Genomic DNA, 72,089 nt, shown 5'->3' on the forward strand with positions numbered 1-72,089 from the left:
CGGTGCTCTCACACTTTGAATGACAATTACTCAGTCATGCAACACTGTACCCAAATGATTTTTTTTGTCCTTTTTTTCCACAAATAGAGCTTTCTTTTGGTGGTATTTGATCACCATCTGGGGTTTTTTTATTTTTTGCGCTATAAATGAAAAAATACCGAAAAGGAAAAAAAATAATTTTTTTTCTTTGTTTCTGTGATAAAATTTTTGCAAATTATTAATTTTTCTTCATAAATTTTGGCCACAATTTATACTGCTACATATCTTTGTAAAAATAACCCAAATTAGTGGATATTATTTGGTCTTTGTGAAAGTTAGAGAGTCTACAAGCTGTGGTGCGAATCGCACAAAATTGATCACATCTGATGTATTGGTGGCCGATCTCATTTCTTGTGACCCGAACAAGTCAGGAAAGTACAAATACCCCCCAAATGACCCCTTTTTGGAAAGTAGACATTCCAAGGTATTTAGTAAGAGGCATGGTGAGCTTTTTGGTGTTGTCATTTTTTTCCCACAATTCTTTGCAAAATGAAGATTTTTTTTATTTTTTGTTTTTTTTTCCCCACAAAATTGTCATTGTAATAGGTTATTTCTCTCACATGGCATGTGTATACCACAAATGACACCCCAAAATACATTCTGCTACTCCTCCTGAGTATTACGATACCACATGTGTGGGACTTTTTCACAGCCTGGCCACATAGAGAGGCCCAACATGCAGGGAGCACCTTCACATGTTCTAGGAGCATAAATTACACATCTAACTTGTTGACTATTTATTACACTTTTGAAGGCTCTGGAGCACCAGGACAGTGACATATGACACTCACGTGGCACTGATGGCACATGGCACTGATACGTGGCACTGATGGCATGTGACACTGATGTGATACCGATGACAGATGGCACTAATACATGGCACTGATGACAGATAGCACTAATACGTGGCACTGGTGACACCTGACACTGATGACAGATGGCACTGATATGTGGCACTGTTGACACGTGACACTGACAGGTGCCACTGATACGTGGCACTGATGACACGTGACACTGACAGGTGGCACTGGGGACACGTGACACTGGGGACAGGTGACACTGGGGACAGGTGGCACTGGGGACAGGTGGCACTGGGGACAGGTGGTACAGGGGACAGATGACACTGATAGGTGGCACTGGGGACACGTGGTACTGATAGGTGGCACTGGGGACATGTGGCACTGGGGACAGGGGACAGATGGCACTGATAGGTGGCACTGGGGACAGTGGGCGTGTGTGTGTGTTTCACTGTGTGTGTGTTTTACTGTGTGTGTGTGTTCTTACTCACTGACGCTGCAGCTGTTCATCTCTCCCTCCTCACATGCTGTCTGTGTGAGGAGGGAGAGCCGGAGATGAGAGATGATCTCATGAGATCACCTCTCATTGGACACTGCAATCGAGTGCTAAATGGCCGCTGTGATTGGCCATTTAGCACGATCTGTGATTGGCTGTGTCCGAGGGACACGGCCAACACAGAACTTCCACAATGTGCGCCCGCGGCGGCGCGTAGAGGGGAAGTAAACAGGAGGACGTCCGGGGATGCCCTCCCGGCAGTTAGTGTCCGCGCTGTAGCCGTCTTTTGGCTATAGCGCGGGTGCGAAGTGGTTAAAAATAAAAAAAGGAAAATAATCCCGTGTACATTAGTATTCATAGCCTTTGCCATGACACTCCAAATTGAGCTCAGGTGCCTCCTGTTTCCACTGATCATCCTTGAGATGTTTCTACAACTTGATTGGAGGTAACCTGTGGCACATTCAGTTGATTGGATGTGATTTGGAAAGGCACAGACACCTGTCTATATAAGGTCCCACAGCTAACAGTGCATGTCAGAGCACAAACCAAGCCATGAAGTCCAAGGAATTGTCTATAGACCTCCGAGACAGGAGTGTATGGAGGCACAGATCTGGGGAAGGGTACAGAAACATTTATGCAACATTGAAGGTCCCAATGAGCACAGTGGCCTCCATCATCTGTAAATGGAAGAAATTTGGAACCACCAGGACTCTTCCTAGATCGGGCCATCCGGCCAAACTGAGCGATTGAGGGAGAAGGACCTTAGTCAGGGAGGTGACCAAGAACCCGATGGTCACTCTGACAGAGCTCCAGCATTTCTCTGTGGAGAGAGGAGAACCTTCCAGAAGAACAACCATCTCTGCTCTCTACCAATCAGGCCTGTATGGTAGAGTGGCCAGATGGAAGCCACTCCTCAGTAAAAGGCACGTGACAGCCCGCCTGGAGTTTGCCAAAAGGCACCTGAAGGACTCTCAGACCATAAGAAACAAAATTCTCTGGTCTGATGAAACAAAGATTGAACTCTTTGGCCTTAATGGCAAGTGTCATGTCTGGAGGAAACCAGGCACCGCTCATCACCTGCCCAACACCATCCCTACAGTGAAGCATGGTGGTGGGGGGATGTTTTTCAGCAGCTGCAACTGGGAAACTAGTCAGGATCGAGTGAAAGATGAATGGAGCAATGTACAGAGACCTCCATGATGAAAACCTGCTCCAGAGCGCTCTGGACCTCTGACTGGGGTGAAGGTTCATCTTCCAACAGGACAACAACCCTAAGCACACAGCCAAGATAAAAGGAGTGGCTATGGGACAACTCTGTGAATGTCCTTGAGTGGCCCAGCCAGAGCCCAGACTTGAACCCGACTGAACATCTCTGGAGAGATCTGAAAATGGCTGTGCACCGATGTACCCCATCCAACCTGATGGAGCTTGAGAGGTCCTGCAAAGAACAATGGGAGAAACTGCTCAAAAATAGGTGTGCCAAGCTCGTGGCATCATACCCAATAAGACTTGAGGCTGTGATTGGTGCCAAAGGGGCTTCACTAAAGTATTGTGCAAAGGCTGTGATACTTATGTACATGAGATTTATTTTATTTTTTAACACATTTCCAAAGATTTCAAACAAACCTCTTTGATGTTGTCATTATGAAGTATTGTTTGTAGAATTTTGAGGAAAATAATGAATTGAATCCATTTTGGAATAACGCTGTAACATAACAAAATGTGGAAAAAGTGAATCTTTGTGAATACATTCCGTATGTGTATGTTCACAAACCACAGACAATGGTTTCCATTATCATTAGGAGTGCCTGGAAAGCTAAAAAGTGTTCAGAGACTGCAGACATACAACAAGAGATGGTCAGAGACTGCAGACATACTACAGGAGATGATCAGAGACTGCAGACATACTACAGGAGATGATCAGAGACTGCAGACATACTACAGGAGATGGTCAGAGACTGCAGACGTACTACAGGAGATGGTTAGAGACTGCAGACATACTACAGAAGATGATCAGAGACTGCAGACATAATACAGGAGATGGTCAGAGACTGCAGACATACTACAGGAGATGGTCAGAGACTGCAGACGTACTACAGGAGATGGTTAGAGACTGCAGACATACTACAGAAGATGATCAGAGACTGCAGACATACTACAAGAGATGATCAGAGACTGCAGACATACGACAGGAGATGGTTAGAGACTGCAGACGTACGACATGAGATAGTTAGAGACTGCAGGCATACTACAGGAGATGGTCAGAGACTGCAGACGTACTACAGGAGATGGTTAGAGACTGCAGACATAATACATGAGATGGTCAGAGACTGCAGACATAATACAGGAGATGGTCAGAGACTGCAGGCATACTACAAGAGATGATCAGAGACTGCAGACATACTACAGGAGATGATCAGAGACTGCAGACATAATACAGGAGATGGTCAGAGACTGCAGACATAATACAGGAGATGGTCAGAGACTGCAGACATACTACAGGAGATGGTCAGAGACTGCAGACATACTACAGGAGATGATCAGAGACTGCAGACATAATACAGGAGATGGTCAGAGACTGCAGACGTACTACAGGAGATGGTTAGAGACTGCAGACATACTACAGAAGATGATCAGAGACTGCAGACATACTACAAGAGATGATCAGAGACTGCAGACATACGACAGGAGATGGTTAGAGACTGCAGACGTACGACATGAGATAGTTAGAGACTGCAGGCATACTACAGGAGATGGTCAGAGACTGCAGACGTACTACAGGAGATGGTTAGAGACTGCAGACATAATACATGAGATGGTCAGAGACTGCAGACATAATACAGGAGATGGTCAGAGACTGCAGGCATACTACAAGAGATGATCAGAGACTGCAGACATACTACAGGAGATGATCAGAGACTGCAGACATAATACAGGAGATGGTTAGAGACTGCAGACATACTACAGAAGATGATCAGAGACTGCAGACATAATACAGGAGATGGTCAGAGACTGCAGACATACTACAAGAGATGATCAGAGACTGCAGACATACGACAGGAGATGGTTAGAGACTGCAGACGTACGACATGAGATAGTTAGAGACTGCAGGCATACTACAGGAGATGGTCAGAGACTGCAGACGTACTACAGGAGATGGTTAGAGACTGCAGACATAATACATGAGATGGTCAGAGACTGCAGACATAATACAGGAGATGGTCAGAGACTGCAGGCATACTACAAGAGATGATCAGAGACTGCAGACATACTACAGGAGATGATCAGAGACTGCAGACATAATACAGGAGATGGTCAGAGACTGCAGACATAATACAGGAGATGGTCAGAGACTGCAGACATACTACAGGAGATGGTCAGAGACTGCAGACATACTACAGGAGATGATCAGAGACTGCAGACATAATACAGGAGATGGTCAGAGACTGCAGACATACTACAGGAGATGGTCAGAGACTGCAGACATACTACAGGAGATGGTCAGAGACTGCAGACGTACTACAGGAGATGGTTAGAGACTGCAGACATACTACAGAAGATGATCAGAGACTGCAGACATAATACAGGAGATGGTCAGAGACTGCAGACATACTACAAGAGATGATCAGAGACTGCAGACATACGACAGGAGATGGTTAGAGACTGCAGACGTACTACAGGAGATGGTCAGAGACTGCAGACATACTACAGGAGATGGTCAGAGACTGCAGACATACTACAAGAGATGATCAGAGACTGCAGACATACGACATGAGATAGTTAGAGACTACAGGCATACTACAGGAGATGGTCAGAGACTGCAGACCTACTACAGGAGATGGTTAGAGACTGCAGACATAATACATGAGATGGTCAGAGACTGCAGACATAATACAGGAGATGGTCAGAGACTGCAGGCATACTACAAGAGATGATCAGAGACTGCAGACATACTACAGGAGATGATCAGAGACTGCAGACATACTACAGGAGATGGTCAGAGACTGCAGACATACTACAGGAGATGATCAGAGACTGCAGACATACTACAGGAGATGATCAGAGACTGCAGACATACTACAGGAGATGGTCAGAGACTGCAGACATACTACAGGAGATGATCAGAGACTGCAGACATACTACAGGAGATGATCAGAGACTGCAGACATACTACAGGAGATGGTCAGAGACTACAGGCATACTACAGGAGATGGTCAGAGACTGCAGACATAATACAGGAGATGGTCAGAGACTGCAGACATACTACAAGAGATGATCAGAGACTGCAGACATACTACAAGAGATGATCAGAGACTGCAGACATACGACATGAGATTGTTAGAGACTGCAGTCATACAACAGGAGAAGTTCAGAGACTGCAGACATATTACAGGAGATTGTAATCGACTGCAAGCTGTTGCATGGAGGAGGCAGAAAAATGAAAGGCGATTGGTCCATTTGTGATGAGTCAGCCCCCTCTGTGTAGGTAACAGGTGCACTTTAATCCTCCAGAGACAAAACTTCCCCGTGGTGGATTCATGGAGAATATTGCAGCGTCCGCCTGATTGGAATAAAAACCCGCAATCAACAATAATAGCGCATAGCAAGGCCACTCCAAAGGAAATTGCCTCTCCACTAAGTATCCGTCTTTCATTTCTGGGCCCACATTAGTATCGGGGACGGTTTGCACTTGTTTTACAAATCATTATGTTCTGCAGCTCGGAAAATCACACTCATTTTCTAACTAGGCCAATTAGCCCGGACCGCCATCCCTCGTCCGGGAGAACAAAATGGCCAAGAGGCTTTCCGCATGATAGCCTGGGACTTGAGAGGAACGGGGACCGCGGCTGGCATCCAAATAATTAGTTGTATACATTGTTCAGATATGGGGAGGGGGAGATTGTTTTATGGATTCAATTTCTATTGCTCCCTCCTTATGATCCCCCTCCCCGCTGTTGACCTCAGGTCTTTTTTTCCCATTCACTGACCAGTAATGCAAGTGGCCCTATGATACCCCTTACCACTGCACTTTATACACTATGCTGTACATTGCATTGTCTTGACTGCTACTTAGTATGTGTTAAGTAGTGTGTTATATACAGTACACCTGACCCCTACACTCTATATGCTATGTTGTATATTACATAAAACTTACACCTGCACTCTATACACTGTGTTATATAATACATAAACCTAACCCCTATGCTCTATACACTATGCTGTATCTTACAGAGACCTGACCCCCCGCACTCTATATACTATGGTGTGTATTACATAGATCTGACCCCCGCACTCTATACACTATGCTGTATATTACAAAGATCCATCTGACCCCCGCACTCTATACACTGTGTTGTATATTACAAGGATCTGACCCCCGCTCTCTATACACTATGTTGTATAGTACAAGGATCTGACCCCCGCACTCTATACACTATGTTGTATATTACAAAGATCCATCTGACCCCCGCACTCTATACACTGTGTTGTATATTACAAGGATCTGACCCCCGCTCTCTATACACTATGTTGTATAGTACAAGGATCTGACCCCCGCTCTCTATACACTATGTTGTATATTACAAAGATCCATCTGACCCCTGCACTCTATACACTATGTTGTATATTACAAGGATCCATCTGACCTCCGCACTCAATACACGATGTTGTATATTACAAGGATCCATCTGACCCCCGCACTCCACACACTATGTTGTATATTACAAAGATCCATCTGACCTCCGCACTCTATGCACTATGTGCTATATTACAAGGATCTGACCTCCGCACTCTATACACTATGTTCTATATTACAAGGATCTGACCCCCGCACTCTATACACTGTGTTATATATTACAAGGCTCTGACCCCCGCACTCTATACACTATGTTGTATACTACAAGGATCCATCTGACCCCCCCCCCCCGCGCTCTCTATACGCTATGTTGCATATTACAAGGATCTGACCCCTGCACTCTATACACTATGTTGTATATTATAGAGACCTGACCCCCGCACTCTATATGCTATGGTGTGTATTACATAGGCCTGACCCCTGCACGCTATATGCTATGTTGTATATTACAAGGATCTGACCCCTGCACTCTATACACTGTGTTCTATATTACAAGGATCTATCTGACCCCCATTCTCTATACCAGGGGTGCCTAACCAGTGGCCCGGGGTCCACATGTGGCCCGCGGAGCCCTCTAAAGTGGCCGGCGACCTCCTGCTCTGGGATAGAATAGAAAGAATACTGGTATTAAAAGGTCAGTTTATTACTAAAATCACAGTGTATATATGGGCATATCTTTTCTGCAGTGGTTACTGGGCTGCTTTCAAACTGATCCGCAGGTGCAGAGCAGATTACCTGCAGGTTACCTGAACTGAGCCATAGACTTCTATTATTACCTGCGAGTTTGGTGAGCTTTCTTATAGTGCAAAAAAACCTGCAAAATATAATAGAAGTCTATTACAAACTGCAAGAAGGCCAAAGGTACACTGCGTTGCACACTTGGAGCAGGTAAACCGCAGCGCATCAGTGTGAAAGCAGCCTTGGACCCCTTTCACACAGTGAGTCTGACCAATTGGACCCTCCATTCACCTCAAAGTAGTGGCAGACATAAACCGACTTGTGTTCTACCTCCAATATGATCCGCCAAAAAGTATCCTGGGCTGCGTCTGTGTCTGCTCTACAAATGCAGAGTGGACACGGACATGCCATCCACCCGCTCCGCTCATTGTGGCCCGCGACCAGTTACCAAGTCACTCAAGTGGCCCTCGCTCTTCAAAAGGTTGGGCACCCTTGCTCTGTACACTATGTTGTATATTACAAGGATCTATCTGACACCCGCACTCTATACACTATGTTCTATATTACAAGGATCTGACCCCCACACTCTATACACTATGTTGTATATTACAAGGATCCCACCCCCGTTCTCTATACACTATGTTGTATATTACAAAGATCCATCTGACCCCCGCACTCTATACAATATGTTGTATATTACAAGGATCCCACCCCCGTTCTCTATACACTATGTTGTATATTACAAAGATCCATCTGACCCCCGCACTCTATACACAATGTTGTATATTGCAAGGATCCATCTGACCCCCACACTCTATACACTATGTTCTATATTACAAGGATCTGACCCCCACACTCTATACACTATGTTCTATATTACAAGGATCTGACCCCCGCACTCTATACACTATGTTCTATATTACAAGGATCTGACCCCCACACTCTATACACTATGTTGTATAGTACAAGGATCTAACCCCTGCACTCTATACACTATGTTCTATATTACAAGGATCTGACCCCCACACTCTATACACTATGTTCTATATTACAAGGATCTGACCCCCACACTCTATACACTATGTTCTATATTACAAGGATCTGAACCCCACACTCTATACACTATGTTCTATATTACAAGGATCTGACCCCCGCACTCTATACACTATGTTCTATATTACAAGGATCTGACCCCCACACTCTATACACTATGTTGTATAGTACAAGGATCTAACCCCTGCACTCTATACACTATGTTCTATATTACAAGGATCTGACCCCCACACTCTATACACTATGTTCTATATTACAAGGATCTGAACCCCACACTCTATACACTATGTTCTATATTACAAGGATCTGACCCCCACACTCTATACACTATGTTCTATATTACAAGGATCTGAACCCCACACTCTATACACTATGTTCTATATTACAAGGATCTGACCCCCACACTCTATACACTATGTTGTATAGTACAAGGATCTAACCCCTGCACTCTATACACTATGTTGTAGTATATTACAAGGATCTATCTGACCCCCGCACTCTATACACTATGTTATATATTACAAGGATCCGACCCCCGCTCTCTATACACTATGTTGTATATTACAAAGATCCATCTGACCCCTGCACTCTATACACTATGTTGTATATTATAAGGATCCATCTGACCCCCGCACTCTATACACTATGTTGTATATTACAAGGATCTGACCCCCCCCCCCCCCGGTTGTATCGATGAATCATTGGGTGAAGCAGGCCCTTTATTAAGATTCTATATTCATACAACCGGTGCTATATAAAATTGACTTGAAATCACGTAAATATTTGTAGTCTTTATTTTATTTTTTACCATAAAAAGCATATATATATATATGTATATATACAGATAACATATTTACAATGTCTTTTAGCCCCTGCCACTGGTTCTGCGGAGGTGGGTGTCAGCAGAGATGAGTCATGTGACAGGGGATGGAGCTGTGACATATTCCTGACATGTGACATGTACAGCCAATCATTTCTCTTTACCATAATCCATCCATTTGTCTTGGGGTACACTGACATACAGTAAGCCTGCACAGATTTAAAGTAATTGCGGATGTGCAAAGTCCCACAGCATGAATAGATAAGCCTGTGCCCTGCCAGCATGCTTCAGAGAAGGACCTTTGTTCTCTGTATGGAAGCAGTGGTCTCTCTGCCGAAGACAAACACGCTAAAGTCAGGGTTAGAGTTCTCCAGTCAACAGGAAGCATGAGCTTTGCTGACGGCAAAGCTTTAGGTCTGCCTCATCAGGGGAGGGCATATGGAACCTTGGCGGAGAGACCACTGCTTCCCCTCAGCATAGAGTGTAGGGCCAAGTAGCTAAGTGGCAGTCAAGATGACCCCTGACTCTTAAGCAGATTCTTTGATACATAACATTATTTACCTCTGAATATTCAGTTTCTGGCATGGGATTCTATAACTGAACTGTGATTGGATGAGCTGTTACTATGTCCCCCTATCAGAATCATGCCTGCAATGTCACTCCACAATAAATAAAAATCGACGAGGTGTCCCAGGTGGGGGGTCACCAGATTAGCAAGATTGGTTGCCCCCCCCCCCCCCCCCCGAGGCCGTTCTCTATTCATCCATATAAAACTGCAGCCGATGCTTATGGTGGGATTTTGGCGCTATTGTCCATTGTGTCGCATGGTGTCCACAACATCACATAATGTGACACATCCGGGATTGAAATCTTGATTTCCTGGAGGCTTCCTGACCATCCACTCTTGGTATGTGAAGGCAACCGGAGGGCTCACTCACCCGCCTGAAAAGATAATATTTTAGTGTTTTAGTTTGTTTGTTAGATATCAGTAGACTATGCAAGCCAACATGTTTCGGGGTTAAGACCCTCTTCATCAAGGCTTAAGGATTATGTAACCTCAAATATGTTTGGACTGAAGTGTTGGTGGCAGCACTGGCTGGATCTTACTATAAAAACACAACCTTTGTTTTTTATTGTTCAATTATGTAAGGACACCACACAAACGGACAAAGAATCCAACATAGTATTTGTTAGATATCAGTAGACTATGCAAGCCAACGTGTTTCAGGGTTAAGACCCCCTTCATCAAGGCTTAAGAATTATGTACCCTCAAATATGGTTGAATTTAAGTGTTGGTGGCGCACTGGCAGGATCTTACTATAAAAATAATATCACTTACTATAAAAAATATCAGTAGACTATGCAAGCCAACAGGCTTTGGGGTTAAGAAACCCTTCATCAAGGCTTAAGGATTATGTAACCTCAAATATGATTGGACTGAAGTGTTGGTGGGAGCACTGGCAGGACCTTACTATAAAAACAATATCACTTACTATAAAAAATATAAGTAGACTATGCAAGCCAATGTGTTTCGGGGTTAAGAACCCCTTCATCAAGGCTTAAGGATTATGTAACCTCAAATATGATTGGACTGAAGTGTTGGTGGCAGCACTGGCTGGATCTTACTATAAAAACACAACCTTTGTTTTTTATTGTTCAATTATGTAAGGACACCACACAAGCGGACAAAGAATCCAACATAGTATTTGTTAGGTATCAGTAGACTATGCAAGCCAACATGTTTCAGGGTTAAGAGCCCCTTCATCAAAGCTAAGAATTATGTAACCTCAAATATGGTTGGACTGAAGTGTTGATGGCAGCACTGGCAGGATCTTACTATAAAAACACAACCTTTGTTTTTTATTGTTCAATTATGTAAGAACACCACACAAATGGACAAAGAATCCAACATAGTATTTGTTAGATATCAGTAGACTATGCAAGCCAACGTGTTTCAGGGTTAAGAGCCCCTTCATCAAGGCTTAAGGATTATGTAACCTCAAATATGATTGGACTGAAGTGTTGGTGGCAGCACTGGCAGGATCTTACTGTAAAAAAAATCACTTACTATAAACAATATCACGTACTATAAAAAAATATCAGTAGACTATACAAGCCAACGTGTTTTGGAGTTAAGACCCCCCTTCATCAAGGCTTAAGGATTATGTAACCTCAAATATGATTGGACTCAACTGCTGGTTGGCAGGATCTCACCTCTTATGTGTGTACCTACATTTTTATTGCTGTCTGTGTCCCCACTTGAACTTCCTGTTCTAGAGACACAACATTAAGTGATCTTAAAAAGGAGGGATTTCCTCACTATCCCTGTACTGTAAAATGTTGATTTTCCTACTTTCAGTCACAGTCAACAGGACAATTGAAGAGGGTGAATCTCCCCAGTAGGGATGAGCTTCGAGTTCGAGTCGAACTCATGTTCGACTCGAACATTGCCTGTTCGCCTGTTCAGCGAACAGTGAACAATTTAGGCTGTTCGCAGCAAATTCGAAAAGCCGGAACAACCTATACAAGTCTATGGGAGAAATCTAAAGTGCTCATTTTAAAGGGTAATATGCAGGTTACTGTCCTAAAAAGTGTTTGGGGACCCGGGTCCTGCCCCAGGGGACATGGATCAATGCAAAAAAAAGTTTTAAAAACGGCCGTTTTTTCAGGAGCAGTGATTTTAATAATGATTAAAGTGAAACAATAAAAGTGTAATATTCCTTTAAATTTCGTAGCTGGGGGGTATCTATAGTATGCCTGTGAAGGGGCGCATGTTTCTGGTGCTTAGAACTGTCCCTGCACAAAGTGTCATTTGTGCAGGAAAAAAAGTCTTTTAAAATCACTTGCGGCTAAATTGTCGGCTCCCTGTAATACAGAGAACACTCAATGAGTGTTCTCTGTATTAGCCGACAATTCATTCATTCATTGATTAAAAAAAAAAAAAAAAGCGTGGGGGTTCCCCTAAATTCAATTACCAGGCCCTTCAGGTCTGACATGGATATTAAGGGGAACCCCGTGTCAAATTAAAAAAAAGTTGACGTGGGGGTCCCCCTAAAAATCCATACCAGGCCCTTTATCCGAGCACGCAACCTGGCAGGCCGCAGGAAAAGAGGGGGGACGAGAGAGCGCCCCCCCCTCCCTCCTGAACTGTACCAGGCCACATACCCTCAACATTGGGAGGATGCTTTGGGGGTCTGTGACCCCTCAAAGCACCTTGTCCCCATGTTGATGAGGACAAGGGCCTCATCCTCACAACCCTGGCCGGTGGTTGTGAGGGTCTGTGGGCGGGGGGCTTATCAGAATCTGGAAGCCCCCTTTAACAAGGGGACCCCCAGATCCTGGCCCCCCCCTGTTTGAAATGGTAAGGGGGTACAAAAGTACCCCTACCATTTCACAAAGAAAGTGTCAAAATGGTTAAATAAGACAAACACACTTTTGAAAAATTCCTTTATTAAAAATAAAAAAAAATAAAAAAAAGATTCCAGCGGTGCTAATCCACTCTTGCTATCCAGCGACGGATCTCCGGGGTCCAGCGATGGACGATCATATCCAGTGACGCGGGATCTCTCAGTCCAGCGCTGTCCATACATCCGTCTTCTGTCTCCACTGCAGAGACTGCGGAGATCCCAGCGCTGACGTTTCTTATAATATGAAGTAACTGATCAATTCAGTCTAGTATTATTATTATCAGTTATGTATTCCTTTGTTTAGTCCCTATAGTTCAGCTAAGCCTCAAATACGCCAAGCACATGTTATTGTTAATACCACAATACTACCACCCTTGGCTATGAAATCAATACACGGTCTAAGATCAATCAAATCTCATTTATTTCCCAAGGAAATAATACAGCGTGCATAAGGTATCCATAGAAGTTACAATAATACATAGCATACAATCAAAGTACAATATAAGCCATACTTATCCGACCTTCGCAGCTACGCCTCATGATGGAAGTGAGAGGAGGCCGAACGCATGGTTGCAACCCTTTTTGTTAAACATACCTCAGCCATACCACACCCCATAGCCCATCCTACTTTTCCCGTAGACCAATCAGCATCTCTGGGGCGTTTCCTCCCCCAGGCTAACAGTCCTGTCATACTTGGCCTCTGGGGGGCAGTGTTTGCCCATGAATTGCAACTGCTCCGACTGGATTGCCATCTTGTGGCTCGATCTCGGACACCCCACCAGCTGTCCTTTGTTCTTTCAGACAAGTCGGCACCATATTGTCTTTGAAGTTCAGTACATTCCAGGTGGGCTGAATAGAACTCATTCTGCTATTCAAATTGTGTCACATTCCTTGCTTTTAAACATGTGAGACTGCCTGGCATCAATATGGCTGAGTTCGGCTGTACAAACAGCTGTGTAGATGTATAATACTAATTCCTGTCTGATTGCAACATATGCCGCTTTGCGCCTAAAAGGCGCATACCACCCTTCTTCAGACACGGCTCCTTTTGAACAGTCCATAACTGTCTTAACGTGGTTCGGAAGCACATGTTGGGAACCACACACGTTAAGACAGTTATGGACTGTTCAAAAGGAGCCGTGTCTGAAGAAGGGTGGTATGCGCCTTTTAGGCGCAAAGCGGCATATGTTGCAATCAGACAGGAATTAGTATTATACATCTACACAGCTGTTTGTACAGCCGAACTCAGCCATATTGATGCCAGGCAGTCTCACATGTTTAAAAGCAAGGAAAGTGACACAATTTGAATAGCAGAATGAGTTCTATTCAGCCCACCTGGAATGTACTGAACTTCAAAGACAATATGGTGCCGACTTGTCTGAAAGAACAAAGGACAGCTGGTGGGGCGTCCGAGATCGAGCCACAAGATGGCAATCCAGTCGGAGCAGTTGCAATTCATGGGCAAACACTGCCCCCCAGAGGCCAAGTATGGCAGGACTGTTAGCCTGGGGGAGGAAACGCCCCAGAGACGCTGATTGGTCTACGGGAAAAGTAGGATGGGCTATGGGGTGTGGTATGGCTGAGGTATGTTTAACAAAAAGGGTTGCAACCATGCGTTCGGCCTCCTCTCACTTCCATCATGAGGTGTAGCTGCGAAGGTCGGATAAGTATGGCTTATATTGTACTTTGATTGTATGCTATGTATTATTGTAACTTCTATGGATACCTTATGCACGCTGTATTATTTCCTTGGGAAATAAATGAGATTTGATTGATCTTAGACCGTGTATTGATTTCATAGCCAAGGGTGGTAGTATTGTGGTATTAACAATAACATGTGCTTGGCGTATTTGAGGCTTAGCTGAACTATAGGGACTAAACGAAGGAATACATAACTGATAATAATAATACTAGACTGAATTGATCAGTTACTTCATATTAGGGGGGCGGGGCCACCCGTCACCTGACCCCGCCCCTCTGACGCTGGAGAGGGAAGCCAGGGGTTCCCCAGTGACGTGTGGGTGACCCCGCCCCCTCTGATGTAACGCAGGTTTCCGTTACATCAGAGGGGGCGGGGTCACCCACACCTCACTGGGGAACCCCTGGCTCCCTTCACCAGCGTCAGAGGTACTTGAAGGGTCTGGTATGGATTTTTAGGGGGACCCCCACGTCAATTTTTTTTTTAATTTGACACAGGGTTCCCCTTAATATCCATGTCAGACCTGAAGGGCCTGGTAATTGAATGTAGGGGAACCCCCACGCTTTTTTTTTTTTTTTTTTTTATCAATGAATGAATGAATTGTCGGCTAATACAGAGAACACTCATTGAGTGTTCTCTGTATTACGGGGAGCCGACAATTTAGCCGCAAGTGATTTTAAAAGACTTTTTTTTCCTGCACAAATGACACTTTGTGCAGGGACAGTTCTAAGCACCAGAAACATGCGCCCCTTCACAGGCATACTATAGATACCCCCCAGCTACGAAATTTAAAGGAATATTACACTTTTATTGTTTCACTTTAATCATTATTAAAATCAGTGCTCCTGAAAAAACGGCCGTTTTTAAAACTTTTTTTTGCATTGATCCATGTCCCCTGGGGCAGGACCCGGGTCCCCAAACACTTTTTAGGACAGTAACCTGCATATTACCCTTTAAAATGAGCACTTTAGATTGTGAACGTTCGAGTCCCATAGACTTTAATAGGGTTCTAAAGTTCACACAAAGTTTAGGTCTGTTCGCAGGTTCTGGTGCGAACCGAACAGGGGGGTGTTCGGCTCATCCCTACTCCCCAGTTAGGGCATAGACAGCAATAAAAACCTGACAGGGGTTCTATCCCTTTTATAGGCCAGTAAAAAACAGGCTTAACCTGAATGAGCAAAGAGACTGATTCTCTTTAATTAGCATCTGCTACTGTGGCGTGATCTCTTACCTGTTAGTTTCTAAAGTCTTCAGCTTGAGAGTTTCATAATCATGTACACCTGAAACAAAGGGAGAAGCACTTCAAAAAACTGTAGAGTTGCCACATATACATTGGCGACCAGTGGGTAGAATGTTCCTTACATTGGTGGTCAGTGAGAAGAATGTTCCTTACATTGGTGATCAGTGAGAAGAATGTTCCTTACATTGGTGATCAGTGAGAAGAATGTTCCTTACATTGGTGATCAGTGAGGAGAATGTTCCTTACATTGGTGGTCAGTGAGAAGAATGTTCCTTACATTGGTGATCAGTGAGAAGAATGTTCCTTACATTGGTGATCAGTGAGAAGAATGCTCCTTACATTGGTGATCAGTGAGAAGAATGCTCCTTACATTGGTGATCAGTGGGAAGAATGTTCCTTACATTGGTGATCAGTGAGAAGAATGTTCCTTACATTGGTGATCAGTGAGAAGAATGTTCCTTACATTGGTGATCAGTGAGGAGAATGTTCCTTACATTGGTGATCAGTGAGAAGAATGCTCCTTACATTGGTGATCAGTGGGAAGAATGTTCCTTACATTGGTGATCAGTGGGAAGAATGTTCCTTACATTGGTGATCAGTGGGAAGAATTTTCCTTACATTGGTGGTCAGTGGGAAGAATGTTCCTTACATTGGTGATCAGTGAGAAGAATGTTCCTTACATTGGTGGTCAGTGAGAAGAATGTTCCTTACATTGGTGATCAGTGAGAAGAATGTTCCTTACATTGGTGATCAGTGAGAAGAATGTTCCTTACATTGGTGATCAGTGGGAAGAATGTTCCTTACATTGATGATCAGTGAGAAGAATGTTCCTTACATTGGTGATCAGTGGGAAGAATGTCCCTTACATTGGTGATCAGTGGGAAGAATGCTCCTTACATTGGTGATCAGTGAGAAGAATGTTCCTTACATTGGTGATCAGTGGGAAGAATGTTCCTTACATTGGTGATCAGTGAGAAGAATGTTCCTTACATTGGTGGTCAGTGGGAAGAATGTTCCTTACATTGGTGGTCAGTGGGAAGAATTACCCCCTTACAAATAGGCAAAAAGATGATTGGTGTCAATGGTTACTCATTTGGTAGACTTTGTTCCCATCAGCAGCTTAAATGTAAAATTCTTGCATGTGATCTGAGAGCTCCTTTGTACGGACCACAGGCAGCTGACATGTCTGAACAGCTCGTAGAAGAACACAGAGAAGTTTTCTACTCAATGTACTATGGAAAAAGATGTCAAGGGGAAACTTGGATCTGTTTCAAAGGACAACACAGCTGGAAGCAACAAAACCATGTTAGATGATTGCAGCTGTTATCAGCTTCACATTATCTGTGGATGTTCTTCTAGCCAATGAGTAAGGATAGATGTCTGTCCATGGCTTGGACAGAAGTTTACTTACTTTTGTTGGTGTTCTTCATCGTGCAGTTTTGGTAGACGGGCTCTGGCTGCAGGTAGGTGTTATTCAGATTGCTGAAAAGGAGACAAGAAGAGTCAATAAACCGCCATAACCCCATCCCACCATGACACTGATTTAAAAGTCCACCCAAAACTGTTATTTTCGGTTGTGGGCAAAAGAAAACCCACCAGTGGCTCTATGTTGTGGCTGCATCTGCGTTACCAGACTCCGCCCACCCTACTGCAGGCAAAAACGCACAGGGTGACCACTCTGCTGCGGGATTTCACTGCAGAATGAACATGGTTGTCACCTTATTACAGGAAGGATGAGTGCATAGGTGGAGGAATGTATGAAGTTAGAAGCACAAAGATTTGTCTGAGAATAGGACTGCCCCCTGCTGTGTTTGGGGCACTATCAGTGCCAAAGAAAATTTCTAGGGAGGTTAATCCTTGGGGACCCAGAGTAAAAAAAAAATAAGGCTGCATGCAAGTACTAGAGGTCGGGAGTGTGTAACGTACAGAGTACAGTGGTCAGGTGTGTGTAAGGTACAGAGCACAGCATCAGGTATGTGTAAAGTACAGAGTACAGGGATCAGGAATGTGTAAAGTACAGAGTACAGGGATCAGGAATGTGTAAAGTACAGAGTACAGGGGTCAGGAATGTGTAAAGTACAGGGGTCAGGAGTATAACGTACAGAGTACAGGGGTCAGGAGTGGCTCACATAAAGGGATCAGGTGACAGAAGTTGGTAACATACACAGTACAGGGGACAGGAGTGTGTAATATACATAGTGCTGGTGTCAGGAGTAGGTAATGTACAGAGCACAGGGGTCAGGAGTGTGTAAAGTACAGAGCACAGGAATCAGGAATGTGTAAAGTACAGGGGTGAGGAGTATAACGTACAAAGTACAGGGGTCAGGAGTGGCTCACATAAAGGGATCAGGGGTCAGAAGTTGGTAACCTACACAGTACAGGGGTCAGAAGTTGGTAATATACACAGTACAGGGGTCAGAAGTTGGTAATATACACAGTACGGGGGTCAGAAGTTGGTAACGCACACAGTACAGGGGTCAGAAGTTGGTAATGTACACAGTACAGGAGTCAGGAGTGTGTAATATACATAGTGCTGGTGTCAGGAGTAGGTAATGTACAGAGCACAGGGGTCATGAGTGGCTCACATAAAGGGATCAGGGGTCAGAAGTTGGTAACGAACACAGTACAGGAGTCAGAAGTTGGTAACATACACAGTACAGGGGTCAGGAGAGTGTAACATACATATTGCTGGTGTCAGGAGTAGGTAACACACAGAGTACAGGGGTCAGGAGTGTGTAACACACAGAGTACAGGGGTCAGTTGTTGATCAATTGAGAGATCAGGGGTTGGAAGTGGGTAATATAAACAGTACAGGGGTCAGGAGTGTGTAATTTAGAAAGTACAGAGGTCAGGAGCGTGTAATGTACAGAATACAGGGGACCGGAGTGTGTAATGTACAGAATATAGGGGTCAGGAGTGTGTAACTTACAGAATACAGGGGTCAGGAGTGTGTAACGTACAGAGCACTGGGGTCAGGAGTGTGTAATTTAGAAAGTACAGAGGTCAGGAAAGTGTAATGTACAGAATACAGGGGTCAGGAATGTGTAACGTACAGAATACAGGGGTCAGGAGTGTGTAAAGTACAGAATACAGGGGTCAGGAGTGTGTAACGTACAGAATACAGGGATCAGGAGTGTGTAACGTACAGAGTACAGGGGTCAGGAGTGTGTAACGTACAGAGTACAGGGGTCAGGAGTGTGTAACTTACAGAGTACAGGGGTCAGGAATGAGAACAAGGATTTCGGAGTGTGTAACATACACAGTGCAGATGTTAGTTAACACACAGTGCAGGTGTCAGGAGTGTCTAACAGAGTACAGGGGTCAAGAGTATGTAACATACAAAGTACAGGGGTCCGAAGTGTGCAAACACACAGAGTACAGAGGTCAGGAGCGTGTAACACACAGAGTACAGAGGTCAGGAGCGTGTAACACACAGAGTACAGAGGTCAGGAGTGTGTAACACACAGAGTACAGAGGTCAGGAGTGTGTAATGTACAGAATACAGGCATCAGGAGTGTGTTACATACATAGTACAGGGGTCAGGAGTGTGTAACACATAGAGTGTAGGGGTCAGACGTAAGCTCTCCCTCCTCAGTACTTGTACAGTACTTCTCTCCCCTCCCTATAAAATACATTTACCAGACCAGCATAGCTCAGAGTAAAAGCTGTTCTTCTTCATCTGGGTCATGTGACTGGAGCTGGGGAGGAGCAACCTCCCTTGCTCTGAGCTGACAGGCTGACTTACAGGTGCCCATCACGGCTGTCAGCACTGACTCCTGTGCTGGGATGTCCAGCGGACGCTTTGGGGGATTTGGACCCCCCTGACCCCCTCCTTATCTACACCCCTGGACATAATTGATTATATGAGACTTATACAGTTTATATTAGGTCACTTTTGTGATATTTGCATTCTGAGAATGAAATATACGAATGTTTCTCTGATATATCAGAACTTCTATTATCACATGAGCGTTATTTTTCACTTTTGGAGCTCTGCTGCACATTGGAATTGTCACACAAAAGCTCCATGGATGGAATATAATCTGCATAATTAGGAAGTGGCGGGCGACTACATCTGGGCCAATTACCTGTTGGCATGCGGATAATTCCTGGCGCAGGCCGCGTCCGACTGTTCGCAGTCTTCGGAAAACTCATTAGTGACCACTGTGAGGGTGTCGGGCTCCTCCTCCTCTCCTCCAATGTCTGCAAGACAAAACAAAAGACCCTCAACAGCTGTTCCAATTGTACGCCGCACATCATGTCCGGGGGGGGGGGGACCAAGTGAGAATGAGGCAGCAGCAAAATAAAAACACAATGCAGGTGCGACGTGAATGCATGTTACGGCTCGCTGCGAAAGATAACAATCACGCGATTTTATCTCTAAATTGCTACTGGGAAGATTGCTCTGCTACACTTTAAGGGGCGGCGGAGGAAAGAGGGGCATTTAAAGGAAAATGAGATAGGTGCTACGTTTTTTTTTTTTATGCACCTGCCACTGTGTACATCCTGTGGCATCCACTTACCCAAAAAAACAAACAAAAAAAAAAAAGAGGATTAAAGGAACACTCCAACTTTAACGTTCTTTTGCATAAATCATTCATTACTATAAAAATCTTTGTCTAAATCTACTGTATAATAAATCCTCTGTGTGGATGTCTTAAGCATTCTTCTATGATCATCAGCGCCATCTAGTGACCATAATGCGGTATTTTCCTGAAATAACCCAATAAAACCAATACCGCATTATGGCCACTAGATGGAGCTGATGATCATAGCAGAATCATATTACAGACAATACAGCAAATGTTCATGGTGCCTGTGCGAATACTTAAGACATCCACACAGCAGCAAATGTTTGCATTTAAAGGAGGAATTCCCCCCATTACCACTGTGTTGGTGGGATAATCGAGCAATTTTATTTTCTTCAACATGTGGTTAAATGAAAGAAAATTGGATAATGTATGGCTTGCTTAAGTCTGAGAAGCCTGCTGATAGGGAGAGAATACAAGCGAATGAGAGAATCTCAATCCCTGATAGGTAAGAGTGTAGTGCAAGTACAGGAGGTTTTATGAGTGTCTGCAATCAGCACTGCGCTCAGGCAGGAGACCGGAAAGCCTCTATTAGGACCTTACAGCTTAATACTCAGCCCAACAAGCCTGCTCTGATAGGGAGAGAATACAGGTGAATGAGCAAATCTCAATCCCCGATCGGTAAGAGTATAAGGTGAATACAAAAGGTTTTATAAGTTTCTTTAATCAACACTCTGCTCAGGCAGAAGAGAGCACACCCTCTATGAGGACCTAACAACCCGACACTCAGCCCAACAAGCCTGCACCAACAGGGAGAGAATACAAGTGAATGAGTACATTTCAATCCCTGATAGGTAAGAGTGTAGTGTAAGTACAGAAGGTTTTCGAGTGTCTTCAATCAGCATTGAGCTGAGGCAGAAGACAGCACACCCTCTATGAGGGCATAACAACCCGACACTCAGCCCAACAAGCCTGCTCCAACAGGGAGAGAATACAAGTGAATGAGTACATTTGAATCCCTGATAGGTAAGAGTGTAATGCAAGTACAGAAGTTTTTTGAGTGTCTGCAATCAGCACTGTGCTCAGGCAGGAGACAGCACACACCCTCTATGAGGACCTAACAACCTGACATTCAGCCTAACAAGCCTGCTCCAACAGGGAGAGAATACAAGTGAATGAGTACATTTCAATCCCTGATAAGTACAGAAAGTTTTTGAGTGTCTTGAATCAGCTCTGAGCTCAGGCACGAGAGTAGATAGCATCTATGAGGACCTTACAGCTTTCTACTCAGCCTGACAAGGAGCTCAGACTGGGAGAAAATACAAGTGAATGCGCAAATCTGAATCCCTGATAGGTAAGAGTGTAGTGTAAGTACAGAAAACTTTAATAAGTGTCTTCAATCAGCACTGAGCTCAGGCAGGAGATAGGACAGCAACTATGAGGACCTTACAGCCAGATACTAAGCCTGAAAAGCCTGCTCTGACAGGGGGAGAATACAAGTGAATGATAACATTTCAATGTAAGAGTGTACTGTTACTACAAGGGGTTTTATGAGTGTCTTCAATCTGCACTGAGCTCAGGCAGGGGATAGGACAGCCTCTATGAGGACCTTGCAGCCGGATACCAAGCCTGACAAGCTTGCACTGACTGGGAGGGAATACAAGTAATTGGTAAAATCTCAATCCCTAAGAGGAAACAGTGTAGTGTAAGTACAAAGGGTTTTATAAGTGTCTGCAATCAATACCGAGCTCTGGCAGGAGATAGGACAGCAACAATGAGGACCTTACAGCCAGATACTAAACCTGATAAGCCTGCTCTGACAGGGAGGGAATACAAGTGAATGATAAAATCTCAAAATAGGAGTGTAATGTACAATAACTACAGGAGGTGTTATGAGCATCTGGAATCAGCACTGAGCACAGGGAGGAGATAGGACAGCCTTTTTGGGGACCTCACAGCCCAATACTCAGCCTGACAAGCCTGCTCCGACAGGGAGAGAATACAAGTGAATGATAAAATCTCAATCCCTGATAGCTAAGAGTTTACTGTACATACAAAGGGTTTTATGAGTGTCTTTAATCAGCACTGAGCTCAGGCAGGAGATAGGACAGCCTTTTTGGGAACCTCACAGACCGGTACTCAGTCTGACGAGCCTGCTCCAACAGGGAGAGAATACAAGTGATTGATAAAATTGAAATCCCTGATAGGTAAAAGTGTAGTGTAAGTTCAGGAGGTTTTATGAGTGTCTGCAATCAGCACTGAGCTCAGGCAGGAGATCAGACAGCCTCTTTGGGGACCCCACAGCCATACAAGTCTGCTCTGACAGGGAGAGAATACAAGCAAATTAGAAAATTGCACCCCTGAAATGTAAGACTGTAGTGTAAGCACTGGAGCTTTGTAGATTATAAACAGCAGCATATTGAGTCTACTATAAAAACACATCGCCCACCTGACACCTTACTCTTCAAAGATGGCTGCCCGTTGACTCTTGTAGTCTCTCTGGTCTTTATAGTTGCGTACAGTTCTTCCAGCGGTTGAGCAGAACGACTTACATGTTGGGATTTTCTTCGAGACCTATAGGAATAGTCAATCAAGAGGCAAGGTGAGAATTCAGAGGGCTCAGGAAAACTCTTATTTATAATTCAGTTCTTTTCTTTCAGGTTATCTAAGCCCATGTTGGAGCCCCTGTGGGGGATCAGCAGAGATGGGGGTTACTACTGAGTGGGGAATTAGCAGAGCTGGGAGTTACTACTGAGTGGGGGATTAGCAGAGCTGGGGGTTACTACTGAGTGTGGGGTTAGCAGAGCTGGGGGCTATTACTGAGTGGGTGATCAGCAGAGATGGGGGTTACTACTGAGTGTGAGATTAGCAGAGCTGGGGGTTACTTCTGAGTGGGGGATTAGCAGAGCTGGGGGTTACTACTGAGTGGGGGATTAGCAGAGCTGGGGGTTACTACTGAGTGGGGGATTAGCAGAGCTGGGGGTTACTACTGAGTGGGGGATTAGCAGAGCTGGGGGTTACTACTGAGTGTGGGGTTAGCAGATCTGAGGGCTATTACTGAGTGGGTGATCAGCAGAGCTGGGGTTTACTACTGAGTGTGGGATTAGCAGAGCTGGGAGTTACTACTGAGTGTGGGATTAGCAGAGCTGGGGGTTATTACTGAGTGGGGGATTAGCAGAGCTGGGAGTTACTACTGAGTGGGGGATTAGCAGAGCTGGGAGTTACTACTGAGTGGGGGATTAGCAGAGCTGGGAGTTACTACTGATTGGGGGATTAGCAGAGCTGGGGGTTACTACTGAGTGGGGGATTAGCAGAGCTGGGGGTTATTACTGAGTGGGGGATTAGCAGAGCTGGGGGTTACTACTGAGTGGGGGATTAGCAGAGCTGGGGGTTACTACTGAGTGGGGGATTAGCAGAGCTGGGGGTTACTACTGAGTGGGGGATTAGCAGAGCTGGGGGTTACTACTGAGTGGGGGATTAGCAGAGCTGGGAGTTACTACTGAGTAAGGGGGATCAGCAGAGATATATTGGGGTTACTACTGAGTGTGGGGTTAGCAGAGCTGGGGGCTATTACTTAGTGGGGGATCAGCAGAGCTGGGGGTTACTACTGAGTGTGTGATTAGCAGAGCTGGGGATTACTACTGAGTGTGTGATTAGCAGAGCTGGGGGTTACTACTGAGCCTGGATCAGCAGAGATGGGGGTTACTATTGAGTGGGGGGATTAGCAGAGCTGGGGGCTTTTACTGAGTGGGGGTTCAGCAGAGATGGGGGTTACTACTGAGCGGGGGATCTGCCGAATGAGGGTACCAATGAGCCTTGGATCTGCTTACCAGGGGTATTATCAAGATGAGGATCTGCTGAGTGAGGGTACTACTGAGCCGTGGTAATACCTGGCCTCTTTAAAAAAAATCAGAAATCAACACACACAGGGCATTTGACAAGCTTTATTAAAGCTTAAAAGAAAAAAAAGAAAAGAAAAAAAATGACCAAAGCATCGAAAACGCATAAAAAAAAAGCATTCCTTGGATATCTCTGATGAAGAGGGCACGCCCCCTGAAACCTGCACCCATCCGACCAATACACATCCGGCGGCGATTGTGTTTTAAGCTTGTGAGTACAATGGACTATTTTATTGATATTTATGAAGCGTTTTTGTGACGGTAATGCACTAGGCTAGTGCGCCTTCTTCCTATTTTCTATTAGGTACGGCACCCCCACCCCCACATTATCTACTCACGGTGGGATCTCCTGAGGAGGAAACATCTGCGTTATGTTGGCGTATTCGTGGTTAGTCCTCGTGGATCGCCTTATGGAGTTCCCCCGGAGAATCTGGCCGGTGGATCCTCTCTACAAACGACAAACATATTTCTCAACCAGTCGCAGTTTTGCATGGCCACGGCCTCCACCGGGCATTGACAGCCTGATTTCGATTAGGAGGGTCCCGCTATGTCTGCAAGCTGCAGAGTGGGCGGAGTCTGCCTCCGTCTGGCTCTTAGAGAATGACAGCCGACCCGCTGCAGACTCCGCCCTCTCGTCTACAACTAGCGGGCTTAGTGGGGCACGGGAGGCTTGTCAATGACTGCACACAAGCTGGGCACAGCACTCCTATTGCTGGGGGGGGGGGGAGGGGGGAGGGGGTATATAAATCATTTATTTTCAAGGCAGCTCACATCCAACCCCTGACCCAACAATCTAAAACATGAAGCCCAAACTCCACCTATAACACAGTTTTAGCAGAATCAGGAAGGATCAGGAGGTCTAAACTCTCCTGTCCTGGTGACACCTCCCTTGGTATGGTGTCACAGGGACAGGAAGCATGCAAATTCCCCAGTGAGGGGGTCACAGACAGAAATAATAATATAAATACTGCATAACCCTTTCCCTCTTTATCCTAAACGAATAAAAAAAAAAAAATGGATGGAGTTGGGTTTTAAGGCCCTCAGTCTTTGTAAATCTGCAGCTTTCATTAAAATAATCCCCGCCACGGAGGTCCTTGTTCAGGCACTTCCTGTTATAGGGTGACAACCCTCTGTCCCCGTCTCCCAATTGTGTTCCTGCGTTGTCACCCTGTCATTATACGGAGACTGCAACTGGCTGTTTCAACACACACTGGTCCCTTTCTGTTGTCACCATCAGGAAACCCTCCCTGAGAAATGGCAGGCAGCCATTCATTGCTGAGGGGGCACGCAGGCGGGAAGTGGCTGTAAAAAGGCTGCAGGAGATCAGCAGCACTGAGAAGAGCTCTAAATCATTTTGCTTAGGGTTTGAATCTGCTTTATTCTAAGTTTGCGATGAAAATAAAACGTGCTGTTATTTCTAAGATTAGCTGTATCAATTGTCTATGAATAATTCGACTTTAATCGGGAGTTGTGTTCTGTAGATTGGGTTCCAAGGCTGTGCTCAGGAATGGAGGACGGAACTGATAAGATGGACGGGATTGTGTTCACCACACACAGTGCAGCCATCCATCGAGAGACACATGCTGGCCCATCGAAAAATTACATTCTACACGGGAAAAAACAAAAAACAAAACTATTCTGTGAATAGTTTTATGTAATATAAATACAATTCTGATAGCCTTCAATTAATCAATTTATAATAAATGCATTGCCTTTAATATTAATTTATATTAGCTGATTCCTAATATATATATTTATATTATATTATATTTTATTATTATATTATTGTATATTATATTACATTCATGATAAATCAATTATCTATAATACGAACTTATATTAATAGAATTATAATTTATATATTTATATTATTTTATTTATAATAAATCAATTATCTATCATATTAATTTATAAAAATATATAAATTTATATTACTTTAAATTATATTCCATTCACAATAAATCAATTATTATTTTTATTATATTCCATTTATAATAAATAAATTTTCTGTAATATTCATTTATATTAATAGATTTTTAATATATATATCTATATTATATTATTTAAGTTTATATTCGATTATTTCATATTATATTTCATTCACGATAAATCAATTATCTATAATATTCATTTATATTAATATAATTATAATATATATATCTATATTATTTTAGTTTATATTAGATTATTTCATATTATATTCCATTCACGATAAATCAATTATCTATAATATTCATTTATTTTAATAGAATTATATTATATATATTCATATTATATTATATTATATAGTTTTTTTTATTATATTCCATTCATAATAAATACGGTACATTTTCTGTAATATTAATTTATATTAATAGATTTATAATATATATATATATATATATATATATATATATATATATATACATATATATACACACACACACACACACACACACACACACATATATATATATATATATATATATATATATATATATATATATATATATATAATATTATATTATTTTAGTTTATATTTGATTATTTCATATTATATTCCATTCATGATAAATTATCTATAATATGAGTTTATATTAATAGAATTATAATATATATATATTTATATTATATACATTTTTATTATATTCCATTTATAATAAATCAATTTCTGTAATATTCATTTATATTAATATATTTATAATACATATATCTATATTATATTATATTATATTATTTAAGTTTATATTATATTATTTCATATTATATTCCATTCACGATAAATCAATTATCTATAATATTTATTTATATTAATATATTTATAATATATATATCTATATTATATTATTTTAGTTTATATTAGATTATTTCATATTATATTCAATTCACGATAAATCAATTATATATAATATGAGTTTATATTAATAAAATTATAATATATATACTTATATTCATATATTTTATTATATTATATAGCTTTATTATATTCAATTTATAATAAATAAATTTTCTGTAATATTAATTTATATTACTAGATTTATAATATATATATATATATATATCTATATATATATATATATATTATATTATTTTAGTTTATATTATATTATTTTAGTTTATATTCCATTCATGATAAATCGATTATCTATCATATGCATTTATATTAATAGAATTATATATATATATATATATATATATATATATATATATATATATATATATATATATATATATATATATATATACATACATATATATATATATATATATATATATATATATATATATATATATATATATATATATATATTTTTTTTTTTTTTTTTTTTTCTATGCTGTCTTATTGTAAATCATTGATTTTAACTGGAAAATACTATACTTGGCCACTAGATGGAGCTAGGAGTTCCGTCTAGAGCCCAAAGTGGTATTTCATATTTAAAATGAATGATTTATACTCTTGGGGGTTGATTTAGAAATAATTTGCAAAAAAACAAAAAAAAAAATGTAAATAGGCTATGACCTGTGCTGCCTGAATGTAAATAATTGATTTTAAATGGAAAACACCCCATTTGGCCAGTAGATGGAGCTAAGCATTACAGCAATCGTCTCTAATACTTTAGCTCCATCTAGTGGCCAAATGCAGAATTTCCCCTTTTAAGATCAATGATTTACATTTGAACAGTGCAGGATCTCGCCTATTTATTTATTTTTTTTGCCCCACTTGGACATGCACTTTCACCGGGGGCGAACGGCTATGAGGGAAAAAAAATGCACCCATTGGTATGCTTTGTTTGGTAAGGCCATACCACTGCTTTATGAATAGAGAAAATACCAAATTTGGCCACTAGATGGAAATAAGCATTATAGAAAATTTCTATAATACTTACTTAGCGCTACCTAGTGGGCAAATGCAATATTTTCCCATATAAAATTAATAATTTACATTCGAACAGCGCAGGATATCGCTTATTTACATTCATTTTTTTGCCCCATTTGCCCATGCACTTTCACTATCTATTTATCTATCTATCTATCTATCTATCTACCTATCTATCTTTATATAGTATATATATATATATATGTGTGTGTGTGTGTGTGTGTGTGTATATATATATATATACATATACATATACATATACATATACATACACACACTCATAGACAAACATTGTTTAGTAGTTGTATTTTTTTGAGAGATTTACCAGTGGCACGGGTGGTGGTATGGCTCCGCCCTGAATGGGGTGTCTGTTGAAGGACAGTTTGTACTGAAGTGCGTCGGTCAGCTTGTTCACGATTCTCTCCTGCGCGTCGTTGGAGGCTTCCTGCAACAGAACACTTTGGAATCAGTCTGACCATAAACCAGGTGACCTTAAGCTATCCACGCACATTAATATCTGATTTTCCGTTGTCCCAGATACACAACAGGAAGTGAGAGCAGGTCTCCCCAACGTTAGGGGAAGTCACCTCTTCGTTGTCACCGGAACAGGTGTCCTCACTGGGGGGGGGGAGGGGAGACTTCCCGTCACTTCCTGGTGAAAGGTTCCTCCAAAGCGAGGAAAATCCCTGGTTGCCACCAGAACTGGTGTCGCCCATCGTAAACTTTTACCTCTCTTCCTGTCCTGGTGACAACCCTAACATCTTTTGGATTTCCCATCACATTCAGTCCCAGTGCCAAGGGTCACCAGGACAGACAGAGAGGGTTGAATCTTCCCCAGAGGGGAGCAATAAAAAAAAAAAAAACCTGACAGGGGTTCTAACCCCCATCTTCTCTCCATGCAAAACCAAAACAAACAAGAAGAGTTTTGGCTTTATATACCAAGAGTATATTTTATTTTCTATTTTCCCCCAGCCCATTATTATTTATAGAGTCCTATCAAGCAAGCCGCGGAGATCTAACCTTGGCTTTGGAAACTAAGGCCAGGGCCTGCTTGTAGTACAGGACGGCCTTCTCCGGATCGCACAGACGGAATTTGGCTGCTCCAAGTCCTTCGCATGCCTGCCATTGGCCGTGGACATCATCTGGTGGAGGAGAACAAGCTGGATCAGTAGAGAAGAGCAATAAGAGCGCAAAGAGTCTTTAAAGAGGACCCGTCCTAAATATGTATGACCACAAGCTGAGAAGGACCGTCCTCTGGTTATTAAAGAGGACCCGTCCTAAAAGTAATGTGCCGATGTCCAATGTATGACCACCCTCTGGTTATTAAAGAGGACCCGTCCTAAAAGTAATGTGCCGATGTCCAATGTATGACCACCCTCTGGTTATTAAAGAGGACCCGTCCTAAATGTAACGTGCCGATGTCCAATGTATGACCACAAAAACTTAGAAGGACCGTCCTCTGGTTATTAAAGAGGACCCGTCCTAAATGTAATGTGCCGATGTTCAATGTATGACCGCCAGCTGAGAAGGACCACCCTCTGGTTATTAAAGAGGACCCGTCCTAAATGTAATGTGCCGATGTTCAATGTATGACCGCCAGCTGAGAAGGACCACCCTCTGGTTATTAAAGAGGACCCGTCATAAACGTAACATGCCGATGTCCAATGTATGACCACAAGCTGAGAAGGACCGTCCTCTGGTTATTAACGAGGTCCCGTCCTAAATGTAATGTGCCGATGTCCAATGTATGACCACCCTCTGGTTATTAAAGAGGACCCGTCCTAAATATAACGTGCCGATGTCCAATGTATGACCACAAAAACTTAGACGGACCGTCCTCTGGTTATTAAAGAGGACCCGTCCTAAATGTAACGTGCCGATGTCCAATGTATGACCACAAAAACTTAGAAGGACCGTCCTCTGGTTATTAAAGAGGACCCGTCCTAAACGTAACATGTCGATGTCCAGTGTATGACCACAAGCTGAGAAGCACCGTCCTCTGGTTATTAAAGAGGACCCGTCCTAAAAGTAATGTGCCGATGTCCAATGTATGACCACCAGCTGAGAAGGACCGTCCTCTGGTTATTAAAGAGGTCCCGTCCTAAATGTAACGTGCCGATGTCCAATGTATGACCACCCTCTGGTTATTAAAGAGGACCCGTCCTAAATGTAACGTGCTGATGTCCAATGTATGACCACAAAAACTTAGAAGGACCGTCCTCTGGTTATTAAAGAGGACCCGTCCTAAATGTAACGTGCCGATGTCCAATGTAGGACCACAAAAACTTAGAAGGACCGTCCTCTGGTTATTAAAGAGGACCCGTCCTAAATGTAATGTGCCGATGTTCAATGTATGACCGCCAGCTGAGAAGGACCACCCTCTGGTTATTAAAGAGGACCCGTCATAAACGTAACATGCCGATGTCCAATGTATGACCACAAGCTGAGAAGGACCGTCCTCTGGTTATTAAAGAGGTCCCGTCCTAAATGTAATGTGCCGATGTCCAATGTATGACCACCCTCTGGTTATTAAAGAGGACCCGTCCTAAATATAACGCGCCGATGTCCAATGTATGACCACAAAAACTTAGACGGACCGTCCTCTGGTTATTAAAGAGGACCTGTCCTAAATGTAACGTGCCGATGTCCAATGTATGACCACAAAAACTTAGAAGGACCGTCCTCTGGTTATTAAAGAGGACCTGTCCTAAATGTAACGTGCTGATGTTCAATGTATGACCGCCAGCTGAGAAGGACCACCCTCTGGTTATTAAAGAGGACCCGTCCTAAACGTAACATGTCGATGTCCAATGTATGACCACCAGCTGAGAAGGACCGTCCTCTGGTTATTAAAGAGGTCCCGTCCTAAACGTAACATGCCGATGTCCAATGTATGACCACAAGCTGAGAAGGACCGTCCTCTGGTTATTAAAGAGGTCCCGTCCTAAACGTAACATGCCGATGTCCAATGTATGACCACAAGCTGAGAAGGACCGTCCTCTGGTTATTAACGAGGTGTCGTCCTAAATGTAATGTGCCGATGTCCAATGTATGACCACCCTCTGGTTATTAAAGAGGACCCGTCCTAAATGTAATGTGCCGATGTCCAATGTATGACCACAAAAACTTAGAAGGACCGTCCTCTGGTTATTAAAGAGGACCTGTCCTAAATGTAACGTGCCGATGTCCAATGTATGACCACAAAAACTTAGAAGGACCGTCCTCTGGTTATTAAAGAGGACCCGTCCTAAATGTAACGTGCCGATGTCCAATGTATGACCACCAGCTGAGAAAGACCGTCCTCTGATTATTAAAGAGGACCCGTCCTAAATGTAACGTGCCGATGTCCAATGTATGACCACCAGCTGAGAAGGACCGTCCTCTGGTTATTAAAGAGGACCTGTCATAAACGTAACGCGCCAATGTTCAATGTATGACCGCCAGCTGAGAAGGACCGTCCTCTGGTTATTAAAGAGGACCCGTCCTAAACGTAACGCGCCGATGTCCAATGTATGACCACCAGCTGAGAAGGACCGTCCTCTGGTTATTAAAGAGGACCCATCCTAAACGTAACGGGCCAATGTCCAACTATATATCTATATAAAGTAACTCACAAAAGTGGGATTTCCTCTGGATTCTCACATTTCCTTCCACACTCTAAAGATGTGCGGGTAGGTTAATTGGCTGTAAGCGTGCGTGTGTAAAATGTGCACATGTGAGATTGGGACCTTAGATTGTAAGCTTTTTCAAGGTTAGGGACTGATGTCAATTGAATAGTATGTAAAGTGCTGCAAAAGTTGTTGGCAATATACAGTAGCTCACAAAAGTAAGTACACCCTCACATTTTTGTAAATATTTTATTCTATCTTTTCATGTGACAACACTGAAGAAATGACACTTGTCTACAATGTAAAGTAGTGAGTGTACAGTTTGTATAACAGTGTAAATTTGCCGTCCCCTCAAAATAACTCAACACACAGCCATTGTGTCTAAACCGCTGGCAACAAAAGTGAGGACACCCCTAAGTGAAAATGTCCAAATTGGGCCCAATTAGCCATTTTCCCTCCCCGGTGTCATGTGACTCGTTAGTGTTACAAGGTCTCAGGTGCGAATGGGGAGCAGGTGTGTTAAATTTGGTGTTATCACTCTCACTCTCTCATACTGGTCACTGGAAGTTCAACATGGCACCTCATGGAAAAGAACTCTCTGAGGATCTGAAAAAAAAGAATTGTTGCTCTACATAAAGATGGCCTAGGCTATAAGGAGTTTGTCAAGACCCTGAAACTGAGCTGCAGCACGGTGGCCAAGACCATACAGCGGTATAACAGGACAGGTTCCACTCAGAACAGGCCTTGCCATGGTCCACCAAAGAAGTTGAGGTCACGTGCTCAGCGTCATATCCAGAGGTTGTCTTTGGGAAATAGACGTATAAGTGCTGCCAGCATTGCTGCAGAGGTTGAAGGGGTGGGGGGGTCAGCCTGTCAGTGCTCAGACCATACGCCACACACTGCATCAAATTAGTCTGCATGGCTGTCATCCCAGAAGGAAGCCTCTTCTAAAGATGATGCAAAAGAAAGCCTGCAAACAGTTTGCTGAAGACAAGCAGACTAAGGACATGGATTACTGGAACCATGTCCTGTGGTCTGATGAGACCAAGATAAACGTATTTGGTGTCAGATGGTGACAAGCGTGTGTGGGGGCAACCAGGTGAGGAGGACAAAGACAAGTGTGTCTTGTCTACAGTCAGGCATGGTGGTGGGAGTGTCATGGTCTGGGGCTGCATGAGTGCTGCCGGCACTGGGGGGCTACAGATCATTGAGGGAACCATGAATGCCAACATGTACTGTGACATACTGAAGCAGAGCATGATCCCTCCCTTCAGAGACTGGACCGCAGGGCAGTATTCCAACATGATAAGGACCCAAACACACCTCCAAGATGACCACTGCCTCGCTAAAGAAGCTGAGGGTAAAGGTGATGGACTGGCCAAGCATGTCTCCAGACCTAAACCCTATTGATCATCTGTGGGGCATCCTCAAATGGAAGGTGGAGGAGGGGAAGGTCTCCAACATCCACCAGATCTGTGATGTCATCATGGAGGAGGGGAAGAGGACTCCAGTGACAACCTGTGATGCTCTGGTGACCTCCATGCCCAAGAGGGTTAAGGCAGTGCTGGAAAATAATGGCGGCCACACAAAATATTGACACTTTGTGCCCAATTTGGACATTTTCACTTAGGGGTGTACTCACTTTTGTTGCCAGCGGTTTAGACATTAATGGCTGTGTGTTGAGTTATTTTGAGGGGACGGCAAATTTACACCGTTATACAAGCTGTACACTCACTACTTTACATTGTAGACAAGTGTCATTTCTTCAGTGTTGTCACATGAAAAGATAGAAGAAAAAATTTACAAAAATGTGAGGGGTGCACTCACATTTTTTTATATAAAAATAAATAAAAATTATATATATATATATATCACCTCTAAACTAAAAAAAATTATTATGGACGGCACAGCAGCTTGAAGTGACCGGTGGCCTCAAATCAACCGTAAAATAAAATGAAGACAAAAAAGCCCCCAATAATCGGAACAAAAAATGCAGTAAAGATCTTGACTGCCCAAAGAGCTAGCAATCAGAATTAAAGTACATTATCCTAACTGACCTTAACCCTACTCTATGAAATGTATCCGCTTTTTTCTATGCTCTCCCTTCCGATACACGGACCCCGTGTCCCCCTTCTTATGTAGTGAAAGGTCTGGCAGATCCCACATTTTATAGATTGGTCCCTCTGAGGCTGCTTGGGTAGAATAGGAAATGGAAAGAACCTCTATCGGGCTTGTATTCCATTTTATGGTTGGAGAAAATTCCTTGCTTCCTGTGGTGTCAGGATGACAGGAAGTGGGGGAAATCTCCTTAACGGGGACATATAGCCAACAGAGGTTCTAACCCTTCTCCACTTCATCCAGAACTGGAAAAAATGGCCAGAGTGCTACCAGATATGCCTACGTTTCCTGCTGACCTTCATTACGGGTTCTCTTTAAAAAGGCTTTTAGGAGAAAGAAAGATCACTTTAAAAAATGATTAAGTATCCTGTAAATGACATGTACAGTATATATCACACAGCGTGGTGGTTTCCATAGTTAGTACAGCGTGAGATGGAATCCCCCTTTAAGTGTCACACCTACCCTAAGAAGACCTACCTGAGTCTTTAAACGCCTGTAGAGAGTGGAGGTAATTCTCTGCCGCCGCCTCGTGGTCGCTGAGCTGGCTCAGGGCGTACGCCAGGTTGCCAAAACATTGTCCTTGAGCTCTGCGGTTACCAAGCATGCCTGCGATAAACACAACAACACCGTCTGACCGTGACCATGACCTGATATCCCTCCATAGTAACCTGCCTGCCTACACATAAACCTCAGATAAACAATCAGAAATACCAACCAATCAGATGCAACCTGGCATGAAACCAATGGAACAATGAAAGGTAAATTCTGATTGCTGGCTTTGGATTGGTGCATTTGCATTCTGAAATAAGTCTCATGTTTATGGAGAATGCATGTCAGCTATTGGGGATACTTTGGTGACCTCTAGTGGACATTTTTCATATTTACATGTACCGCATTATTTAATACTTTTGAAACAAACACCAAACTTCTATACTTATTATTGTATCTATAGGCAATCTTAATAATAATAATGATGATGATAATAATATGAATAATAATATGAATAATTATGATGATGACGATGATAATAATAATGTTATTAATAATAATAATGATAATAATGATAATGATGATGATGATAATGATGATGATAACAATAATGTTATTAATAATAATAATAATGATGATGATAATATTATTATTATTATTATTATTATTATTATTATTATTAATAATAATAAAAATAATAATAATAATAATAATAATGATGATAATAATATGATTATTATTATTAATAATAATAATGATAATATTATTATTATTATTATTATTATTATTATTAATAATAATAATAATAATGATGATGATGATGATATTATTATTGTTGTTGTTAATTAATATAATTATTATTTTTGATATTAATATCATAAATGAGTAATATATATTTTTATAATAATACCGGTATATTATAATATTTTGGTGACAATTCTAGATTTTTGGATTTCTCCTCACGTCCTTTCTCATATGGTCAGAAGCCAGTCACAGAGAGGGTGACAGACAGCAATAAAAACCCGACAGAGGCTAGCTTTTCCGCACCCCATCCAAAAACAAATCAAAAGTTTAATATAATAATAATAATAATAATTATTATTTATCTTTTCTTCTTCTTAATAATAATAATATTTCACCTTTTTTTCATTTTTTTACAAGCAAATACCGCCACTTTCCCAGTTCCGGTTTGTATTGATATATGTGTGATGGCCTCAGACTGCTTTTCACTCCACAAGCCACACCAACTGACGCATTTCACCCCACCTATCAAGGCTTCATCGTGGACATCTATGCAGAGCAGGCTGAGGCCACCACACACACACACACACATACCAATAAAGACTTGACCAGAAGAGCGGCGGTATTTGCTTGTAAGAATTACATTACTGGATAGTGGCATTTCACGCCAGCACCCCATTCCTGAGACCAACGGAAAAACATATAGTATATCCCTTTTTCCTTTGCTTTGAGCAGCACTACAACTACAAGCGGGTCCCCTTTTTATCATTTATTACAATATTATTATTATAATAATAAGATAATATTAATTAAAATAAATAATTATTTTGTTAATATTTTTCAATATTAACTACATGATTAAATCATGATAATAGGATATTATATTTAATATAAAAAATTAGTAATATATATAGTATTACAATAATATATTATTTTTATATTAATGTCAAACTTTTGTTTTATCAGCAATCTTAGGAATATAATCATCATCATCATTTCAGTGTTTAAAAAATCTATAATAATATATGAATTCATATTAATTATATTAATATATAATATTACCATAATATATTATTATATATTATTAGAATAGTACATTATTTTTCAATAACAATTTAAATCTTTTGTTGTTTTAGGCAATTGCTAGGAAAATAATAATAACAATATATAAATTATAAATATAATACTATAACTGCTGTATATATATGTGTGTGTATGTGTGTATGTGTGTGTATATATATATATATATATATATATATATATATATATATATATACACACACAGTGCCTTGCGAAAGTATTCAGCCCCCTTGAACTTTTCAACCTTTTGCCACATTTCAGGCTTCAAACATAAAGATATAAAATTTAAATTTTTTGTGAAGAATCACCAACAAGTGGGACACAATTGTGAAGTGGAACGAAATCTATTGGATATTTTAAACTTTTTTAGCAAATAAAAAACTGAAAAGTGGTGCGTGCAAAATTATTCGGCCCCTTTACTTTCAGTGCAGCAAACTCAATCCAAAAGTTCAGCGAGGATCTCTGAATGATCCAATGTTGTCCTAAATGACTGATGGTGATAAATAGAATCCACCTGTGTGTAATCAAGTCTCTGTATAAATGCACCTGCTCTGTGATAGTCTCAGGGTTCTGTTGAAAGCGCAGAGAGCATCACGAAGACCAAGGTACACACCAGGCAGGTCCGTAATACTGTTGTGGAGAAGCTTAAAGCCGGATTTGGATACAAAAAGATTTCCCAAGCTTTAAACATCCCAAGGAGCACTGTGCAAGCGATCATTTTGAAATGGAAGGAGTATCAGACCACTGCAAATCTACCAAGACCTGGCCGTCCCTCTAAACTTTCAGCTCAGACAAGGAGAAGACTGATCAGAGATGCAGCCAAGAGGCCCATGATCACTCTGGATGAACTGCAGAGAACTACAGCTGAGGTGGGAGAGTCTGTCCATAGGACAACAATCAGTCGTACACTGCACAAATCTGGCCTTTATGGAAGAGTGGCAAGAAGAAAGCCATTTCTCAAAGATATCCATAAAAAGTCTCATCTAAAGTTTGCCACAAGCCACCTGGGAGACACACCAAACATGTGGAAGAAGGTGCTCTGGTCAGATGAAACCAAAATCAAACTTTTTGCCCACAATGCAAAACGATATGTTTGGCGTAAAAGCAACACAGCTCATCACCCTCAACACACCATCCCCACTGTCATACATGGTGGTGGCAGCATCATGATTTGGGCCTGCTTTTCTTCAGCAGGGACAGGGAAGATGGTTAAAATTGAGGGGAAGATGGATGCAGCCAAATACAGGACATGTTGGAGTCTGCAAAAGACCTGAAACTGGGACGGAGATTTATCTTCCAACAAGACAATGATCCCAAACATACAGCAAAATCTACAAAGGAATGGTTCACAAATAAACGTATCCAGGTGTTAGAATGGCCAAGTCAAAGTCCAGACCTGAATGCAATCGAGAATCTGTGGAAAGAGCTGAAAACTGCTGTTCACAAACGCTCTCCATCCAACCTCACTGAGCTCGAGCTGTTTTGCAAGGAAGAATGGGCAAGAATTTCAGTCTCTCGACGTGCAAAACTGATAGAGACATACCCCAAGCAACTTGCAGCTGTAATCGTAGCAAAAGGTGGCTCTACAAAGTATTAACGCAAGGGGGCCGAATAATTTTGCACGCCCCACTTTTCATTTTTTTATTAGTTAAAAAAGTTTCAAAAATCCAATAGATTTCATTCCACTTCACAATTGTGTCCCACTTGTTGGTGATTCTTCACAAAAAATAAATTTTTTATATCTTTATGTTTGAAGCCTGAAATGTGGCAAAAGCGTGAAAAGTTCAAGGGGGCCGAATACTTTCGCAAGGCACTGTATATATGTATATATATATATATATATATATATATATATATATATATATATATATATATATATATATATATATATATATATATATATAAAAAAGAAGGAAGGAAGTTCCCCTTTTTAGATTTCCTCTAACTTCCTGTTGCCTCTCAGGGACAGAAAATAAGGGGAAATGTTCTTGGTACACAGAACAGGATTAACACACCACAAATTAATGCATAAGCCTTTATGAGCCCTTATAAACAGCCCACTTTTTGTTTGTGGGTCAGGTGGGTCCATCATTACTAGAGTGTATCGTACTGTGTAGTGATGCTGCCCTCCTGTGGTAGTCCAATCCTTCCTCGAACTGTTCCAGGGTGTTGTACGCGGCCCCCAGGTTCTGCAACACCACCGCCTCCTTGTTTCCGTCCATGTCATCCTCCTGGCAGAACGGCAAGGCCTTCTGGAAACACTCCACCGCCAAGGAGAAGACCTTCAGCTGGGCATAGCTCAGGCCAATGTCATTGTACAACTTGCCTGGAAAAGAAGAAGGACTTGGGTTAAAGAAGGACTTCCAATTCGACTTCCAAGCATCCAAAAAGGGTCATATACACCCATTGGCCACGTTATTGGGTACACATGTTCCTTACGGCCAATTTGGCGAAGAACGAACCACGTGGCTACAACCCAATACAGATAAGGTCAGGCGTTTTAGTTGCACAAGCAAATATTACGTTGGTGAAGATGTGGGATCTCAGAGGGTTTGCTGGTAAAAAATTAAGGTCGGTGTTGGACATTGTGGTTGAAGATTCTCAAAAACTACGGGACTGTTGGGGGTTTCATAGCCTGCAGTTGCTGGAATGTGTAGATAATGGCGTGAAAAAGGAAAAAGCTTCAGCAAGCATCAGAGCTTGTTCAAGTAGACAGGAAGTCCACAAGTACTCCAATAGCCTCTCTTTACAGCTGTGCTGTGCTAAAGGTCCATCGCTAAACACACAAGGGATTCAACTTTAAAAAGGACGGTGTACAGCAGTGGTCTCCAAACTGCGGCCCTCAGGCCAAATGTGGCCCTTAGCTTGCCTTTTTTTTGGCCCTTGGGGCAGCATTTCATCCACTGATACCAATGATGGGGCACCATTTCTCCCACTGGCACCAATAATGAGGCACATCTTCTTCCACTGACACCAATGATGGGGCACTGTTAATCCCACTGACACCAACAATGGGGCACTGTTATTCCCACTGACACCAACAATGGGGCACTATGCTTCCAGTGACACCAATGAGGGGGCGCCATTTCACCCACTGACACCAATGATGGGACACTATTTCTCCCACTGACATCAACGATGGGGCACTATTTCTCTCTCTGATACCAACAATGGGGCTCTATTTTCCCTCTGATGCCAGAAATAGGGCACTAGTCTTCCCTCTGACACCAATGATAGGGCACTTCTTCTCCCTCTAACATCAACAATGGAGCACTATTTTACATCTGACACCAACAATGGGGCACTATTCCTCCCTCTGATACCATTAATGGGGCACTATTCACCTCATTGACAACAGTAATGAGGCACTATTCTTCCACTGACACCAACAATGGGGGACTATTCTCAATGACACCAATATTGAGGCACTATTCTCCCACTGATACCAACAATGGGGCATTATTCCTGCCACTGATAGCAAAGATGGGGCATTATTCCTCCCACTGATACCAAAGATGGGGCGCTATTCCTCCCTCTAACACCAACAATGGGGCGCTATTCCTCCCTCTGACACCAACAATGGGGCACAATTCTCCTTATTGACACCAATAATGGGGCACTATTCTCCCACTGACACCAACAATGGGGCTCTCCCACTGACACCAACGATGGGGCAATATTCCTCCCTCTGACACCAACCAACTCAATGACACCAATATTGAGGTACTATTCTCCCACTGATAGCAAAGATGGGGCCTTATTCCTCCCACTGATACCAAAGATGGGGCATTATTCCTCCCACTGATACCAAAGATGGGGCATTATTCCTCCCACTGATACCAAAGATGGGGCATTATTCCTCCCACTGATACCAAAGATGGGGCATTATTCCTCCCACTGATACCAAAGATGGGGCATTATTCCTCCCACTGATACCAAAGATGGGGCATTATTCCTCCCACTGATACCAAAGATGGGGCGTTATTCCACCCACTGATACCAATGATGGAGCACTATTTCTCTCACTGATACCAATGATCGGGTATTATTCCTCCCACTGACACCAATGATGGTGCACTATTCTTCCATTTGACACCTATGATGGGGCACTGTTTTTCTCTAACACTAAAATTGAGGCGCTATTCCTCCCTCTGACACTAACAATGGGGCACAATTCTCCTTATTGACACCAATAATGGGGCATTATTCTCCCAATGACACCAACGATGGGGCTCTCCCAATGACACCAACGATGGGGCACTATTCCTCCCTCTGACACCAACCATGGGGCACTAGTCCTCCCCTTAATAACAAACATGGTGCATTGTGCATTGTTTACCAGTGATGCCAGGATGTTTTCTACTTCCAATGGCCACCCTCCGGCCCCCCTAAAGCCTGAAGGACATAAACTGGCCCTTTGTTTAGAAAATTTGAAGACCTCTGATCTACAGCATCAGAAGGCTGGGTCAGCAAAAACATTATCGTGATAAGTTTTTATTTTGGCTGCAACGTATAGATTGATGGTCAAAATTTGGAGAACACAGTTTGAAGGCTTTGGGATGAGGTGGAACAGGAGGTTGGTGGTGATTTAGGGCTGCTAATGTAGCACGCTTTTGACCTCAGTTTGAGATGTTTTAAGACTATTCAAATATAATTTCAGGTACATTTGACCCGCAGTTGGCCTCCTTCTTACCTGCAGTTGACCTGTTTCAAGCTACTTTTGCATTCCTATAGGCTTGTATTGGGAGAGAAGAGGCTCTCATGCCAACCAAAGCTCCTTGATAGTGGCCCTAAGTCTTGCCATCAATAAGCTGGACATGAAGGATATTTTGACTCCCATAGGCCACTGCCAATTATGATGTATATGATGTTCTGGTTTAGAACTTATCCTATGGAAAAACCTAATACAAATTTACACTTAATCTTAATCCCCAAGCCTAACCCTTGACCTCAACTAACCATAGCCTTCAACACGCTGCCCAGCGCTGGATCTACGGAGAACAGCTGACAGTAGTGATGTGGATAAAAGTAGTAAATGCGGATGTACTTTTATATAGGATGACGTATGAGGCCAGGGGTGCCCCCAAAAAATTCAGTAAGGTATGGTTTAGATGGGGGGGACTCCAAGAGCACACTGGAGGAAGAAGGGGCCTAGAGTTGCGGCTATACCTAGGAGCGTAATCCCCATAGGCAGAGTTCCACCAGAGGGTGGGGGTATGAGCGCAATGCACTGACACAAGAATATTGAAGTTAGAAGAACGTAGGGTACGTAAAGTTCTATCCCATTGCCCAAGGTTTCTAAAATAAATGTTGAAACCTCTAGGGGGGGGGGGGGGGGGTTCTAACAGAATAGGGAGGGTCGTTTACCTCCCTCTCCTACAGGGAAAGTTTGGGGGGTTTGTTGAACTGTTTGTTCTCTACTATTAAAACATAAAAATAAAACAAAGGAAAAATAAAAGCAACTATACTGAGTTACAGGGTAGGGTTGGAGGTTCAAGACGTTGTGGTCATAGACTGCTGATGGTTACACTATTGTCTGGATCATTGTGGAATTCTTTGTTGCCTATACATGATGTAATACCTACCTGATGTCTTGTATGTTTAATTTTGAGTATGCTAAATAAAATATTTTTTTGAAGAACCATAGCCATCAACAAAACTCCTAAGTCTCAGCCTAAAACCTAACCCTAAGGGCCGGTTCACACAGCGATGCGCGGCGAGGCGTCTCCGACTTGCCTCGCCGCGACCTGCACGGACCTCAGCGGCGACTTGCAGAGGACTTCTGCATAGAAGTCAATGCAAGTCGCCCCCGAAGTCGCCCCGAAGTAGTACAGGAACCTTTTTTCTGAGTCGGAGCGACTCGAGTCGCTCCTCTCAGAACGGTTCCATAGCACTGAATGGGGGCGACTTGCGGGAGCGAGGCGAGGCGAGCCGTGTCGCCTCGCCTCGCGTCGCAGTGTGAACCCGGCCCTAACCCTTCAATCTCAACACACCTGACTATAGAACTCTACCAAACCCCCTCACTTCAAATTCTAACCTTAAATCAGGGGTCAGCAACCTTTTCCACATTAAGGGGTCTATTCTATATAGGTTTTCATACACGATTCCCACAGATTTATCCAATTTTTCTAATTGGATTCAATCTTGGGACAAAGATGTGTGAAAACCTTTAGAAATAGACCCCGGGGTGTTAATCAGCATTGGTCAACCAATCTTCTAGTAAAACACAGGGCACTGTAGACCTAAGATCAGCCCCAAGTCCTGGACCTTCAGACCTAAGATCAATCCCAGTTCCTGGACATTCAGACCTAAGATTAGTCCCAGTTCCTAGACCTTCATACCTAAGATTAGTCCCAGTTCCTGGACGTTCAGACCTAAGATCAGTCCCAGTTCCTAGACCTTCATACCTAAGATTAGTCCCAGTTCCTGGACGTTCAGACCTAAGATCAGTCCCAGTTCCTAGACCTTCAGACCTAAGATCAGTCCCAGTTCCTAGACCTTCAGACTTAAGAACAGTCCCAGTTCCTGGACGTTCAGACCTAAGAACAGTCCCAGTTGCTGGACGTTCAGACCTAAGATCAGTCCCAGTTCCTGGACCTTCAGACCTAAGATCAGTCCCAGTTCCTGGACGTTCAGACCTAAGAACAGTCCCAGTTCCTGGACCTTCAGACCTAAGAACAGTCCCAGTTTCTGGACGTTCAGACCTAAGAACAGTCCCAGTTCCTGGACCTTCAGACCTAAGAACAGTCCCAGTTCCTGGACGTTCAGACCTTAGAACAGTCCCAGTTCCTGGACCTTCAGACCTAAGATCAGTCCCAGTTCCTAGACCTTCAGACCTAAGATCAGTCCCAGTTTCTGGACATCAACAAAACTCCTAAATCTCAGCCTAAAACCTAACCCTAACCCTTCAATCTCAACACACCTGACTATAGACTTCAACCAAACCCCCTCACTTCAAGTTCTAACCTTAAATCAGGGGTCAGCAACCTTTTCCACATTAAGGGGTCTATTCTATATAGGTTTTCATACAAAATTCCCACAGATTTATCCAATTTTTCTAATTGGATTCAATCTTTGGACAAGGATGTGTGAAAACCTTTATAAATAGACCCTGGGGTGTCAATCAGCATTGGTCAACCAATCTTCTAGTAAACAACAGGGCACTGTAGACCTAAGATCAGCCCCAAGTCCTAGACCTTCAGACCTAAGAACAGTCCCCGTTCCTGGACCTTCAGACCTAAGAACAGTCCCAGTTCCTGGACCTTCAGACCTAAGATCAATCCCAGTTCCTGGACATTCAGACCGAAGATTAGTCCCAGTTCCTGGACCTTCAGACCTAAGATCAGTCCCAGTTCCTAGACCTTCAGACCTAAGATTACTCCCAGTTCCTGGACCGTCAGACCTAAGAACAGTCCCAGTTCCTAGACCTTCAGACCTAAGATTAGTCCCAGTTCCTAGACCTTCATACCTAAGATTAGTCCCAGTTGCTGGACCTTCATACCTAAGATGAGTCCCAGTTCCTAGACCTTCAGACCTAAGATTAGTCCCAGTTCCTGGATATTCAGACCTAAGAACAGTCCCAGTTCCTGGTCTTTCAGACCTAAGATCAGTCCTAGTTCCTAGAACTTCAGACCTAAGATCAGTCCCAGTTTCTGGATCTTCAGCCTATAATCAGTCCCAGTTCCTGGACCTTCAGACCTACTGTAAGATCAGTCCTAGTTCCTGGACCTTCATACCTTGGGTCACCTCCAATTCCTTCACTATCAGAACCGCATGAGTATTAAATTCATACCTGCGGCAGATGGTGGGCTTCTTCACATAATGACATCTGCAGCTGTAGCAGGCTTATGCTGGTAGTGGGAGGAGAGCCAGCACTCAAACATCAGGAACACCAAGCAGTCCTCTTTAAATCATCACTGAGGAGGACAGGCCGTTGGTGAAGGGGGCCAGGCTAGGCTTTGTGTATAGCAGTCTAGTGAGCTGTCCATTACAGGCTATGGCTGTATTTGTAGGAAGAAAGGGATGGAGGATCCTCCAGTGGGCCAGTCCCAGCCTGATCATGATGATCTACCAAGGGATACTGCAAATGACACTGAGTGCCAGCCATGGCACATGTGCCTTAGGTTGCCTATCCCTCCCCTAAATTTTATTTCTAAATCAGGGTCTCCAAACTTTCTAAACAAGGGGACAGTTTATTGTCCTTCCGATTATAGGGAGACCGGGCTGTGGACAGTGGGAGTTGATAATGCCTCAGCACCCCTTGTGGTTAGGTGGAGGAGGAATAGTTATCAATCATTGGTGTCAGTGGGAGGAATAGTGCCCCATCACTGGTGTCAGTGGGAGGAATAGTGCCCCATTGCTGATGTCAGTGTGAGGAATAGTGTCCCATCATTGGTGTCAGTGGAAGAAATAGTGTCCCATCATTGGTGTCAGAGGGAGCAAAAGGGCCCCATTGTTGGTGTCAGTGGGAGGAATAGTGCCCCATCATTGGTGTCAGTGGGAGAAATAGTGTCCCATCATTGGTGTCAGAGGGAGCAAAAGGGCCCCATTGTTGGTGTCAGTGGGAGGAATAGTGCCCAATCATTGGTATCAGTGGGGGGGGGGGGGGGGGGGAATAGTGCCCTATTGTTGGTATCAGTGGGAGAATAGTGCCTCATTATTGGTGTCAATGAGAATAGTGCCCCATCGTTGGAGTCAGTGTGAAAATATTGCCCCATCATTGGAGTCCATGGGAGGAATAGTGTCCCATAGTGATGGACGAACTTCCGACGGGACGTTTCGCGAACGCGAAATGCGAACGGACCCAAACGTTCGCGAAACCGAACGTTCGCCGCGGGCCCCATTGACTTCAATGGGAGGCGAACTTTGCAAACCTTCATGTCGAATTTGCGGCCACGTGGTAATTATTAGGGGGTAAAACGTAGTCCCACCATCTGGACAATGACATAATACATGTATGAGGTGAATTTGGGATCGATAACTACAAGCATTTTTATTTTATTTGGGAAATTGTTCTAACAATTCAGGACTATGGAGCTAATGAAGGCAATGGAGGAGAGGGAAGGTCAGGGACCAGGGTAGGCAAAGAAGAGGGTGCAGGAGATGATCACCAGCAGCGTGACATACCGGAATGACACATGCACCGTGATAGAGGCATCTGACAGCAGCACCGTAATACAGAGCACTGACAGCAGCACCGTGACATACAGCGCTGACAGCAGCACCGTGACATACAGCGCTGACAGCAGCACCGTGACATACAGCGCTGACAGCAGCACCGTGACATACAGCGCTGACAGCAGCACCGTGACATACAGCGCTGACAGCAGCACCGTGACATACAGCGCTGACAGCAGCACCGTGACATACAGCGCTGACAGCAGCACCGTGACATACAGCGCTGACAGCAGCACCGTGACATACAGCGCTGACAGCAGCACCGTGACATACAGCGCTGACAGCAGCACCGTGACATACAGCACTGACAGCAGCACCGTAAGCAGCCCCAGGAGGAAGTCAGCACAGCACAGGGATGGTGTGATCCCCTCATAATAAGAACCCCCAGGAGGAAGTCAGCACAGCACAGGGATAGTGTGATCCCTTCATAATAAGAACCCCCAGGAGGAAGTCAGCACAGCACAGGGATATCATAAGCAGCCCCAGTAGAAATATGACACCGCTCAACCTCTTCAAAGAGGAGGGTAGGGGCATATAGTACGGTGTGCTTTTTTGGGTCAAGGAAGTGAGCCAAATGAATTAAGAAGGTCTGTGTGCTTGATTAAAAAAATAGTTTATAGACATATACATGGTCTACTGGTCACATGTGTTGAATTCCTCCGAGATCCATGCCTCATTCATTTTTAGAAATGTGAGGTAGTTAACACTGTGGTGAGCTAGGCGAGTACGCTTATCGGTCACAATCCCCCCTGCTGCGCTGAACGTCCTTTCGGACAGGACACTGGATGAGGGGCAAGCCAACAGTTCGATTGCAAATTGGGCAAGCTCTGGCCAGAGGTCAAGCCTGCCCACCCAGTAGTCTAGGGGTTCATCACTCCTCAGAGCGTCCACATCGGCCGTTAACCCAATGTAGTCGGACACCTGACGGTCTAGGCGTTCCCTGATGCTGGATCCGGATGACACCTGTCGATGGGTCGGCTGAAAGAATGACCTCATATCCGAAGTCACCAACACATCTTCAAACCGGCCTCTTCTTGCAGGCGCTGTTGGATTGGTACCCGCAAATCCTTCTCTGGGAGTGGGAATTGCTCCTCTGCCAGCGCACGCAAAAGCAGAATGCAGCATTTCTCGAAGCAAGGCCTGGAAGTGCTGCATTCTGACAGCCCTCTGCGACGGCGGTAACATTTCCGCCATTTTGTGTTTGTACCGGGGGTCTAAGTACGTTGCCACCCAGTACTGGTCCTTGACCCTCATGCTTTTTATACGGGGGTCCCTATTAAAACACTGGAGCATGAAGGCCCCCATTTGCACTAAAGTGGAAGCGGTGTGGTGGCCTGGCTCCTGCTCATCATCCAGGATAATGTCGTCCTCTTCATTCTCCTCTCCCCATCCTCGCACAACAGGGATCCCAGAAAGGTTTAAAGCATGCTCTTCTTGCTCCTGCTCATCCGCCCCGGCACCATCCTCCTCTGACTCCTCATCAGACTCCTGTTGTTGACTTGTCTCAGATAGAGTAGCCCCCCCTGGGAATTCATCCAGCATTGCGACTTCCTCATCTTCCCGCTCCTGCTCCTCCACAGCCTGATCAATGACACGACGCAATGCACGCTCCAGAAAGAAGGCATAAGGTACCATGTCACTGATGGCGCCATGGCTGCGACTGACCAGTTTGGTGATCTCCTCAAATGGCCGCAGAAGTCTGCATGTGTCGCGCATGAGCAGCCACTGGCGCGGTGAAAAAAAACCCAGCTCCCCAGAACCGTTTCTTTCGCAGAGTTCATACAGGTAGACGTTAACTGCACGTTTCTGCTGGAGCAGCCTATCAAGCATATAGAAGGTTGAGTTCCATCGCGTCGGGCAATCGCAAATAAGACGTCTGACCGGCAGATGGTGTCGCCGCTGAATGTCAGCAAGGCGAGCCATGGCCGTGTAAGATCTTCTGAAATGGGCCGAGATTTTCCTTGCCTGCCGCAAGATGTCCTGGACCCCAGGGTATTTGACAAGGAATCGCTGCACGACCAAGTTTAAGACGTGTGCCATGCACGGCACGTGCGTGATTTTGCCCTGTTTCAATGCGCTAAGCAGATTGGCACCGTTGTCACACACCACTTTACCAACTGTCAAATTGAGCGGTGTTAGCCACTCATCTGCCTGTGAACGCAAAGCTGAAAGGAGTGCCGGGCCAGTGTGGCTCTTTGCTTCCAGGCACAACAGACGCAGCACGGCATGGCAACGTCTCACCTGGCATGTGGAATAGGTTCTGGGGAGCTTGGGCGGTGCAGTGGAAGAGACGCTAGCAGCGGAAAAGGAGGAGGCAGCTGAGGAGGAGAGGGAGGAGGATGGAGTAGGAGGAGGAGAAGAAGAGTCAGGCCTGCATGCAATCCGTGGCGGTAAAACCAAATCTACACGGGTGCCACGGGTTACATGCTTGACGGCCGTCAGAAGGTTCACCCAGTGGGCAGTAAAACTGATATACCTTCCCTGCCCGTGTTTGCTAGACCACGTGTCTGTGGTCAGATGTATCTTGGCACCGACACTGTGTGCCAGAGATACATTCACTTGCCGCTGAACATGGCCATATAGCTCTGGGATGCCCTTCTCTGAGAAATACTTCCTTCCTGGGACCTTCCATTGTGGTGTTCCAATGGCCACAAATTTGCGAAAGGCCTCCGAGTCCACCAGTTTATATGGCAGTAGTTGGCGGGCTATGAGTTCTGACAAGCCAGCCGCCAACCGTTGGGCAAGAGGGTTATCCGGCATCATCATTTTTTTACGCTCAAACATTAGGCCCACGGAAGCCTGCCTTTTTGCAGAAAAATGTGAGCTTGGCGTGATGGAAGGTGGAGTGGAGGACAATTGTGAGGAGAGAGGAGAAGGAGAAGTAGAAGACGAGGCTGGACGGTGAGAGCCTGCAGTGTGGCTTTGTGTGTTCCGTTGCTCCCACTGGGCTCGGTGATGGCTGCTCATGTGCCTTCTTAAGGCGGTCGTCCCTAGGTGAGTATTGGGCTTACCGCGACTAACGCGTTGACTGCAAAGATTGCAGATGGCAACGCTATTGTCAGCAGCGGACACGTTAAAAAAAGCCCACACTGCGGAGCCATGTGCCGGTGTCCTGGGAGCGCCAGATGTGACCGTACATGGTCGATGACTCGCTCCTGATACATTTGCAGTCTGCTTTGTCCCTGCTGTGCAATGTAAGTCATTGCTGCTTCTCCTCCCTATCTGCTGGTCCATATCTCCCTCTGAACTCCCCTCCTCTTCCTCTCTTGTGGGCACCCACGTGACATCACTAGACACGTCATCATCAACGTCACCTTCCCCACCGCTATAAGTAGAGATCTCGGAGTAGGCAGCAACACCGGGGACCAACCTCCTCCTTGGGCTGATCTGGGTACTGGCGTCAGACTGCTGAGTAGCGCTTGTTGCTACCTCCTCTTCCTGATCCAATACCAAGAGTGGCTGCGCATCAGAAATGTCCTCTTGATATGGATCGGAAAATAATTCCAGTGACTCAAGCGGAAGGTATGTGGTGGTGGTGGTGGTGGTCGTGTTGTTGGTGGTAGTGTCTTTGGGGGTGCACATAGCAGAGAGTGAAGAAGAGGGTGCAGATCGAGAGGATGAGGAGGGTGCAGAAGAGTAAGGCTGAGCGAGCCACTCAACCAAGTCTGGTGCATCCTTTAAAGTAATTGAACGCACCTTCTGCAACTTCCCACTTTGGCTCAAGCCTGTTGCTCCTGCCCTACCCCTACCACCCCTGCGGAAGGGCCTGCCTCTTCCTCTGCATGTCATTTTTTAAATGACCCTGTGACAAAACTCTTAGTCCCTATACCGCTGAAGGACTGCTGCAGTATAGGTGAGCGGTCAGCAGTGGTGCACGTCAACCCTATCTATTGTGGACCTATAGCGGTCCTTACAGAACAGCAGACTGTACCGCACTCAAGCCTATGTACCGTAGCACCCTATACCAAGTTACCAGTCCTTATAAGAACTTTTGTGGACCAAGCAGGTTGTGTATTAGTGTTTAGCAGACTGTACGTCAGTCCCTATACCGCTGAAGGACTGCTGCAGTATAGGGCAGCGGTCAGCAGTGGTGCACGTCAACCCTATCTATTGTGGACCGATAGCGGTCCTTACAGAACAGCAGACTGTACCGCACTCAAGCCTATGTACCGTAGCACCCTATACCAAGTTACCAGTCCTTATAAGAACTTTTGTGGAACAAGCAGGTTGTGTGTTAGTGATTAGCAGACTGTACGTCAGTCCCTATACCGCTGAAGGACTGCTGCAGTATAGGTGAGCGGTCAGCAGTGGTGCACGTCAACCCTATCTATTGTGGACCGATAGCGGTCCTTACAGAACAGCAGACTGTACCGCACTCAAGCCTATGTACCGTAGCACCCTATACCAAGTTACCAGTCCTTATAAGAACTTTTGTGGAACAAGCAGGTTGTGTGTTAGTGATTAGCAGACTGTACGTCAGTCCCTATACCGCTGAAGGACTGCTGCAGTATAGGTGAGCGGTCAGCAGTGGTGCACGTCAACCCTATCTATTGTGGACCGATAGCGGTCCTTACAGAACAGCAGACTGTACCGCACTCAAGCCTATGTACCGTAGCACCCTATACCAAGTTACCAGTCCTTATAAGAACTTTTGTGGACCAAGCAGGTTGTGTATTAGTGTTTAGCAGACTGTACGTCAGTCCCTATACCGCTGAAGGACTGCTGCAGTATAGGGCAGCGGTCAGCAGTGGTGCACGTCAACCCTATCTATTGTGGACCGATAGCGGTCCTTACAGAACAGCAGACTGTACCGCACTCAAGCCTATGTACCGTAGCACCCTATACCAAGTTACCAGTCCTTATAAGAACTTTTGTGGAACAAGCAGGTTGTGTGTTAGTGATTAGCAGACTGTACGTCAGTCCCTATACCGCTGAAGGACTGCTGCAGTATAGGTGAGCGGTCAGCAGTGGTGCACGTCAACCCTATCTATTGTGGACCGATAGCGGTCCTTACAGAACAGCAGACTGTACCGCACTCAAGCCTATGTACCGTAGCACCCTATACCAAGTTACCAGTCCTTATAAGAACTTTTGTGGACCAAGCAGGTTGTGTATTAGTGTTTAGCAGACTGTACGTCAGTCCCTATACCGCTGAAGGACTGCTGCAGTATAGGGCAGCGGTCAGCAGTGGTGCACGTCAACCCTATCTATTGTGGACCGATAGCGGTCCTTACAGAACAGCAGACTGTACCGCACTCAAGCCTATGTACCGTAGCACCCTATACCAAGTTACCAGTCCTTATAAGAACTTTTGTGGACCAAGCAGGTTGTGTATTAGTGTTTAGCAGACTGTACGTCAGTCCCTATACCGCTGAAGGACTGCTGCAGTATAGGGCAGCGGTCAGCAGTGGTGCACGTCAACCCTATCTATTGTGGACCGATAGCGGTCCTTACAGAACAGCAGACTGTACCGCACTCAAGCCTATGTACCGTAGCACCCTATACCAAGTTACCAGTCCTTATAAGAACTTTTGTGGAACAAGTGAGTTGTGAATGTTTAGCAGACTGCAGCAGAAGGGCAGCAGTCAAGTATAATATCCTTTCTATATTTGGAAGAAAGAATATTATACATGTACAAGCCTATTACTGTACCACTGATACCAGTCCTGAAAAGAACCTTTGTGGAACTAATAATAACAGCAAGTCTTTAAAATTACCCTCACTGCCTGACAACACTGCTTCCTTCCTGTCCCTATACAAATTGGCAAAAAAAGAGAACGATTAGTGGTTACTGGAACAGCTCTTTTGTGGACCTTGATAGTAACAGCTAATGATGATGATGATGATGATGATGATGAAAGACTAATCTGGCTGTCCCTGTAGCATACACCGTCCTTTCCCTTTCTCTAAACTAACAAAAGACACTCAGGCTGCTGCAAGAATCAGCAGCACAGCAAACCTATCAACACCTAACACCTATACCAGTCCTGAAAAGAACTTTTGTGTACCAAATAGCTAGTGGTTTATCTCTCCCTACTCCACACAGGAACCTGTCCCTATCTTAACAGAAGAAAGAATGTAAAATGGCCACCGGATCGGGTGTATTTATAGGTTAGGGGGAATGTACAAGTGTCCATGTGCTGTCATGTCTCAATTGGCTGTCCTGTATCACATGATAAACGTGTCACCAAAGGTTAAAGTTCTTGTATACATTAAACACGTAAGTCCGCCGCGGCGAACGACGGAAAAAGGCGTTCGAACGTGCGGACCGCGAATGTCGGAAATTCGCCGCGAAACGACCGCCGGGCGAACCGTTCGGCCATCACTAGTGTCCCATTGTTGATCTCATTGGGATGAATTGTGCCCCTATCATTATTGTCACTGAGCCCCATTTGTTTGTGTCAGTGGGAGGAATTGTGCCCCATCTTTGGTGTCATTGGAAGGAATTCAGCCCCTTCATTGGTGTCAGTGGGGGGAATTATGTCCCATTGTTGATATCAGTGGATAAAAATAGTGCCCTAAGGGCCGGATAAAAGAAAGCAAAGGTCCAAATCTGGCCCCTGGGCCTCAGCTTGGAGACCACTGTTCTAAACCAAAACCTCAACCTAGCACCTAATCCTACAGTTAGTTGAATTTTGGATAGAGCAGGGATTTTTTTAAACCCCTTGTTAGTTTATTTATTTTATTTTTTTTTTGCTGCCTGTGTCCTGTTGAGGAGAGTCCCTTCACTTCCTGTTCTGTAAACACCACAGGAAGTGAGGAGGAATCTCCTTTTAAAGTGAGAAGACATCTACAGGTATATGCACAGTGATAACAATGGCTTAGCTGAAAAAAACAAGCATTACCAACCAAAAGTGCAAATCAGTGTTTATAAGGTAAATAATGATAATCGTACCCAGCAGATCTTTTCTAGTGATGTGGTCACACACCATACGGGCCTCATTGAGGATCTGGAGGACGTGACCCGAATCATAACACTGGCTTTGGAGCATATTATTAGCCGCCTCGTTGAGAGCCACAGCTGCCACGTCTAGCCTCTGAGCCTCCATGTAAGAGTCTGCAGCTTCCTGGAAGCACTGGGCAGCCCTGGTCAAGTCCTTCATCCCCAAATAGCAGTACCCCATCTTCATGTGGGCATCGCCCTCATTCCCCCGCTGTGAGGGCTTGTACAGGATGATGGCTTTCCTAAAATATTCCAGGGCTTTGGGAAAGTCCAGCAAGGCTTCGTAGGCCGTGCCGAGATTGAAGTAGAGATCCCCCGTGGGCTCCTCTTCTCCATCCTTCGGCTGGGACTTAAGAAGGAACTCCAGTCCTTTTTCTGGTTTGCCGCTTTCCACGTAGACGGCCCCCAGGTTGAAGGCGCAGGCCCTCTGAACCGTCTTCATCTGGGTGCCTAGAGACAGAAGAAAAGCCCTCTTGAAGTTGGTCATGGCCACCTGGAGGTCTCCAGAGGTCAAGGCCTTGTGCCCACATTTGGTCAAGTCCTCTATTTCTGCCCGGGAGCTCAATGGGTCTTCCTCGTTCTTCCCATCTGTCTCCGATGAAGTATTCGTATCGTCTTTCAATTTCTTCTTTTTCTTTTTAACCGTTCGAGGCTCTGGCGGCCCAGAATCCTCTGGGTTTGACTGTTGCTCCGTCTGCAGGTCTCCAGAAGCCATCGCTGTGGTTTGAGAGAGACACTCTGGGGAGAAACAGATTGAAACCAATAAACATCGGAGATCGAACATCGTCACACAGCTCTGGTCCCCCTCTTCCGTGAGTTAGTCTAAATCTAGTCTAAAGTCTAGTCTAGTCTAGTCTAAAGTCTAGTCTAAAGTCTAGTCTAAAGTCTAGTCTAAAGTCTAGTCTAGTCTAGTCCAAAGTCTAGTCTAAAGTCTAGTCTAAAGTCTAGTCTAGTCTAGTCTAAAGTCTAGTCTAAAGTCTAGTCTAGTCTAGTCTAGTCTAAAGTCTAGTCTAAAGTCTAGTCTAGTCTAGTCTAAAGTCTAGTCTAAAGTCTAGTCTAGTCTAGTCCAAAGTCTAGTCTAAAGTCTAGTCTAAAGTCTAGTCTAGTCTAGTCTAAAGTCTAGTCTAAAGTCTAGTCTAGTCTAGTCTAGTCTAAAGTCTAGTCTAAAGTCTAGTCTAGTCTAGTCTAAAGTCTAGTCTAAAGTCTAGTCTAGTCTAGTCTAAAGTCTAAACATCTAAACAACCACATCCTCCATCACCCCCCATTTCTTGTAGGGCTTTTCTCCCCTCTCTGCAATAAAAAAATAAAAAAAGAACACTAAAATAAATAAACTAAACTACCTTAAATAAACCCCTACAAAAAATACACCCGTTAAACAAGAAAAATATATATATATTAAAATAATAATTAATAATAATAAAATAATAACAAGATAATTGAGGCCTGAAGCATAAAAACACAAATAATCCAATATTATTATTCCAATAATAATTAAAAAAATATATAAAATTATTAATATTATTATTAATAATGCAATAATAATAATAAAACATAAAAAAAAAGAGCACTACAATAAATAAGCTAAACGACCTTAAATACATCCCCCCCAAAAACACACCCATTAAATAAGAATTGAGGCCTGAAGCATAAAAACACAAATAATTTAATATTATTATTCCCATAAAAAAAAAGGAATTATTATATTATTGATATTATTATTAATAATGCAATAATAATAATAATAAAAGAACACTACAATAAATAAGCTAAACGACCTTAAATACATCCCCCCAAAAACACACCTGTTAAATAAGAATTGAGGCCTGAAGCATAAAAACACAAATAATTTAATATTATTATTCCCATAAAAAAAAAGGAATTATTAAATTATTGATATTATTATTATAAATCCAATAATAATAATAAAAAAGAACACTACAATAAATAAGCTAAACGACTTTAAATACATCCCCCCAAAAACACACCTGTTAAATAAGAAATGAGGCCTGAAGCATTAAAACACAAATCATTTAATATTATTATTCCCATAAAAAAAAGGAATTATTAAATTATTGATATTATTATTAATAATGCAATAATAATAATAAAAAAAGAACACTACAATAAATAAGCTAAACGACCTTAAATACATCCCCCCAAAAACACACCCATTAAATTAGAATTGAGGCCTGAAGCATAAAAACACAAATAATTTAATATTATTATTCCAATAAAAAAAAGGAATTATTAAATTATTGATATTATTAGTAATAATGCAATAATAATAATAAAAAAGAACACTACAATAAATAAGTTGAACGACCTTAAATAAATCCCCCCAAAAACACACCCATTAAATAAGAATTGAGGCCTGAAGCATAAAAACACAAATAATTTAATATTATTATTCCCATAAAAAAAAGGAATTATTAAATTATTGATATTATTATTAATAATGCAATAATAATAATAATAATAATAAAAAAGAACACTACAATAAATAAGCTAAACGACCTTAAATAAATCCCCCCAAAAACACACCCATTAAATAAGAATTGAGGCCTGAAGCATAAAAACACAAATTATTTAATATTATTATTCCCATAAAAAAAAAGGAATTATTAAATTATTGATATTATTATTAATAATGCAATAATAATAATAAAAAAAAAGAACACTACAATAAATAAGCTAAACGACCTTAAATACACCCCCCCCCCCAAAAAAAACACACCCATTAAATAAGAATTGAGGCCTGAAGCATAAAAACACAAAATAATGTAATATTATTATTCCCATAAAAAAAAGGAATTATTAAATTATTGATATTATTATTAATAATGCAATAATAATAATAAAAAAAGAACACTACAATAAATAAGCTAAATGACTTTAAATACATCCTCCCAAAAACACACCCATTAAAAAAGAAAAAAAAATTAATAAAAATAAGGATAAGAAGAAGAAAAAGAAGATGAAGGCTAAGAAGAAGTTATTTGAGGCATGAGTCCTAAAGCACAAAAAAAAATAAAAAAATAAAATAAACACAAATAATCCAACATTAATAAACCAAAAATAAAAAATAAATATTAAATTATAAATATTATTGATATTAAAATTATTAATAATCCAAGGACATCATCACACAGCTCTGGTCACCCTTCTCCGTAAGTTAGTCCAAACATTGAAACAACCGCCCTCACCCCTTATTTCTTGTAGGGCTTTAACTCTTCTCCCCCCTCCTCAAACTTTAGGTTGAAGTCGGGTTTTAACCCCTGTCAAAAAACATTGATAAGGGGCAAAAATATGCTTATTTCTGTGTATTGACTTTAACAAACCAAGTATTTTCAAAAATCTCATGTACAGCAGAGCTCAGTCAGGGAGAGTGAGAAGCAGCTTTGTTGCAGTGCCAACAAAGAACATGCTGATAGGAAAAGAGAGCAGAAATAGAGCTCATTTAGGGCGGAGGGGGGGCAATAAAAACAGTTGTCTGAGCCACGGTTTTACTCGTGCATGAGGCCTAAAGCACAAATAACACAAATAATCCAATAATAAAAAATAAAAAGAACACTAAAATAAATAAACTAAACTAACTTAAATACATCCCCTCAAAACCACACCCATTAAAAAAAAAAGACTAATAATAACAAGATAATAATAATAATGATAATAATAATAAGATCAATTTTTATTATGTTGAAGCGTACATAAAACATAATGGCGTGATCGGACCATAATGCAACGTGCATATGTGAACAGCTTCATAGATTATAACGGTAACTCATTTTATAATAGTAATAATAAGATAATAATATGATAATTGAGGGATGAGGCCTAACACACAAAAAATACCAATAATCCAATATTATTGATCTAATAAAAATAAAAATTAATAAATGATTAATATTATTATTAATAATAATAATAATAATAATAATAATAATAATAATAATAAAAATATTGTATTGTTATTACTTATTATTAATTTGCTCCGTTCCATTTGTTTAGATACGGAACACACCCATTAAATAAGGAAAATAAATAATATAAAAATAATAAGTAATAAGAATATAAAAATAATAATAATGATAATAATAATATAATAATAAGATACATTTTTGTTGAAGTGTACATAAAACACAATGGCGTGATTGGGCCCTAAGGCAACTCACTGATGTAAAAAGCTTCATAAATTATAATGGTAACTAATCTTCATGTACTTTTAGCACGTGGTGGTCCTGTGTTGTAGAGCAAAATACAACGCAATAGCGTGATGGGACCTTAACGCAATGCACTGATGTGAACAACTTAATTGACTATAACGGTAACTAGTTTTATAATAATAATAGGATACTAGTATGATAATTGAGGCATAAGACCTAATGCAGAATAAACACAAATAATCTAGTATTAATAATCCAATAATAAAAAAATATGAATTATTAATACTATTATTAATATTTTGAATAATTCAATAATAAAAAATAAAAAGAACATTAAAATAAATAAAATAATCTACCTTTAATACATTCCCTCAAAAAAACACACCCATTAAATAATGAAAAAATAAATAAGACAAAAATAATAATTAAAAATAATAATAATGATAATAATATTAATAAAACACTCATTAAATAATGAAAAAATAAATAATAAGACAAAAATAATAATTAAAAATAATAATAATAATGATAATAATATTAATAAAACAATAATTAAATAATGAAAAAATATATAATAAGACAAAAATATTAATTAAAAATAATAATAATGATAATGATAATAATATTAATAAAACACTCATTAAATAATGAAAAAATAAATAATAAGACAAAAATAATAATTAAAAATAATAATGATAATAATATTAATAAAACACTCATTAAATAATGAAAAAATAATAATTAAAAATAATAATAATGATAATAATATTAATAAAACACTCATTAAATAATGAAAAAATAAATAATAAGACAGAAATAATAATTTAAAATAATAATAATAATAATGATAATAATATTAATAAAACACTCATTAAATAATGAAAAAATAAATAATAAGACAAAAATAATAATTTAAAATAATAATAATAATAATAATAATAATAATGATAATAATATTAATAAAACACTCATTAAATAATGAAAAAATAAATAATAAGACAAAAATAATAATTTAAAATAATAATAATAATAGTAATAATAAGAGGAAGGAGATAGTAATAAGATACATTTTGTTATGTTGACGTGTACACAAAACACAACGGTGTGATCGGGGCCCTAGCGCAACTTGCTGATGTGGAAAGCTTAATAAATTATAATAGTAACTAGTTTTCATGCACTTTAGCGCACTGTGATCCTGCGTCGTAGCGCACATAAAAAGCCGATGGCGTGATCAATCCCCAACGCAACGCACTGATGCAAGCAACTTTCATAGATTGCAATGGTAACCACTTTTCGCACACGGTGATCCTGCGTTGCAGAATGGCGCGATCGGACCTTAACACAAAACACGCTGATGTGAACAGCTTCCTAGATTATAATGGTGACCAGTTTTCACGCACTTTTAGCACGCGGTGATCCTACGTTGTCACACGCATAAAATGCGCCCCTATGTGTCTCCTCCAGGATGGAGATATTGCCATGCCCTCGGGGTGGGGGGAGGATAAGTATATACGGCAGAGTCTGGCCACACATTGCCGATGGGTTGCCATTTTTGGAATGTTGTGGGTGGTAGACCTAGGGTTGTCACCTCATCCCTTTAAACCCGAACACATATGAATTACACGGGTTCTGTGGCTGATTAAGGTGGTCATTAACTTACTTGGTGCCTTATCTGCATTCAATTAGTCTCAGAACCCGAGTAATTTGTATGTGTTCGGGTTTAAAGGGGTGAGGTGATAACCCTAGGTCTACCACCCACAACATTCCAAAGGTGGCAACCCATCGGCAATGTGTGGCCAGACTCTGCCGTATATGAATTACACGAGTTCTGAGACTAATTTAATGTAGAAGTGAGTTAATTACCTCCTTAATCAGCCACAGAACCCGTGTAATCAATATGTGTTCGGGTTTGAAGGGATGAGGTGGCAACCCTAGGTAGACCCCGTCCCTTGTATCGGTGGGATCAGGACATGGAGGACCTACCTGTGGGAAATCCTACGTTCCTGGCCGGGATCTCATTGTGTCCCACGTTGCTGTGTGTTTGTCATTCTCCTCCCCTCCATGGCCGAGTCCTATTGAGTTTCCTCGGGGCAGATCATCTTGCTTTGTCTACGTCTGCTATGGTAACTGTGATCAACAATGCAGCTCTCCTCCTCCCGTTCACGACACCATGAGATGGGAAGACCCGCTCACCCCCAGCTACTTCATCTAATCTAATCAGACTGCCAAAAAAACAAAATATTTCAGTTATCTGATAGCTGCAACGAGGTTAAAAGAGTATCTAAACCTAAGAACAAAAACGTCATATATTGCAATTGCATTTCCCCCCCCCCCCAGGCTAATAACATTTTCAGCAAGTACAGAAGATACCTCCTGATCCTACCGGAAATCCAGAGTAACTTCCTGTGGATGGAACAGTGATATCAGATGTTATCGTCCTTCAAAGCTATAATAAATAACGAATCCCCCACCCTCCCATGTAATGCATACCTCCCAACATTTTGAGATGGGAATGAGGGACACCTACCAGTAAACGTATGTAGGCATAAGACACGCCCCCTGCCACACCCTCTTAAAGGAGAATTAACCAAAAAAAAACGGGTAATTAAATCCACAAGAGCTTATTTTTTTTAATTTATTTTTTTACCACTACTATTCCTTTATATTGGCTTTTAAAATTTTCAAATGCAGAAATGTAGAAATCAGATGGAAGGTTTAGCGCCGGGAAACACTTTTTGAAAGATAAAAAGGGCATTTTATATACAGCTATATAGATCAGGCCAAAATGAGGGACAAATGCGGAGGAATGAGGGACAGAGGGACACTGCTCCAAATCAGGGACAGTCCCTCGAAATCCATATAGTAGTGTTAAAAAAAAAAGCACTTGTGGATTTAAGTAACCTTTTGTTTTGGTTAATTCTCCTTTAAGGGGGCGTGGCAGGGGGGGCGTATCCTATGCCTACATACGTTTGCTAGTAGGTGTCCCTCATTCCCATCTCAAAATGTTGGGAGGTATGCTTATGCACTAGGGTTGCCACCTGTCCGGGATTCACTGGGACAGTCCAGGTTTTGAATCAGGTGTCCGGGTTTCAGGGGAGCTGAAACCCGGACACTATTTTTCAGACCGGACGGTGGCTCCCCAAGTAACCAAGCCTAGTCGCACACAAATCTGTTGCCGACCAGGAGCTGTGGCCGGCTGTCTGGGGGCGGCAGGTTCCACATTACTGGGGGGGGGGGGAGGGCAAGGTGATGATGTCAGCAAGTTCAATTTGGACACACCCACATTTTGCTATGGGCGCCACATTACTACTCTCCTTGGGGCACCCGAAAGGTGTCACAGGATGCCAAAGTCTTCAGGTTTGAAGAAACGGTGGCAACCCTATTATGCACTCTGCAGCGTAGTTGAGCATCATGGGAGAATTTTTTTTTTCCATTTTGTTTGCCATCACTGATCTAGGATGTTGTTGGCAGAATCATCAGGTGGAAATAAAGAAAAAAATAAAATAAAAAAAAAACACAAAAAAACTAATGAAATCACCAACATCTAAGGACCGTTAAGCTGCAATATATTACATTTTTGTTTAATTTTTATTTATTTTTTTAATTAAAGTTTTAAACATAGTACAAATATTACAATAAAAGTGACAATACAAAAAAAAGAGTATTAATAAAAAAATAAAAAAGTAATAAAAAAAATAGTTTTTCAGCTGTAAAAACGCTCTAACACCAAAAAATGCCCTAAAAACGCAGACAAACGCTCAAAAAACAGCAGTTTTTATCATTTCCTTCATACAAATAGAGCTTTCTTTTGGTGACCACTGCTGTTTTTTGTTTTTTTTTTGACCAAAAAAAAAAAAAAGAAAAAAGGCTGAAAATGTTGAAATGTTGTTTTGGCCAATCATCATACAGCAATGCACTGCAATCTCGCAGTGCATTATGGGGCATTCCGCGGCGCTCGAATTCGCCGCAAACGTCCCATAATGTTTGTCCTTCGGCGAACGGGCAAACACCCGATGTTCAAACCCGAACATCGAGCTCATTCCTAGCGGGCCACGATCGGCGCACGAGAACGGCCGTTCTGGAGCGCCGTCATGTGAAGTCCACCCAGGAAACGAGAGCCGCAGCGCTCCTCCGTCATTTGACAGTGGGCAGGTGGCAAGTGGTTAAATAAAACCTTTCAATTTCCATTGCATATCTTACTTTAGACCCAGTGATCACATCACTTGGTAATGTAAAGCTGGCCATACACCATACAATTTTCTTATTCAATTTCCTTTAGATTTACCTTCAACTGTGTAGTACAAGGGCCTGCCTGATTGCACACAAACTGAAAGTGTTCAGATTTGACCTCATATTATATGGTTTTGGTAAATCGAAAGGAAATCTATAGAAGAAAATTGCACGAGAAGCCACTGGCATGTGTAGAGGTACCCCAGCTCTCCCGAGCCTGTCCTCATGCCATACTCGCACAGGTACTCGTTTATTGCCCACTGTTGCGTGTGCAGTCGAGGTAGAGTTCCACCTGGTGGGCATCTCACATATCAGGCTGTGTGTGCGGGCAGATAGAGTTGCCGCTGATTTTCGCCAAGCCACACAACTTGCAGGACCACCTTTAATGGCTGTAGACTCTTCTGGCCTATCTCAGAAGATCCTATAACCCAGGGCACCTGTCCAGGAAGGGCGGCACCACCCGGTTGAGGATGCGTGCCCTGTAAAGTACACGTGTGAACTTTCCCGTGACGAAGGATGGACAACGGATTGGTGTCTCACACGACCTTTTCTGGCAAAAGGAGGTGTCGTGTTAACCAACTCTGGGCTTGCCCATGCAGAGCACACAGAACCAATACCCCAGTGTGGCCCCTGTCCCCTAGGCATACTACCTACAACACCTTGTGACGTCATTTTGCCTGAGCCATTGCAACTCTTGTTGGGTACTGACTGTTCAGAGGATGACTCATGCAAAGAGGGCATTGAGGAGAAGGAGAAGGCAACTGCCATGTCACCATCATCAGCTGTCAACTGCCGTGCCACCATCAACGCAAGGCGGCACAACCAGCTCCAATGGTTTGCCCCATCCTGTATCCTTTCCAGATGCCAGCAGTTACCCAGTGAGCCGTGACCAGGGCTGGACTTACCATTGGGCTTGACTGGGCTCAAGCCCATGGGCCCTGCCCAATAGGGGGCCCCGCGGGCCCTGCCGAGATACATAGCTGAGTGTACTAAGCTCGGCTGCGCTCACAGTCGTGCCCAGTCCCGCCCTATGATGGACATAACACAGGAACTGGGTACGACTGTGAGCTGAGCTAAGTACACTCGGCTACTCTCGGCTCCGCTCGGGACTGCGAGAGGACCTGAGAGCCACCGAGAGGACCCGAGGGCCGCCAAGAGGACCCGAGGGCTGCCAAGAGGACCCGAGGGCTGCCAAGAGGACCCGAGGGCTGCCAAGAGGACCAGAGGGCTGCCAAGATACACAGGACTCTGTATCTCGGTGGCGCCATTTTTAAACTTCAACTTGCTGGACCACGTGTTTATGGTCAGGTGGACGCTCCTTTTGAATGGATGGTCCATCAACATGGAAACATTACCTTCCACGTGATGACGGACGGCAGGGATGGCCTTACCGGTGAAGAAATGGCAATTGGAACCTGCCCCTGCGATACAAGGTCCACAAATTCACCAAAGGGGGCTGAATCCACCAGTGAGAAAGGCAGGAGCTGTAAAGTCAACAAATTCGCCAAGTTGGCCATGAGCCACTATGGATGGGGGTGGCTGGGGACGTCCTTCTTCTTCCGCTCCAGCAGCTGGGGCAGAGGAACTTGCCCCCTGAATACTACAACTGGAGATGGCAGAGTGGGGTTGGCAGATCTGGAGAAACGTTGCAGCCTACCCTTCCCCCCCCCCTCCACATGACACCATGGTGACCCTCTTCCCTGCTGGAAGAGCCAATAGGATAAACCTCTGCTCCCCGAAAGACTTTCATCCCTATCGATGGAGGTTGCTGATTGGTAATCTTCTTCGTGTGAGTCGCTCCAGCAGATTATAAGAGCCCAGGAGGAGAATGTGAAAGTGAAAGCTGGCCACCCCCCAGAGACTAGAACCTTCAGGGCCCAGTGGGCCCTTCCCACTGATCCCGGGGCCCTTTACTCCCATTGTGGGACCCTTTATTATGGTCCCTCAACAGGCCCCTTTCCTGTCGTCCTGGGGTCCCCCCACAGATTCGGCAGTATGCCAAGGCCTGGTCGCAAGTGAGACCCCGGTAACTCTGCCACTGGTATCAGTAGTTTTTTTATTTTTATTTATTTTTTTATATTATTTTATTTTATATCTTTATTTATTTTTACAATGTATTTTTTTACTGTTTAAAAAAAAAAGAACCCAGTTAGGGTGCTTTGGTGAAATAACAGACCTTTGATGTTTCACCTTTGAGACAGAGAAAGGAGATTGAGAACACTTCAATCTCCATCTCTGTAGAATAGTTCTGTACAGACCATTCTGTTCATTCATAAATTGAAGCATAGTAAACAGTTTACTATGTCTCATCTATGAATAAAAAAAATTAACTAAAAAAACAGTCAGTGATCCTTACTGATGTCGGACTCTATTAATTCATAAGACAAGGAAGGGGAGGGTAAATTACACATTTACCGGCTCCTTTCTTGCTCTCCATCCTAACAGTATCCCCCCTGGCAGCTGGCGGGAGGTGGAGGGGGAAACCCGGCAGCACTGTGGAGAAGGGGGGCGGGGGGAGGGGGCAGGGGAGCACACAGGGGCCCGGGGCAGCAGGACAGGGATAGGGAGGCACTGGGGTGACATGTAGATCAACAAATGCCCTCCATTTCCTTCCTGCAGCTGCTGAATATCTGCGGGAGGGAGAGGAGGAGATTGGTTACTCTACAAGCCGCCGCCCCTCCTGTCCAGGTGTACTGGGGGGGGCTAAACTGGTATCCTGGAGCACGGGCTGGGTCGCAATTTTGACCCCTGCAACCCCTGTACATACTCCCCTGATACCAGCAATAGATTGCACACTCCCTTGCCAACATAGCATGTGCACTGCAGTTCAGGTGAACCTGGTGGCTGGAGGAGGCTTCTATGTATTTTCAGAGCAGCTCTGTGCCCCCTGCAACCCCTGTACATATACTCCCCTGATACCAGCAAGCTCTATCCTCCCTCCTGTACTTTGTGTTGTATTGTGTGATCGGTGTATTTATATACTTTGTGTTATATTGTGTGATCTCTGTGTTTATATACTTTGTGTTGTATTGTGTGATCTCTGTGTTTATATACTTTGTGTTGTATTGTGTGATCGGTGTATTTATATACTTTGTGTTGTATTGTGTGATCGGTGTATTTATATACTTTGTGTTGTATTGTGTAATCTGCCTATTTATATACTTTGTGTTGCATTGTGTAATCCGTGTATTTATTTACCTTTGTGTTGAATGGGGCAGGGGCAGGTTCTGCACTTTGTGTTGTATGGGGCTGGTTTTATATTTTATATTTTGTTGTATTGTGTGATCTATATGCTTTTGTTGTATGATGCAGGTTGTATGCCTTTTTGTTGTGTTGTATGGGGCAGTTTGCATACTTTGTGTTGTATTGTGTGATCTGTGTGTTTATATACTTTGTGTTGTATTGTGTGATCTGTGTGTTTATATACTTTGCGTTGTATTGTGTATTTATATACTTTGTATTGTATTGTGTGATCTGTGTAATTATATACTTTGCGTTGTATTGTGTGAGCGGTGTGTTTATATATTTTGTGTGATCTGTGTGTTTATTTACTGGTATTTACTGGTGCTGGTTGTGTATTTTATACTTTGTGTTGTATTGTGTGATCTATATCCTTTGTGTTGTATGATGCAGGTTGTATGTCTTTTTGTTGTGTTGTATGGGGCAGTTGATAAACTTTGTGTTGTATTGTGTGAGCTAATATTTATATACATTGTGTTGTATATCTTGTGCTTTGTGTTGTATTGTGTGATCTGTCTTATTATATACTTTGTGTTGTATTGTGTGATCTGTGTATTTATATACTTTGTGTTGTATTGTGTGATCTGTATATTTATATACTTTGTGTTGTATTGTGTGATCTGTGTATTTATATACCTTGTGTTGTATTGTGTGATCTGTATATTTATATACTTTGTGTTTTATTGTATGATCTGTGTATTTATATACCTTGTGTTGTATTGTGTGATCTGTGTATTTATATACTTTGTGTTGTATTGTGTGATCTGTGTATTTATATACTTTGTGTTGTATTGTGTGATCTGTATATTTATATACTTTGTGTTGTATTGTGTGATCTGTGTATTTATATACCTTGTGTTGTATTGTGTGATCTGTGTATTTATATACTTTGTGTTGTATTGTGTGATCTGTATATTTATATACTTTGTGTTGTATTGTGTGATCTGTGTATTTATATAATTTGTGTTTTATTGTATGATCTGTGTATTTATATACCTTGTGTTGTATTGTGTGATGTGTATATTTATATACTTTGCTTTGTGTATTTATATACTTTGTTTCTTAAGGAGCTGTTTGTGTATTTTTTTTTTGTTTTATGTGACAACTCGTATATATTTATACTTTGTGCTGTAAGGGGCAGTTTGTGTAGTGTGTGTGTGGTGTGTGTGTGAGTCACACTACTGACACTCCATTAGCAGAGAAGGTTTCCAGGCTGTAGACAGGGCAGGCAGGGCCAGATTAACAGCATCATGGGCCTGGTGCTGAGGATTTTGGTGGGCCTTTTTTACGGAAACAAAATGAAAATGCAAAAATGTTTTGCTAAAACAAATTAAATATACTTTCACCAGTAATATCGGCCGTGCAGCCTTTGAGCAGCAGGAACACCCCCAATACCACCTGCTATGCGGTCTCTCAACAGCAGCAACATAGGAGACCACATTTCCAAACTGCCATTCAGGGAGATCCCCCCCTTTCCAAAAAAAAAAAGAGGGGGGATGTAGTCTCGGGTTGATGGGGAAATAGGTGGCGGGGGGTGATTTTTCAGGCAAATGGCACTTAGCACTTAAAATCATCCTGACGCTATGCTTGATATGGCATCGGGATGATCAAATTCCATTATTTCTATTACTACATTGTAATATATAGTGAAATAGTTCAACTCACCATGATGCATTATCAGTGGGAACCTGAGCTTGTCACTTCCCACCAGATGCAGTGTGTCGCTTGCCACCATTGCCTGCTGCCAGATGCCACCCGCAGCCTGCCACCAGATACAGTGTGCCACTTGCCACCAGCATGCCACCAGATACAGTGTGCCACTTGCCACCAGCAGCCTGTCACCAGATACAGTGCGCCACTGGCAGCCTGCCACCAGATACAGTGTGCCACTTGCCACCAGATACAGTGTGCCACCAGATACAGTGCCACTAGCAGCCTGCCACCAGATACAGTGTGCCACTTGCCACCAGATACAGTGTGCCACTTGCCACTAGCAACCTGACACCAGATACGGTGTGCCACTTGTCACAAGCAGCATGCCAGATAGTGTGCCACTTGCTACCAGCAGCATGCCACCAGATTAAAGCGGGATTCCACCCTAAAGTGGAACCTCCGCTGATCGGAACCCCCCCCCCCATCCGGTGTCACAATTGACACCTTTCAGGGGGGAGGGGGGTATTTTCACCCACTTCCGGGCATAGACTCCCACGGGAGTCTACGCCATTTCCTGCCCTGCCGCGCTGTCTGCTGGGACACACACGGGTCCCAGTGACAGCGCGGAGATTTCCTATTGCGCGGCGCAGCTCGCGCAGTAGGGAACCGGGAAGTGAAGCCGATTCGCTTTACTTCCTGATTCCCTCACCTAGAATGGTGGCGGCAGCAGCCGAGGCACGAGCGGTCGATCGGCCTCGGCATCGCTGGAACCCGGGACAGGTGAGTGTCCATTTATTAAAAGTCAGCAGCTGTAGTATTTATAGCTGCTGGCTTTTAATATTTTTTTTTGGGCGGAATCCCTCTTTAAGTGTGCCACTTGCCACCAGCAGTCTGCCACCAGATACAGTGTACCACTTGTCACAAGCAGTGTGCCACTTGCCACCAGCAGCATGCCACTTGCCACCAGCAGCATGCCACCAGATACGGTGTGCCACTTGTCACAAGCAGCATGCCAGATAGTGTGCCACTTGCTACCAGCAGCATGCCACCAGATACAGTGTGCCACTTGCCAACAGCAGCCTGCCACCAGTTACAGTGTGCCACTTGTCACAAGCAGCATGCCAGATAGTGTGCCCCTTGCTACCAGCAGCATGCCACCAGATACAGTGTGCCACTTGCCAACAGCAGCCTGCCACCAGTTACAGTGTGCCACTTGCCACAAGCAGCCTGCCACCAGTTACAGTGTGCCACTTGCCACAAGCAGCCTGCCACCAGTTACAGTGTGCCACTTGCCACAAGCAGCCTGCCACCAGTTACAGTGTGCCACTTGCCACAAGCAGCCTGCCAGATATAGTGTGCCACTTGCCACAAGCAGCATGCCAGATACAGTGTGACACTTGCCACCAGCAGCATGCCAGATACAGTGTGACACTTGCCACCAGCAGCATGTCACCAGATACAGTGTGCCACTTGCCACAAGCAGCCTTCCACCAGATACAGTGTGCCACTTGCCACAAGCCGCCTTCCACCAGATACAGTGTGCCACTTGCCACAAGCCGCCTTCCACCAGATACAGTGTGCCACTTGCCACAAGCAGCCTGCCACCAGATACAGTGTGCTACTTGCCACAAGCAGCCTGCCACCAGATACAGTGTGCTACTTGCCATCAGCAGCCTGCCACCAGATACAGTGTGCTACTTGCCATCAGCAGCCTGCCACCAGCAGCAGTGTACCACCAGATACAGTGTGCCACTTGCCACAAGCAGCATGCCACTTGCCACAAGCAGCATGCCAGATACAGTGTACCACTTGACACAAGCAACATGCCACCAGATACAGTGTGCCATTTGCCACAAGCAGCCTGCCATCAGATACAGTGTGCCATTTGCCACAAGCAGCCTGCCATCAGATACAGTGTGCCACTTGCCACCAGCAGCATGTGCCACTTGCCACCAGCAGAATGTCACCAGATACAGTGTGCCACTTACCACCAGCAGCCTGTCACCAGATACAGTGTGCCACTTGCCACCAGCAGTGTGCCACCAGATACAGTGTGCCACTTGCCACCAGCAGTGTGCCATCAGCAGCCTTCCACCAGATAGTGTGCTACTTGCCACCAGCAGCAGTGTGCAACCAGCAGCCTTCCACAAGATAGTGTGCTACTTGCCATCAGCAGCCTGCCACCAGATACAGTGTGCCACTTGCCACCAGCATGCAACCAGATACAGTGTGCCACTCGCCACCCACAGCCTGTCACCAGATACAGTGTGCCACTTACCACCAGCAGCCTGCCACTGCCTCCAAGACTCTCCCCAATTGGATAGAAGAGACAGGGCCTGCATAGTCAATCAAATCCCTGGAGCCCCCACCCCTCCTGAGCTGGGATGGTATGGCTGTATGCCAGGACTTTTGTTTAGACCAAGTTGTACAGGGTTGTGTGTGCAAGCTTTTGGGCTCACACTGGTGTGCTGCAGTTGGCTGCACTGCTCATGTATCTGCAGTTTTAGCTGCAGTCCTATTGATTTATATCAGGTTGCAGGTTTTTGCTGCATTTTCTGACAGTGTGCCAAAGATGCAGCATGCAGGAATTTTGGTGCGCTTTCAGAAAATGCAGAAAAAACAAACAACCTAATAGAAATCTATAGGACTGGGGGTAAAACGCAGGAAAACTGTGGATACACCAGCAATGGGCCAAAACACAGCAAATCAGTGTGAACCACCTAAAAGCACAAGGGGCCACCAAGCACTGCCACAGGCTGATGACACAATTCTAAACACTTTGGCTGCAGTTCTAACAGCTACTGCTGGAGAAAAAAGTTAAAAACGAGGGAAAGGGATATAAGAAACCAGTCACTGAGCTCACATGTGGACGGTCCCTGGAGGCTCCTCACTCAGAGATATCCTGTTCACCTTCTATCTGCCGGTGTTTCCCACCCACACGGCTCCTTCACTGCACAGACTTCACAGAGGGGGAGGGGAAAGGCAGAGCCGACTCAGCCTCTCCCATTTGTGTAGGGGGGGAACTGTGCACTGTGACATTGTAATAACCACAGTGAGCAAACACAGATGCAGCCAGACACCCCTACATTTACACACACTTCTCCTGTCCCATAGAAGTTTATGGACAGGAAAAAAAAAAAAATCGGGCTTATGCTGCTGGCTGGGTGGGCCTATTTTAAGGCAGGGGCTTGGTGCTGCAGCTCCATCAGCCCCTATGTTAATCCGGCCCTGAGGGCAGGGTGTCTGGAGGAGGAGGAGGAGGGGGAGGGGAGGATTTGGGGTGGAGGAGGGGGAGGAGATCACACAGTGGCAGTTACTCCGGAAGAGGCTGGCGGGACATTCAAATCCGGAGAAGAGGAGAGGAGCCCCGGGGATGGAGATGATGGGGAGCAGCGCCGCATGTGAGTCCGGGGATGAGGGTGACACTGGGAGGGGGAGGGGAGCACAGCGCTCAGTGTTCTATATTTAGAACGGATCGGAAGTGATTGTGTTGTGACAGGTGAAAGGATACATTGTTTCCGATCTTCTGATTATAGTGCAAGGGGGGGAATTGTGCAGTTCTGGATGGAAGTGTAATAATAATAATTATACTACTACTAATAAAAAATATAAATAAAATAAATCAGCATGACACCTGTGTGATTAGCCTCTGATGGAAGCTGACATTACCCAGCCTGTCTGTGACACATATATATATATATATATATATATATATATATATATATATATATATATATATATATATATATATTGCAGCCTCGCTGTGTCCAGTATATGCAGCCACTTGTGCCCGTCAATTGCAGCCACTGTGCCCAACTGCCCCCCCCCCCCCCCCCATGGATCACAACCCCCCATGCGGCTGGCGTCCTAAAAGGGGCCAGGCGCATGGATGGAGGGAGGGCAGTGCCCGTGCACGGGCCGCCACTGGACTCTTATCTGTCTCTTCCCTGTCATTTTCTGTACAGCAGTGCTCAGACTGGGAGATTGGGGAAAAGCCAATTTGGCTCTGCTGGGGGGCTAACCTATAGTGGGTAAGGATGAGCTCCGCCGCGTTCGTGCAGCCCACGCACAGTGCTCAGCAGGAAGTCGTCGCTGCGCTAATCACGGGCAGTGAGACATTGTCCCGATGCACGGATGCAAAGATCGGGAAATGTCCCACTGCCTGTGATCAGCACAGCGCCGACTTCCTGGCGGGCTCTGCACGTGTGCTGCGCGAACGCGCCGGCGCTCATCCTTAATGGTGGGGGTGTTGCTTGCACCTTGATGTACAGTCAGCATGCTGGGCACAGGGCGGCGACACTGCTGTAATAGGCCAATTCACACCACATGCAGTCCTGTGCATCAAAAACGCATGGAAAGTAGGTTATATGGTTTTCAATGGCATAGTTCACACCAGTGCTTGCAGTTCCAGTGCGATTCGGTTCCAGAAAAAAAAAAGTAGAACATGCTGCATTTTTCCTGGACTGTACTGTACTGGAACGCTGTAAAATGCACGGTGGAGCACCAAAAACGCACTGGAACACACGTGTCGTTATTTAACCTGGGTTCACGTATATGTGCGACGCGGGAACCGGCGCGATTACAGCATTTTGCGTCCCTCCCGCAGGCAGTTCACACTGCCCTCTGCGATCCGCTGCGGGTGTCATTAATTGCTCGTCAAATGACGGCTGGGCGGCGCGGCTCTCGTTCTGGGTGCAAGCAGACATCTTGGTACACCCACCGGAGTTTTGCATTTTACACTTAATTCTAAATGGACTATATATGGTGAAATACAGGATATAGAAATCCGACGGACTGTTTACATGTTGAATTTTAAAAGCTGCGGATCTCACAGGTTTGCTAATCTGACAGAACGCCGCTGCTTTTATAATTCAACATGTAAACAGACAGATTTCTGAATCCTGTATTTCACTATATAAGCTCCATTTACTGTTAATAAGTGTGAAATACAAAACTTTGGTGAGTGTAACAAGATGTCTGCTTGCCCCCTTCTCAGTGTATCCTTACTGTGGAGGAGTGCGGGGTGGAGAAAGATGGCGGCGACGGAATGTTGCTTCTGTTACACATTCTGACAGGTCACCTAATCTGATGGAACACTGGCATGACTCCCAGAGCCACCATGGGATTTCTAGTTTGACCACAGCTGGGGTGCCTAGATTTCCTACCCTGGTCTGAGAATGTGTTTTATTTTTTTATTTTTTTTTTCTGCAGTATTTGCGCAGTAGGCTTGCAATTCCAAAAAAAAAAAAAAAAGAGAGAGATGTCTTTCCACCCAAATTCTGATGGGTCGCTGAATCTGATGGCGCACTTGCAGCTGTCAGTCTTGCAATGGCTCGTGGGACTTGTAGTTCTACAACAGCTGGAGTGCCGAGATTTTCTACCCCTGTAATAGACCAGCTATAGGGCTGGAACACCTTTTTGGAGTTGGCTCTTGGCGTTTATCTGCTGATGTATGAAGGCAAATATTTCTGATAAGACAACAATGATCTGCTGTAGTCTGTATAGGAAATGTAAAGACAGCTGCCAAGAATATGCAGTTCTGTAAGTTAACTATATACACACACATACTGTATATATTACCTATATAGAACCCATGACATATATATATATAGGCTATATAGAGCCTATTGCCTGTATAGAATACATTAGTGTAGTGAGTGTACAGCTTGTATAACAGTGTAAATTTGCCGTCCCCTCAAAATAATTCAACACACAGCCATTAATGTCTAAACCGCTGGCAACAAAAGTGAGGACACCCCTAAGTGAAAATGTCCAAATTGGGCCCAAAGTGTTAATATTTTGTGTGGCCGCCATTATTTTCCAGCACTGCCTTAACCCTCTTGGGCATGGAGGTCACCAGAGCTTCACAGATCACCACTAGAGTCCTCTTCCCCTCCTCCATGATGACATCACAGAGCTGGTGGATGTTGGAGACCTTCCCCTCCTCCACCTTCCATTTGAGGATGTCCCACAGATGCTCAATAGGGTTTAGGTCTGGAGACATGCTTGGCCAGTCCATCACCTTTACCCTCAGCTTCTTTAGCAAGGCCGTGGTTGTCTTGGAGGTGTGTTTGGGGTCCTTATCATGTTGGAATACTACCCTGCGGCCCAGTCTCTGAAGGGAGGGGGATCATGCTCTGCTTCAGTATGTCACAGTACATGTTGGCATTCATGGTTCCCTCAATGATCTGTAGCCCCCCAGTGCCGGCAGCACTCATGCAGCCCAAGACCATGACACCCCCACCACCATGCTTGACTGTAGACAAGACGCACTTGTCTTTGTCCTCCTCGCCTGGTTGCCCCCATACACGCTTGTCACCATCTGACACCAAATACGTTTATCTTGGTCACATCAGAGCACAGGACATGGTTCCAGTAATCCATGTCCTTAGTCTGCTTGTCTGCAGCAAACTGTATGCTGGCTTTCTTGTGCATCATCTTTAGAAGAGGCTTCCTTCTGGTATGACAGCCATGCAGACCAATTTGATGCAGTGTGTGG

At 43.4% G+C, this 72,089-nt stretch overlaps 2 protein-coding genes across 2 annotated transcripts in view; one reads left to right on the top strand and one right to left on the bottom strand.

Moving 5' to 3' along the window:
• Positions 1 to 9,474: 9,474 nt before the first annotated feature.
• Positions 9,475 to 58,606, bottom strand: LOC143942783 (uncharacterized). Its single transcript, XM_077464176.1, has 12 exons — positions 58,451 to 58,606; positions 52,257 to 53,042; positions 38,295 to 38,510; positions 34,352 to 34,480; positions 29,169 to 29,290; positions 28,474 to 28,593; positions 24,631 to 24,740; positions 22,843 to 22,967; positions 19,953 to 20,067; positions 17,276 to 17,346; positions 15,856 to 15,904; positions 9,475 to 10,460 (listed from the first exon to the last, which is right to left on the bottom strand). Exons 2-12 carry the CDS (start codon positions 53,017 to 53,019, stop codon positions 10,358 to 10,360), a joined length of 1,923 nt encoding a protein of 640 aa, XP_077320302.1. The 5' UTR covers positions 53,020 to 53,042; positions 58,451 to 58,606; the 3' UTR covers positions 9,475 to 10,357.
• A 10,292-nt stretch (positions 58,607 to 68,898) lies between these two features.
• LOC143942785 (ras GTPase-activating-like protein IQGAP3) overlaps positions 68,899 to 72,089 on the top strand; it is a 52,105-nt gene continuing 48,914 nt past the window's right edge. The window contains exon 1 of the mRNA XM_077464177.1: positions 68,899 to 68,991. Within this exon, the coding sequence (XP_077320303.1) occupies positions 68,964 to 68,991 (28 nt within the window). The 5' untranslated portion in view covers positions 68,899 to 68,963. The remainder of the gene's footprint in view (positions 68,992 to 72,089) is intronic.

This window comes from Lithobates pipiens, unplaced genomic scaffold (genome assembly GCF_037356315.1).
Source record: "Lithobates pipiens isolate NorthernLeopardFrog02 unplaced genomic scaffold, aLitPip1_a1.2 Scaffold_30, whole genome shotgun sequence".
Taxonomy (NCBI): Eukaryota; Metazoa; Chordata; class Amphibia; order Anura; family Ranidae; genus Lithobates; species Lithobates pipiens.

Bases quoted from the DNA above. Each gene is read 5' to 3' on its own strand.
- LOC143942783 (XM_077464176.1), bottom strand. From the start codon at position 53,019: ATGGCTTCTGGAGACCTGCAGACGGAGCAACAGTCAAACCCAGAGGAT. The intron at 24,741-28,473 runs GTAAATCTCTCA...TGTCGTTTGTAG, and splicing joins TACCACCACCCGTGCCACTG to AGAGGATCCACCGGCCAGAT. The intron at 17,347-19,952 runs GTAATTGGCCCA...TCTCCTTTTCAG, and splicing joins AATTATCCGCATGCCAACAG to CAATCTGAATAACACCTACC.